Here is a 57,500-nt window from a genome sequence, read left to right as displayed (position 1 = left end):
TGTTCCTGTATGCTCTCTTCTCGCGTTGCTGTCCCGGTTTCTTTTTTTGTATTTTATTAGTGTTAGTCTTTGTCTCTTTGGTCTACCCTAAAAAGTTAGCTTCGCTTACGCTAAACTGATAAAGAAATTAGTGGAAGCTAACGCTAACAGCTAACTTTTTTCAAAGAGTTGGGAATGGAAGATGCATTACATTAAAATACCAAAAAAGTTTCCCTAATAATTGTCCATTTACCCTACTTTAAGGCGTAAGTTACACAATAGTGGAAGCCCTGAAATTATTGCGCCATGTGGCTCAACTGGTGCTGTGTCTACCCACAACGGACAAGAACAAACCTGTTTGTTTTTTTAGTGGACTTAAAATTAGCGGAGAAGGAACTACATGATCCGTTAACTGTTTCCAAAGTTAGAGAAAACGCTAATCAGCTAACGAAAAAGTTAGCTTCGCTAAATAGCGATTACCAGGTGACCAGGAGGATGACTGCCGGGAGGAGGACTAGCCCAGCTATAGAGGGCAGAGGACCCCTGCAGCAGCCACTGCTCACTCCCTCTGTGTTACCTGCCGTTTTCCCGTTAAGGATGATGAGGAGGATGGGATTGCCTGTGATGAGTGCAATGAGTGGTGCCACGGGTCCCAGACTTGCACAGGCCTTCCCTCGGATTGTGACAAGGAAGTCTTGAAGCACCAGGGTAAGGGTGTGAAATGTGTGTGCACTAGATGTAGATTAGCTTCCCCTGTTAATTCAGGTTCACCTACGAGCCCTGACCTTCAGTCACTTCGGGAATGCTTGGCACAGATGTTTAACACCATTGCTGGTCTCAATAATTCAGTAAAATTCATTGATTTACGGATCTCTGAAACTCGAAGCGACAGCGTTGCTTCTGGGGGAGAAGGGAGGACTGACAGATCTGGTGTGCGTACCATCATCAGAGAAGAGGTTCGAGAGTTGAGAGAGAGAGAGAGAGAGAGAGAGAGAGAGAGAGAGAGAGAGAGAGAGAGAGAGAGAGAGAGAGAGAGAGAGAGGAAGGATAGTATTATTGTCAAAGGTATACCCTCTGGAGAAAACTTCCAAGATAAATTTAATCCCATAGCCTCTTTCTTATTGCCAGAGAGATTGGACCCGATTACCTTAGTGGATGTTGTACCAATTTCTCCTTCCTTAGTAAGAGCTAAAATCCCCAATTCCAGCTTGAAACAGGAATTATTATCAAGGAGCAACACGTTATCTAATAGCCAATATGCACAGGTTTTTATCTCCAGAGATCTCACTTATAATCAGAGAGAGGAGCTGCGGAGCAAGAGGGCTGCTGGTCGTACTGACAGGAGCTCTTCGCCCAGTCAGGGAACCCGATTGGGTAGTGGCTCAGGCCTTGGTTCTGCTTCTGTGTCCTCTGAGCCTAAAGGCGGCGTCACACAGGGTAAATTTGGTGATATCGCCAAACAACAATGTTGTGCATCACACTGTACTGACCCTGAACTGTTGTGTTGACGCCGCGCTCCAACAACAACAAACACCACGCCAGCATCTCTCCAGCCACTTTACCATGAATCGGAAGGATATTGAGGTTTTAGAAGATTGTGCTGCTGCATTGCACATAATGAAGCATGTGCTGTGACTGCAAAAGCGTCAAAAGAGGCAGTGTTCTCCATCTCAACAGTTTGTTTACCTCGCGCCAGGCACAGACTCCGCCCAACATATCATCACAGTCAGTTGAGTGTTATAAATAACTTTACACAGTGGACAAATAAATCACAAAAACATACTTGCACATGTACGTCGGTTTTTGGAGTTTTACAGTTGACAATTTGAGTAAATATGTACGATGATTGATTTTCAATTTACATTTACAGCTTATAGCACGAATGTCATTTGACCCCGATTTCTCATAACCAACCAACCGTTGTCCATCCTTCCTGATTCCCCAAATCTTGTTGGTGGTTGTTCATTTTGCCCAACCGCCAACAAAAACGAGCAACATGTTGGGAGAAATTTGCCCTGCGTGGCGCCGCCTTAACCCCCTTGTACGTCCTAGTACTGTTTGCACTACAAAAAACGATCATTAGACGTCTCCTGTTCTAGACATACTGATGTTAACGTCCCTGTACAGAAATTCTTTGTTACTTTTGCTCTTTTAAATTAAAATTGCTCGGTGAATAAAGTTAGTATGCTAGTAGACTTACTGTCTAGCTGTAATGTAGCGTTATGTGGTGCGTGTGAAAAAGTTGGAAAGTTTCGTTTAGTCGGCGCAACATCTGTGGTCATATGCCGGAGAGAGACAGAAGGGGAAGAAATTATAGGAGAAGGGAACAGATCCCAGGAGACGGGACACAACCCCCGATTAATACCTGGTACCCATTCACTGCTGGGTGGACAGGGGCGTAGGGAAAAGCCGCACAAATTTTTCCACTCCGCCCGGGAATCGAACCCGGGCTCTCTCGGTTGTGAGCCGAGTGTGCTAACCACTGCACCACGGAGCCCCCTGGTGCGTGTGAAACTTGGTTAAATTCTGATATCAGTGACTCTGTTGTTAGTATAGCTGGTTACATTTTTTTTTAGAAATCACTCCTTCTAACCTAAGAAAATATGGTGTTTGGATTTACATTAGTGATTTTTTTATTTATTTATTTATTTATTTATTTATTTATTTTTTTTTTTTTTACATCTCTGCCTATGCGCCGGTAGGCTTTCTTCAGGGGCCTGGTGGTCGGCCCAAGCCCATTATGGTGCAGGCAATTTTTATAGTGGCGCCAGTTATGCTTGGCTCATGCTGCCCCCCGGAACTCATTTTTGATTCACTTGGACGGTTTCTTCTGGAGTCCGGGTTGATGGGTGGTCTTCAGGACAGCATGTGGGTAGTCTTAGGCCACTCGGCGGTGACTGAAAAATCCCAGGTGGTAGCGTGGGGATTCGAATCGACGTTGTCCATAGCGTGATGAATGCGGGGCCCGCACGCTAACCACTCAGCCACCTTTAATAATTATCCCAACACAGTTGGGGTCTCTTTGCCTGATTTTGGCATTACTGTATTGGTTGTTTACAGACCTCCAAGTAATTCTTTGGAGGACAATATAGCTCTCATCTCCTACCTTGAGTCTGCTTGTGAGGATAAAGAACTTATTCCTCCATTGATTGGTCCACTGACGTTCCTGTCGGTAGCTCTTTACTTGGTGAGCAATTTCTTGATTTTGTAACTCTTTAGGTCTTATACAGTGGGTCGAGCAGGCTACTTATCTTCGATCTAACAATATTTTGGATTTGATTTTTATCACTGAAAATGATAGAATATCAAATGTTAATTTGATTGACCCCTTTTCTGGCTGTGGCCGTTTTCCTGTAATATTTGACTATCTCTTTTGTCCCCTTGAATTTAGCTCAACAAATTCAAAGGATGAATATATTTTTTTTCAATGGAAAGTACAGTTAAATAAACAAACATATTAAGGACATTGATTGGGACATCGAATTCATGGGATTAAATATTGATCAGGCTTACTCAAAATTTAAGTGTTTAATGTATAATACCTTCCACCGCTTTATTCCCAAGAAATCAGGTTCCTGTTCACTAAAGCCTCCTCGGACCACTAGCATACCTAACGATCTCAAACGTCGTAAACGGCAGGCTTGGCTTAACTATAAAGACACTCGTTCTATGTCTGGTAAATCATCTCCTATTGCCTTAATATTATGGTATGTTTTTAGCCGATTGTCCCTGGAAGAGAGAAATTCCCCATCAGTCAGTCATTAGTTATGAAAGATCTCTTATCTCTGCTGGTCACCATGATGTGAAGCGTTTTCACGCTTACCTCCGTCATAAAAAGGTTCAGCGTCCTTTAAAGATTTACCCCTTAATAGGGGACAGGGCCTTTGGCCTAAAGGCGGCCCTGTAAGGAGGAACGAGCAATTAAAATCTCGTGACGGGGGTGGGGACGCCTCCGCCGCCGCCACAGACACGAGTAACAGCCGTCGAGCAGCGACGGAGGCACGGGCCCCCCGGGCAGGCGCCCAGTAGCAGCCCGTAGCAGTAAACGGGCGAGCAACCGACCAGTCAACTTGACCGCAGCGGGGGAGCCCTGAGCGAGGATGACCAGGCGGGTCAACCTCGCCGCTGCGGAAGGGCCACCCGACTGCTCGCCCACGGAGGGCTGGCGTGCCACTGATTCAGCGTCCGAAAGTTGGGCCGTTATATAGTGAGGACGGATGGTGTGTTGAGGCTGCAGATATGGCAAACCATTTCGTTAGGGCTTTTTCCACCGTATTTTCCAGAGAGTTCTTGCTTAATCCTTTTCCTATACAGCATTGTAATAATTAATTTATATTCGATGTTGTAATAATAAATTTATATTCGATGTTTATAGTTTTGACATCTTTCAAAATGAAAATATTTTGGCCAAATTAAAACCTTTTGCCCTGATGGTATTCCTTCAGTCTTTTTAAAAAGATATGCCCCTTTTATTAAGTGAGTGAGTGACAGTGGGAGCGGATGGACGCGTTTTGTGTGCGCTCTTGAAACTGCCGACTCGACAATGGCGAGCAGCAGGAGCAAGACTCTGAGAGACGTGTGTTGCGTCTGTGAAGACTATTCAGGCGATAAGTGGATTGCATGCTGTTTGTGCCCTAAGTGGTGTCATGTGAAGTGTGCTCATGTGACAGGGGTCAAGCAGGATAATATACCCAAAATAAACTGGGTGTGTTCGCCATGCTTACACAAGGCATCTTTAGCAACCAACATTGTGGATAAATTGGATGAACTTAAGCAAGAATTATCTAAAGAAATATTAGTTGTGAAAGATGAAGTTGAAACTCGGGCACTCAGTGTGAAAGAGAAGTTGGGTGAGGTGGCGAATGTGCTTTTTGCTGACAAAACAGAGTCGGCGGGCGCCAGTTTGGCTGATGTAGCAAAACGGAGGAGGAAGAAGCATCTCCTTGTCGTGAAGGCCACTGATCAAGATAAAAAGGCAACGGAGATGAAAAATTAAGTTTCCCAGGCATTACAAGGCATTCAGATTACTGATTCAGGATTCACGAATGGAGGTAACATTGTTATAAACTCAGATAATGAGAATATAAGGAATGAAGCACTCAGAAATTGGAAAATGTAGAACAAGTTAACACAAAAAGTGCGGGAAAGTTAAGGCCAAAGATCATACTCTGCAATGTGCATAAGGAGGAGACCGGGGATAAGATAACTGAGACATTGTTAAATAGGAATGAGTTCCTACACTCGATTCCTGGAGTTGAGGGGAAAATTGAGATTTTCAATAAGCCTGCTGCTGGTGGAACAATGCACTATATTTTGAAATGTGACCCATCTGTTAGAGAGCTGATCCACAAGCATCATGACAAGATAAAACTAGAATGGGGAGTGTATCCTTTGAGAGATAGATACCATGCAATCATATGTTATCATTGTCAAAGATACGGCCATCTTGAGGCCAACTATACTGCCAAGACCAATGGAGAAGCCCCAAAATGTTTCAGATGTGCTGGGGATCATAAATCAAAGGAGTGCTCCATGGCTGAGAAAAAATGCATAAACTGTGTGAGGTACAAGAAGCCTGAAATCAACCACTCAGCGAATGACCAGTGTTGTGTAGTCCTACAAACTGAAATTGAGAGAATTCGTAACATAGCCGATCATGGCTATTAATTGGTGTTTAAGACTCGAAGATAGTGTTAAATGTTCAGTGAGCTGGAATTGTTAAATGTTCAGTGAGCTGGAAGTGTTAAATGTTCAGTGAGCTGGAAGTGTTAAATGTTCAGTGAGCTGGAAGTGTTAAATGTTCAGTGAGTTGGAAATAATCGTTGGACATTAGATTGTGATACTATAAAGAAAATATCAGATAAATAGCAAATGAAATAATGGATATTTTAATTCTGTAAAAAGGAAAGATATTGTAATTGGTACGAACCAAAAGATGGCCAAGTGACTATAATTGTCATGATTTCATTATTCAGGGAGTGGCCGTGGAAAATTACCGCGGGAGTCCCCTCCATTTTGATTGAGAGAGCGGGAAGAGTCACAGATCAGGCGGGAAAACTAGAAGGCGGGAACGCGCGCTATTTCAAATCAGATTCGTTATTACTGCCAACGCTGAGCTATGTGTGGGATGCATGACCCACTATGACCAATTGCATGTGTTAGGTTATTAATAAATAATAAATCCATACCCTTTAGGGCGTTTTAGCGTAAGTGTTGCACAGAAAACGAGATGTCAGCATGGCGAGAGCTGGCATCTTGACCGCGGCCGGCGCGCGAAGCATTGTGGGACCGCCGCCATCTTTCAAGCCATCTTCCTCCGAGACTTCACCGCGAGCTGACGTTCCTCTACAGCCTCCGGGTTTTTCAGCCTTGTAGTATCCGCAAGTCCAGAGTGACTGTACTCAGATCAGGGAAGCCCGTGGGAGGAGTGAGGGCACGGCGGTTGCAGAGGAACGAGAGAGGACTGAAGGAGGACTCTAGGGCTCCAGACACACGAGGCAGATCAGGGTATGGCTCCCCCTTTCTCCCACCCTACAGCTAAGTAACCATTTGCTAGGATGTTTTAAGGTAGATAGCTAGGTCGCTGTGTGCTTGGTTTAATTAATTATTCTTAAATTCCAGCAAGGTTTTGTTGCTTTCAATAAACTTAAGAGCAGCTTTTATCTGGATTTTGCTTACCCTATGAGAGATGTGACTGGTCAGATATTTAATAATAATAAGGACTAGAGGGGCTGTGAGCCTGATAACTCAATTTTCAGTTATTTTATTTTATATTTTTTTATTGCTGAGAATTTACGGGATTTTCGGAAGTCCAGACCTTTCAAGAACCCCACATAAAATGGCGCCCGAACAGGGCTAACCTCACACTCCATAGGCGAAGTATTGGCTGTTAGGCGAAGTATTGGCTGTTAGGCGAAGTATTTATCTCGCAAGATGTCTGTATCACAGTGGAAAGAGGAAGCGGAAGTGTTAGGGTATAATGCTAAAGAAGCCAGAGAATATAATTTATAATCAAGTAGCAAGAGAAAGCGAGAGAAAGAGAAAAGGATCAATACCAGCTAGAATTACGGAAACTAGAAGCTGAGAGAGAACGAGAAAAGGAGGCCCATGCAGTAAAAATGGCCGAGCTAGCGTCGAATAATGGGAATGGTAATAACTCTCAGAATAATACAGTAGTTTCTGCAAAGCTAAAGCTTAATCATTTCAAAGAAGGGGATAAGATAGAAATATTTGTAGCGCGTTATGAGGAAGCCGCTAACTTAATACAGTATGACGAGGTCACCATGCGTGTGCAATTCATGAGTCTTTTTGAAGGTAAAGCTTTGGAGGTAATTCATAGATTGGATGATAACTCTCGTGAGTATAAAGATATGAAGGAGGCATTATTGGCAGCTTATGTAATGTCTGTTGATGATTTAAAGAATCAGTTCTCCTCTGCCTCCATAACTGACGATGAGACAGCAATTCAATTTGCTGCTCGCCTCAAGGGGTACTTAGATCAATGGCTCAAGAAAGACGGTGCTGAGGAGACAGTTGAAGGTGTGAAGGACCTAATCTTGCGTGCGCAGTACGTAAAATCCTGCCCAGATGAATTAGTCACGAGGCTCAAAATAGACAAGGTGAGAAAATTGGAAGTTATGAAGGAAATGGCTAATTCCTATTTTGAGGACTGCGGTAGGACGAAAAGGCCTGTAATTAAAAGCAGTAACATACAGAGTGAAGTCCCTAGAAAGATTGGTTCAGCCGTCGCCACCACCCCTGGTGGGATTAGCCAAGCGTGGCCTTCAGCCAAAAGTAACCAACATTCTGCACCGCGCCCGAAGATTGGAAATTATGGGTCGCGATCGTATCAGGGTAATAAGTGCCACAAAAATGCTGCAGAAAGACAAGAGAGTGCCCCGCAGCATGGTTGTTATGGTAGAAATCAGGGTTCGCCACCACCTGTGCCTTCCGTGAACGGCCAGTCTAGCGATGAGGCGCAGAATCCATGACTAGTGGCCGGAACCGCCACAAATCAGTGCGATGAGCGGTTGAATTTGAGTAAAGGTTGGGTAGGAGACCGAGAGGTTACGGTGATGAGGGATAGTGGTTCAACCATGTGTACACTGAGGCACAGCTTAGCTAGGAGCCATGAATTCACAGGCAAACGTAGAAAAATATGGCTGTTGAATAGCGCGCCAGTGATAGCTCCTGAAGTCAAGATACAAGTCAAGTCACCCTATTACACAGGCTGGATCATGGCGGTGACACTCGAAACACCGCTCTACGATTTAGTGATTGGCAACATTCCCGGAGCTACTAACGGGGTGAGTAAAAATGCAGTCACTCAAACACCTAACGCGGTGTTGGAGCAAGAGGATTTTGGAGAAAGTGAAAGGGTACGAGAAGGTGAGCCTCAGATGGGTGCAGCAGAGTGACCCGAGCAGCTGCTAAGCGTAAGAGTACTGTTAGGCCTCTCATGGTTACATCTCTTGGAAATCTAACTAACAGCGAGGACGTAAGGAAGGAGGTGGAGAGAGACGACACCCTGCACGGCGTACGCAAACGTTTGCAGGAAAACAGTGTCATACGGATGAACGAGAACCGCGTCAGTTTTATCAAGCAGCGTGGCTTGATATATAGGCAGATTATCTCTCCCTCGGGTGAAAAGAAATTGCAGTTAGTTGTGCCTGCGAGATACAGAGAGGCTGTTCTCAAGTTAGGTCACAGTACTACTCTAGGCGGTCACATGGGAAGAACCAAGACACTCGCTCGCGTACAAGCACATTTTTATTGGCCAGGGATAGGCCAGGAGGTAGCTAGATATGTGAGGTCGTGCGATGTGTGTCAAAAAACTATAGATAGGGGTAGGGTAAAGCCTGCACCCTTACAGCCACTGCCCATTATTGACTCTCCCTTTGAAAGAGTAGCAGTAGATTTGGTGGGGCCAATAGAGCCCCGAGCCAGCGATGGCTCCCGGTATATTCTTACGCTTGTAGATTTTGCCACGCGTTGGGCGGAAGCGGTGCCGCTGAAGAATATTGAAACGCAAACTGTGGCTGAAGCTCTCATGACTATATTTTGCCGAGTAGGTATACCCAGACAAATACTGAGTGATCGGGGTACTCAGTTCACCTCAGGGATGATGGAGGAAGTACTACGTCTGCTAGCGTGCAAGGGGTTACATACCACGCCCTACCATCCCATGGGGAATGGATTGTGTGAACATTTTAACGGCACACTTAAGAAAATGCTTAAACGCATGGCTGCCGAACAACCCAAGGAATGGCCTAGGTACCTGGCTCCTTTGTTGTTCGCGTACAGAGAAGCGCCACAGAGCTCCACCAGGTTCTCCCCGTTTGAGCTAATGTATGGTAGGTCGGTTAGAGGTCCGCTTCAGTTACTGAGAGAGCTGTGGGATGACAATGTGCCGGACCCGGAAGTCAAGACCACATACCAGTACGTGTTGGATTTAGGTGACAGGCTGAGAGAGACCTGTAACATTGCTAAGGAGGAGTTACTCAAAGCAAAACAAGTACAGAAAAGTTACTACGACAGGAAGGCAAAGTTGCGTAAGCTCAGTGTAGGAGAACAGTGCCTAGTTTTGCTTCCCACAGCGAGCAACAAGCTGTTAGCTCAGTGGAAGGGACCTTACGAGGTTCAGGAGAAGGTTAATGACCTTAATTATATTCTCCTGGTTGATGGACACCCAAAACGGTTCCATATCAACATGTTGAAACAATACTACCGGTCAGAAGTAGCCGCAGGTTGTTTGCGAGAAAATGAGTATGATGACGAGAAGGTGAGGTGTCTAGAGTTAGTTAAAGCTCACTATTCTCAACCTCAGACCGTAGATGCGGGAGCGGCTGTAGTAATACAGGATGATGAGGACGGCGAGACTCCTCTCACTGTATCTTCTAGACAGACAGAGTCAGTGCATGACGTGACGTTGGGAGAAGAGTCAGTGCATGACGTGACGTTGGGAGAAAAGTTAACCCCAGAGGAGAGGGAACAATTAGCATCGTTGCTAGAGCGTCTGGTAGCAGAGTAAGATGATCAAAATGGACAAGTAGGTGGCTCGGAGACTTTATATTCACTAGTGGCAGTGAGGTGTGGGTGCAGTAAGGAGACAGGGTACTGGATGCGTGCCTAGTACCGCCGGTATAACGAGGATCAAGCCTCTACCTGTAGCCCCTGCAACTACACCTCACCCATCGTGAGTAGTGGGGGGATTCTGGAGCTGCCCTGTGTAGGCCACCCGGCCTCTTGCAGTTTCCCTATGTTCTTATGTTCTTATGATCTTGGGACCTTAAGATTCAGCTGAGTCGAGGAACCAAGTGACGAAAGTGGACAGATTAGATGGGTTCAGGCGTCGCCACCCCATGGTGCGATCAGCCAAGCTCACTATTCTCAGCCTCAGACCGTAGATGTGGGAGAGTTTTGCGGCATGCTTAAAATTTAAGTCGCATGGTATGGTGCATGGTGCGATAATGTAAGAAAAATTAGGCAGTTAGCCAGGAATTTATACAATAAGTTACACAATTTTTACACCTACCTACTGCTACTCCACATCTGTCCCACCTACACTATGTATACATATATAACACCACTTACTGTGAATAAATGTGGCGAAGTTCGCCAAGCCCGCTCTAAAAGGTAGTGGCGCCTCGCTATGGAGTTTTCCCTCTAGTTTGAGTATTAACGTAAATGTTGAGGTTTTTTCACTCACAGGCGAACCGTCAATTACCTGAGCAGAGGTTAACTGACATACACCACAGTATGAGAAGGTGTGTGATAAAGTGTGAGAAAGTACTGTCAGGAACATGCTAATTCTGTAGGTGCAGTTGTAGGGCATGTTACCAGTGTTGGCAGCGTATTCACAGTTTAAAAACTTTTCTCTGAAGACAAAAGTTTTCTTAAAGGGGGGGCGAAATGTCATGATTTCATTATTCAGGGAGTGGTCGTGGAAAATTACCGCGGGAATCCCCGCCATTTTGATTGAGAGAGCGGGAAGAGTCACAGATCAGGCGGGAAAACTAGAAGGCGGGAACGCGCGCTATTTCAAATCAGATTCGTTATTACTGCCAACGCTGAGCTATGTGTGGGATGCATGACCCACTATGACCAATTGCATGTGTTAGGTTATTAATAAATAATAAATCCATACCCTTTAGGGCGTTTTAGCGTAAGTGTTGCACAGAAAACGAGATGTCAGCATGGAGAGAGCTGGCATCTTGACCGCGGCCGGCGCGCGAAGCATTGTGGGACCGCCGCCATCTTTCAAGCCATCTTCCTCCGAAACTCCACCGCGAGCTGACGTCCCTCTCCAGCCTCCGGGTTTTTCAGCCTTGTAGTATCCGCAAGTCCAGAGTGACTGTACTCAGATCAGGGAAGCCCGTGGGAGGAGTGAGGGCACGGCGGTTGCAGAGGAACGAGAGAGGACTGAAGGAGGACTCTAGGGCTCCAGACACACGAGGCAGATCAAGGTGTGGCTCCCCCTTTCTCCCACCCTACAGCTAAGTAACCATTTGCTAGGATGTTTTAAGGTAGATAGCTAGGTCGCTGTGTGCTTGGTTTAATTAATTATTCTTAAATTCCAGCGAGTTTCTTTGTTGCTTTCAATAAACTTAAGAGCAGGTTTTATCTGGCTTTTGTTTACCCTATGAGAGATGTGACTGGTCAGATATTTAATAATTATAAGGACTAGAGGAGCTGTGAGTCTGATAACTCAGTTTTCAGTTATTTTATTTTATATTTTTTTATTGCTGAGAATTTACGGGATTTTCGGAAGTCCAGACCTTTCAAGAACCCCACAATAATGATGCTAAGTTTATTAAAAGGACATTAGTAGGCTATCCATGAAAGCAATTAAGACTCACTCACTCACTACGACGTTGTGAATAAATGCATATCGAGGATTGTTATTGAGGCTAACATAATTGTTGACGACCCCTGCGGAGCGCTGCGCTATATAGCAGTGGAGCGGGGCCTGAAACCTCATCAACGGTAAACGATAAACGGTATTAGTTACCCCCTGTTGTTACTATTCAGAAAATCCTTTTCATCAGTGCGTGTCCCCTCAGACTGGAAAGATGCTAATGAAATGCCTCTATTTAAAAGGGGAGTTTATTCTTATCCTATTAATTATAGACCCATAAACTTGACATCTGTGTGCTCAAAATCTTTTGAGAGAATTATATAGTTTCCCATTTGTCAGCATTTTTTGGAACATAGTCAATTACTTTCACCTTATCAGTATGGTTTTAGATCTGGCAGGTCAGTGTCTGTGCAACTATTATTCACTTATGACTATGTTACTGATCACTATGATCAAGGTTTTTCAGTGGATGTTAGCTTTTTGACTTTCAGATGGCTTTTGGTATTGTGAACCATAGACTGTTACTTAGGATGTTAGTTAGCATTGGAGTTGAAGGCTGTTTGCTGGGCTGGCTGAGTGATTACTTGACTGGCAGGGAAATGAAAGTGGTTGTGCATGGCTGTGAGAGTTATCAAGTTGAGGTTGGTAGCGGTGTCCCACAGGGTTCAGTGATTGGTCCATTGCTATTTCTTATCTATATCATTCATGTTGTTTCCGGTTTGAATTGTAAATGTTGTCTCTTTGCTGATGACCTTAAGTTATTTTTAGCCTCGGTAATCTCGAAATCTGACTGTTTAATTTCCCATTTTCATCTGCAGAGAGATATTTCCCTACTCTTTAATACAAGTAGATCTTGGGGTTTGTCTTTTTCAATTGGCAAATGTGTCAGACTGAACTTTTGTAGGAATTTTCAATATGCACCTGTTCTCTTGCAGTACTTCATTGGTAAGTAACCCATTTTAGATGTTGACAACCACAAAGATCTTGGGGTCAGGATTGATTCTTCTCTCAAGTTCCATCTTTATGTGAGAGAGATTGCATGCAAAGCTTGTGGCATAAGCTATAGTATTCTTAAGGGAATTATTTTAGAACTCCAGATTTTATGAAAGCGGTTTTTATTTCGCATATTAGGCTACGACTACGCTTCTGTGGTGTGGTTTACTGGATATTTGGGTGATGTTAGACTTTTAGAAACTGTTCAGGGAAGGTGGTGTGACAGCCCCGGGTACGGCCCCTGGTCATCACATGTTGAAAATAAAAAGAAAGGGAGGAAGAGGAAGAATAGTGACGCTATTATTCCTCAACCTCAGAGAGAGTGTACAGCTGGGTTCGATTCCCTGCTATGTTCCCTCTCTGTAAGCTGCCACCAAGAGGTTGTAATATGGCACAACCCCCAAAGCCTGTAAGAGAGGAACGGCAGTTCTATGAACCAGGTGGGACGGAACTAAACTAACTGTTTAGTCCCCAGACTCTCCCTGCCCTGGCAGGCCAGGTAACACTTGACCTTAACAACTGTCCCACCTGGTAGATAGTGTCCGTCGCTCCCCAGCTTACTATGGGTTGTTCCTTGAGGTAGATGGTATCCTCAGTCCAAAGTTTGGTAGTGTGTAGGGATGGGCAAGTACCGTTAATTTGAGTACCGGTAGTACCGGTACCGAAAAATCAGGTACCGTTAGTACCGGTACCGGTACCCGAAGGAGTTTTTTTTTTTCTTAATGACTTCTGATGAAATTCCCAAATAAATTTCCTGTAAAGAAAACTCTCTCTCTCTCCTTCAACTTAATATCAACTAGAGTAGAAATGCAACGTTTAGGAGCCTTCTGATTAATGTAAAATCACTTAGGTTTAAGGACAGACCACCTAGTCTGGACCATGGGGTCTATGTGGTCTGATTTTCTATGTAAATCTCTCTCTCTCTCTCTCTCTCTCTCTCTCTCTCTCTCTCTCTCTCTCTCTCTCTCTCTCTCTCTCTCTGAATGCTGGAGTCCATAATAGCCAGGAACATTCGGGAGCATTTAGAGAAACATAGCTTAATTCACGACTCGCAGCATGGGTTCACAAAAGGTAGGTCATGCCTCACCAATCTCTTGTCCTTCTACAATAAAGTATTTGAGGCGGTTGACAGAGATGAAAATTATGATGTAATCTATCTTGATTTTAGTAAAGCGTTTGACAAAGTTCCTCACCAACGACTGTTGCTTAAATTACAGGCTCACGGAGTAGAGGGTAAAGTTTTGAACTGGGTCAAGGCGTGGCTTAGCAATAGGAAGCAAAGAGTGCAAATCAATGGTAAAAGATCTGACTGGGGATGTGTTACGAGTGGGGGTCAAGGTTCGGTATTAGGTCCACTTTTGTTTATTATTTATATCAATGACTTAGACACAGGAATTAGTAGTGATGTTAGTAAATTTGCAGATGATACCAAGATCGGTAGAGTAATTGAGTCGGATCAGGACGCTAGTATTCTCCAAGGTGAACTCAACAGATTATATGACTGGGCGGATAAATGGCAGATGGAGTTCAATGTAGGGAAGTGCAGTATTCTGAGTGTAGGTAGGAACAACCCTTCACATAACTATTGCTTAAATGACACTCATAATTATGTCTGGGTGCGAGAGGTTTTTTGGTGTATTAGTGAGCTATGATCTCCGTCCAAGGGCACAATGCATTCAAGCTAGAAATCGAGCTAATAGGGTACTGGGATTTATTTCAAGGAGCGTAAGCAACAGAAGCCCCGAAGTTTTCCTCAAACTATATTTAGCATTAGTTAGACCTCATCTTGACTATGCGGTTCAGTTCTGGTCACCCTACTATAGAATGGATATCAAAATGTTAGAATCGGTGCAGAGGAGGATGACTAAGATGATTCAGGGGTTGAGAAACTTGCCATTCGAGGAAAGACTCAAACAGTTAAACTTGCATTCTCTAGAAAGGCGAAGGGTGCGTGGAGACATGATCGAGGTTTATAAATGGATGAAGGGCTTTAATAAGGGAGACATTCATAAGGTTTTGTTGGTAAGAGAACCGGGTAGGACACGAAGTAACGGGTTTAAACTGGATAAATTCAGATTCAACAGGGACATAGGCAAAAATTGGTTTACTAACAGGGTGGTGGATGAGTGGAATAGGCTTAGCAGTCATGTGGTGAGTGCCAATACAACTGTCACATTCAAAAATAGACTAGATAAATTCATGGACAGCGATATTAGGTGGGGTTAGATACACGGGAGCTTAGGGTCAAAGGAGCTGCCTCGTACAGGCCTACCGGTCTCTTGCAGACTCCTGCGTTCTTATGTTCTTATGTTCTTATGAATGAAGTGGATATTTATTTTTTCGATAAAAAAATAGCATGTATAGTTATTATGGATGTACTCGATCATAGTCTAATAACAATAACAATATTTATTAGCAACCTAAAAAAGAAAAAGAATCGGACATGAAGAATTATCCAGTAACTCCAATAAATAAATAAAATAATAAAATAATGGAAACGGGAGCTGTGATGGAAACGGAAAGCAGGACAAAATGGTGGGAACTTGGGGAGACGGTCAGCGGGGCAGTGACTCAGCGTCTACACACAGGGCCCATACCACATGGAGGCGGGCGAGCGCCGAGCGTCACTAAGATCCAAACGGTACCGGTACTAGCGGCAATGCGCAGTGCCGAGTGATCATTAAGCTTCCCGGAACCCAAGTGATCATGAGGCTTCGCGGTACCAGGTACCGGTACCTGGTATCGGTATCTAGTATCGGTAAAATCAGATGGTATTTGGAAAGAATCAGGGTCATGGGGATTCCTTACTCCAGGGACGTTTCCTGTGAGGGCCCCAGCAAACCTCAGTCCAACCGGTGTAGTAGGGACATCGTAAGTAGCACTTCACCACATGAAACTGATCTACTCGTCCCAAGTAGTCTGCTAGGGAGGCCTTTGGAGAACTCGAGACATCTATATTCGGTAGGACGTCTTAAGAGACGATCACACAAAAGCAGCCTGTATCCCGGATGATGTTAGAGCTCCAAGATCCGTTAATGGTGCCCGAAACGGAAAAGTTCGGGACACTCTTATCACCTTATGTGATGGTTTAGCAGACTCGCCATCTTTGAAGGCGCGGGGATTCTTCGGGCAGCGTGGGCGGATATGGCCTTCCTCCCCGCATTGGTGACACTTCACGGTTGCAGAGCCGGGCTGGGCAGAAGTCTTGGAGGAGTCGCCTCGAGAGGACTGTGATGGTTTCGCTGGCGAAACAGATTTAGAAAGTCCTCGGGAAGAGGGAGAGGAAGCTTTTGGGTAGGCATGGCGGGCAGACGACCAGTCATCAGCAAGCCTCACTGCGTCGGGAAGATCTTTCGGCCGGCGCTCCTTGATGAAGATCCTCAAATCTGGGGGAAGATTAGTTAGAAACTGGTCTGGGACCATAAACTCCCGGAGCTCTTCATAAGTGCAGGGGACGTCAGAGGCTTCCAACCACGCCTGAAACAACCTAGTCAGGTGGATGGAGAACTGCTGGTAGTTTTCCCCAACTTTAATCCTGGCGTGACGGAAGTCTTGACGGTAGTTGTCCGCCGTCTTACTGAACCCAGTTATGTCAGCTGTCAGAGAAGAATACAGCTCAGTGGCCTTACCCGTGAGGAGACAACCCAACCTTGCGGCGTAGCTGTCCTTTTCGATCCGCAGAAGTTCAGCCACCCTTTCAAAGCGGACGAGGTAGTTGTTGATGTCCTCTCCCTCTTGGTAGGTGGGCAATTTCGCTCTTCGCACGTTCTCGCAGGAAGGTGAAGCCGTTTTCCCCTGGGCGACGACACGGGCGAGTTCTATCTCTTTTTCCACTTGCATCTGGGCGAGTTGGAACTCCCTCTCGGCAGCAAGAGTACTCCGGTCGTTCTCCACTCTGTTGGTAGTTGCCCTCACACACTCCTATAAGCTTTATGTTCTTTGCTGTAACACTGAGGTGAGAGCCCGCTTCTTCTCATTGAGAGTAACATTTGGAACAGCTTGCCGGATTCTGTTGTTTCTGTCATCTCGGTGAATTCTTTCAAACGCCAGCTGTACAAGCATCTTGGTCTGATCTTATTCGAGTTTGATTAATTTGTTCTAGTGGTTTGGTTGTTCTTTTGGGTGTATTTATGGATTGTTGTTGTTGACCGAGTCTTGAAATTAGTAGTTGTCCGTGTCATCTCGCGATGTCATATTAGCCAACCATCTGACCATCTTCATGAAAACCGTCTGCTGCAGTTTTGGTTGGAGACATCGCACTGTTTCTGGACGGGGCATGTCCCCATCCACGTAAGAAATCCAGGTAAGAAACACAGCGTTCGAGAAGTTTATGGTGAGAATGTATAGAGGGGTTGCACTGACGTCACACCGCTTCGCTTTTGTTTTAGGAAAACGATTGTCAGCCATATTGGGAGGCACGAGCGATCAGCTGAGCCCCTGCCCCCTGTTTGGTTTGATGATGGCTGGCCCGTGCCTCCCGTCTTCATATCACAATCTAAGTGAATATGCAAAAAATCTGGACAGTGAGGCTAGGCTTCGTTTTGTTAGAAAAATAAGTGTTTTTGGTGGGAAAAAAATGGTATGTAGCATCAATAGTGACTAGCACGTCTGTTTTTGAAAGGTTCCTAAGACTAAGCAAAGAAGGTAAATGTACAGAACTACACCCCTTTTCAGCTGAGGTTTATGAGTATGAAAATAGTAAAAATTTCGACCATAAAATGAATATCTGATTTAAATGAATCAGACCATCAAACAATGAATAGAGAAAAGTTACATTAACCTAGGCCTACCCTTAATAACACCGACCAAACCTCACTTATTTTTTGTTGCCATCACTGTGGATTATCGTAATATAACTAAACCAAACCCAGGATAAGGTTTATTATTATTTACTTTACTCGTACTAGCCCTGTATGCCTACCCCCTCTGATTTCTAATGCTTAATTGTATCATTTGATATCATCGCTTAATCGCGGTCATACTAAACACCGCCCGGGGATAAATATGGACCGCCCGGGGTTAAATTAGTCATATATTCATTGTTCTTTCTGTATTTCCGTCATCACAAACAACCCAACACTCAGCTTATACTTTCGAATTATCTGCCACTATGGAAAAGTAACATGTGCATGGTTGAATTTTATTTGTATAATGCATGTTAGAGAGAGAGAGAGAGAGAGAGAGAGAGAGAGAGAGAGAGAGAGAGAGAGAGAGAGGGGAGAGAGATGGGGGAGGGGGAGTATTTCTATGAGGAGGAAGGTGGGGGAAGACGGCTGCAGGTCAGCCCGCCCACTGCCACCACACACCCTCAACACCTCTCGCTTCCTCTCATATGTCAGCTATTTACTACCTTTAAAGGAATTTAATTAAATAACTGAATAATCCAGTAAGGTCATATAATGTTAAGATTGTTTCGTTTTTAGGATAATAACAGATTTTGTATAAATACCACGACACTTGACAACGTTGGAATACAACGTTGTCAAGTGTCATGGTATTTATACAAAATCTTTGATATTATCCTAAAAACTAAACAATCTTAACATTCATTCAAAAATTAATTGCTGACATATGAGAGGAAGCAAATACTATAGTGGGTGAGTATAGACGTCACAGCAACGTCACGCTTCCATTGTCCGTACGTCTAGTTGGCCATGCCAGGCTTTGCCGCCAGTCAAGAGTAAGCGCCTTAATTATCCACATTTGGCATTGCTCTATATTGCCAAGAATATAAAAGTTTCGTTTGACGTCACACCAATCCATGCCGTCACGGCCGCGGTGCATTATGGATTGGCGGGGAGAGGAGTGACCGGACGCGAGTTTCTAGCCTCATTTTGTGGTGTTAACGGCACGTACTGATGGCCCGTCTGAGAACAGAAATGCCACATCTTTGCAGCGTTGTTGGGTGTGGAAATAAAGGGGCTATTACACTGGGCAAATTTTCCGTGGATCTTCAGTCAAACCACGATTTCCGCTGGGATGGTTCTCCTATTTCCGTGGTTTTTGACTTGTCCACGATCTTCCAAAGCTACGGTAGATTTCACTGAAGGACGACGGAATAACTCACCATCAGCAGCAGCAGCAATAACAAGAAACAAATGAGAACCACGCTAGCGGAGATCGTGGTTTGACTAAAGATCCACGGAAAATTTGCCCAGTGTAATAGCCCCTTAAGGCAGATAAACACCCAAGTTTATCATTTTACCGCCTGCCTAAAATACCAACGCGGCAAGGTGAACGGAGGGAGTTGATCGCTGAAAGAAGTTTCTGGTTATCGAGGATCTCCAGAGCCCAGACTTCAAACCCTGAACACTGGAGAGTGTGGAAAGCACTTCATGACGGGTAGGAATGATGTTTCAGTCATACACAATAACGAGTAGAGACAGTGTTTCCTCAGTCCTAGCTGGGGCTTCCAGTGTCAACATATAACACACCTGCAGATTCAGATAGTTTTTTTTCCAGTGGTGTCAAGCAAAGATTAGTGACATTGCACGACAGTGAAGTGAATTTTCACTTGTTTGTCAAGTTATTTAGCCTTTATTAAGAGTTCATTCCTCATCACTAGGTTTAGTAGTGGCCAGCCCCAAAAGTTATTAATGTATGGTAGGTATGAGTGCAGATGAATGTCGGCACCCTGATACATTAGTTATTATTAGATATGTTGCCAGCATCATTGTTCAAGTATTAGTTACTGTTAGATATGTAGACACTCGCTTTGTTAATGACCAACCCCCTAAAAGTGGGTTGGCTTGTGTGGTAGGTAGTACAAGTGCAGATGAATGTTGGCACTCTCCGAAACATCACTTATTGTTAAATATGTAGATAGTCTATGTTGAAGCATTATGTAGTTATTGTTAGGTATGTAGACAGTACGTATCATTGTGAAAGGCATTTCTTCCTCCCTTGGTTTCCACGTAAAGCTGCCGTATTTTAGGGCAACTAAGCCTGACTTAAGTGACCATCCTCTCATAATAAGTCCTGTCCAGCAGAAAGAGCGAAAAATAATATTTGGAGAACTCCATTTACTACGATTCCTCAACGAGGCACGGTCTCTCACACTCTCGCTGGTCCCCCAGCAAGGATAGACTGTCACTCGTGGCGGCCATGTTTACCTCATGACGTCATGAAAACGTCACAAGGTCACGTGAGTGAAAATACTTTATTGGGTAGGGTATAAAAAAGTGTCAAAGTACCATACTGATGCAACAGTTTTAGAATATATTTGCGAAAAACGATGCCTCACGACCTCTGAAACGCTTCATTAGTCGATCTCAAGAAGGTGTTTGATTCAGTGGGTCGGGAGGCCCTTTGATTCAGTGCGTCGGGAGGCCCTTTGATTCAGTGCGTCGGGAGGCCCTCTGAGATCTGCGACTCCCCAGGATTTCTGCAGGGACCGTTGGTCTGTTGTCGGGCCTGTACTTTTGGACTAAGAGTGCTGTGATATGAGAGGTGAGTTCCCAGCTTCTTTCACTTAAACGCAGGAGTGAGACAGGGTTGCGTCCTTGCCCAATCGCTTTTCAACAACCGCATTGACCGGGTATTAAAGGAATTGTGGGTAAGAGTCATTGCAGAGCACATGTTGGTAACATCAGGGTAACTGTCCATTTCTTTACCATTGATACAGTAATCCTTGCGGAGACGTTGGAAGTACTGGTGATGGGTCTAGGTACTGCACGAGAAGGCGAAGCTCATGTGACCAGCTCTCTTGGGCAAAGATTAAAGTACAAGTAGATGAAGGCATAGTAGATGAAGCAATACAATATGGTAACCGTAATACGTGCGGCGAGGACAATGATATCTTTCCTTACATATATTAGAAGGAAAAGGCAAAGTTGGGTGCATACGCTATACCTGCGCCGTTGGCCCTTTGAACATGTAGTGAGTAGGAGCTCATTACCTCGGGACACCAGCCAATATGAAATCCGGTATTGTCACAGTTTACCCTTCCCAGGTTTTCCTAGGTTCTCATTTTATCGACCAACCCGAAAAGGGAGATGAACAGCTGGGTGAGCTGCACATCGTCTGCCCAGACCGGGATTTGAACCCGGGGCCAAAAAGTCGTAGCCAGGCACGCTAACCACAGCTCCACCTTACTATACCTTGGTGGCGTAGTGTTATACAACTGCGGATCTCGACAAGAAATCTTACGCCGGGCTGGCTTGACCCACTTTTTTTTTTTTTTTTTTTTTGGTATTTCGTTGGGGATATACCCCAAGGGAGGAAGGCGGTGCATGCCGCGCAACCACCCAGAGATGCCCAATTCGTTCAAGGAGGCGGCCCAACAACGGGGCTGAGGGTGTCGGAAAGAGCCCACCTTTCCACTCCCATGGCACCGGGCAGGTCTCGAACCTATACGCTCTAGCAACCCGCCGGAACGCAAGGCGCAGACTCTACCACGGGACCACGGGAGCCCCCAAACCCACGGTTTTATGGACTTACTTAGCATGAGTACGAGTCAATGGCTTTGTCGATACCTGTGCAGAAGAAGAAAGATCCGGATCTTTCAAGTCGCTGGTGCTCCCTATCTTACTCTATGACTGAGACAATGAATAGTGATCTTAAGAGGTGGACTGTTGACTTTGGTAATAAGTGCTGGGAGATTTGACTCTCTCCCCGGGGCATGACGCCTATGGGTTCCTACAGGAGGCTGGCGTCCTCAACCTCCTGTAGGTTTTACTGACCTTTTATTGAATTCTCTTATCATGTTTTTAATTATTTATCGTTTTTTTATAGTTTTATAATTGTTTATTTTGTTTTATATTCGGCGCCATGTGACCCTGCAGTTGCGGCGCTGAGAAATGAACTCCCCGATTATCAATCAATCAATCCGCTCCCAGTATGTCGGAAATTTTTGTATAAAACTACATCCCGTTAAATAATATATAAGGAGAAATTATGCCTTATTACGGGTAATTTGCACATCGGGTAATAATAATATAATTCTAATTATGAAGGTAAATCATAGGGAAACTTTTATGCCGGTGATTCGAAGCTGGTACATTGGCTGACGTGGCATATAACTGACGTGTCGAAGCTTCGAAGCTTCTACCTATACTTGAAGCACAAAGCCTACCACTAGGATATAAGACACCAACCCGTCGCCACCTGCTCACCGAGTTAATACCGTCTCACCTTCCCACAACCTTTATGGTTATTATTTTATCCATATTTGGCCTACAAGTAACCACCGGGAACTTAATCAGACGAACTCCTCCTCCGCTACGCTTCACCCGCTCCACAACCGCCATCAGGGCTAAGTACATTGTATCGATTTCCCGTGTGAATTTCGGTCGATTAACGTATCCCCGAAGTTCCTACATATGTAGCGGATCCGTTATATAGGGAATTAATCTTCATAATGCCCCGCGCCGGTTCTACATCCAGACCAAGTGAGTAGTGCCGTTATTTGGGGGTAGTTAGGGTGAGGGAGTGTTTGGCTATCTTTGAAGCGTGTCATCAGACCTTACTATTATTTCCGATTGGGGCAAGAGGAACTTGGTGTCATTACCCTAAAATACCAAAAAGTTTCCCTAATAATTGTCCAATTACCCAACTTTAAGGCGTACGTAATTTACCCAAAAGTGGAAGCCCTGGAATTATTGTGCCTTGTGGCTCACTGGTGCTGTGTCTGCCCACAACGGACAAGAACAAACCTGTAGGAATTTTTAGTGGATTTAGAGAGAGAGAGAGAGAGAGAGAGAGAGAGAGAGAGAGAGAGAGAGAGAGTACTGGATGCTTCTGGTGGTGAATTTTGGCGGAAGAATAAAAATACATATACTTGTAAACATTATAATGAAGCAATTTATACACGGCTTAAAGTAACATGAGTGGCCAATAGATATAACGCTAACTCATGACACAATCCACTCATTACACACACACGCACACACATACACACTGTTCTCTACCCTCTCCTCCTTTGCTTTCTCTAATTTTTACTGACACACACACACACACACACACACACACACAATTCACGGTCACATGGTAGGTCTATGCACTTCACGCTATGTGGTGTAAAAATGTGGTCTGTGTAAAAATCTGACTCCATCTTTGGGTCACAGAATAAGTCGAGGACATCACGGGTGAGAAGCACAAATCTGGTTCAGCTGTCACCATGAACACAATATACATAGTGAGAGGGACACCATATCTCTGCTAGACTCGGTTCATGATAATTTATGTAGCTAGGAAACCTGACAGCATCCCATTAAGATTTAGCCTTTCCAGCATCCACCAAATGAATCAACCTTTCCCAGCATCCAACCAGAGATTTGACTCCCCAGCATCCACCAAGAAGATTTAGCCTTTCCCAGCATCCACCAAATAAGTAAGCCTTTCCCAGCATCCACCAAATAAGTAAGCCTTTCCCAGCATCCACCAAATAAGTAAGCCTTTCCCAGGATCCACCAAGATTTAGCCTTTCCCAGATTCCAAGAAGACTTAGCTTTTCCCAGCATCCACCAAATAAGTAAGCCTTTCCCAGCATTCAGAGTTCTTCCTAGCAACCACCAGTAAGATTTAACTTTTCCAGCATGCTAACTTTTGCAGATTACATCAATAAAGTTTCACCTTTCCCAAGATCTACTAATGACAAACAGCCTGGGTGGAAAGGGGCATGTCTTGCTTGCTGGGAAAAGACTGAACTAATTTGCATGATGTGAGAGTATAACAAGCTGCCTCACATCAGCATCACAACACTTCTCAGGTAAAAATTGTGTGCCGTATTACTTTCATCTTCCTTCACCCTTGCAGCATTTTTCCCCTCACCTTCCTGCCTCTTGATTCCTTTATCAAGTGCAAGACAAGACACAGTTTATCATGTAGGTGCCATCCACTCCTCACCGTGTACATAAACTGACCCCCCAAAACACTAAAGAATAAAACGACAGTCGGATAAATAGGAAACGAACCCACAAGAACCGTATACGTATGCCATAAACTAAAAGGATAAGTTTGATTACACTGACCAGGTTATATGAATAGCAGGGCGGTACATTCGCCAGCCAGTACACACTGTTCACCTACTAAAGTCTCTGCCCCACACCTTGTCCCTTAACCTCACTGAACCCAATGAACACAGCCTTGGGAGGGTCAACATCTACACAAACATATGAGGTGCCTGGACTGGTGCATACATGACTGACAAAAGAACCTTGGCCATATTCTCACACACTTTCGGCTCTCACAACTCCTATTCCCCAAGGCCACAAATGAGATGAATTGGGTTTTTGTGAGTTTTGACATTGATGATGCAGAAGCCTTGTCAAACCATCACTAGGCTCTGACGTTCATGATGCAGAAGCCTTGTCAAACCATCACTAGGCTCATAAAACTACCCATAAAAAAAAACACAACCTCTATGAAAGCCTTACTAAATGTGGGTGTGTATGCCCGGAAATGCTTGAGAATGTGGGCCCTTATCCCCTCAACCCACCCCTGCACACAAGAGCAGCCAGTCTGTAGATCAACTCAGCTTACTAAACACGAAAGTCTACAGGGACAAATGTACATACAGCAGCCGATACCAAAACATACAAGTGCCTGATTTTTCAAACGTCGTATCAGTCTTCACTGTCAATAATGTGGCTGATTTGTCTCCTGTGACCTGTTTTTCAAGGGGCGGTTAGGTGGTTTTGTTGCTTTTTGTGTCACTTCTTACAACAACTCTGGTAATCCAGCACTTCTAACTCCGTCCCAGAAATGGAATAGAAAAAATAACTAGCTACAGAACTCAACGAATACTAACACCACGTTTAAAGCATCAGGCAAAGTTCTCTGCATCCTCGGTAAAGTACAGACGCATTGTTTTGGCAGTGACAATGGACACACGCTAAAGGAAAGTAACTACAATGGTAACGATGGAATATGAAATGTGTAAATAATTCCTCCCCTACTTGCAATAAACCAGTGAATAATAATAACAATGATAATAATGTGATAGATAATTTATAGGCACCATTCCAATTAGTACTCGTATGAAAAAACACTGAACCACTGTCAAAATATGTACCTTTTAGAAATCTTTATTCTGACAAAGCAATAAATTCCCTACAAAACTATCAACAGTAAGCTGCTGTAACCTATAGTTCATTATATCTGCAGGTGTTGATTGGTACTGCTGCTATCTATGCATCTATGTCTATCTGTCCTAAGGCTGTTCACACTGATGTCACGGGTGGCTAAAGGTCTCTCAAGTCTGGACTTATTATAACGACACAAGAGGGAAGAGAAGGTGGCTTAAGAACCTAGTGTATTGCTGAGTCTCTTTACTTCTTCATTCTTTCAGTGAGAAGGCACCTTGAAGAAATTCCTGAGGGTTACGTTATATCATTATCATTGTCGTTCAGTGTTTTTTGCATGTATGTTTGAAGTGATGATGAGTGATGGTGCAGTGTGCCTGGTTCTTGCAGGGCCTGGGCTCAAGATTAAGTACGTTCATTAGTTCGTGAAGCATTCAAAACAGTGCCCATGTCAGGTGGCAAAAGGATAATCAAGTATGTGGGACATGCTCCTGACAAGGCACCCAACTTTGCGCAACAAACAATTTTTTCATCAGAATACAAGGTGATTCAAGGGCTTGGCTTGTGCTGTTATAAGCTTAACATGTAAAATAATAGACCAAATGGTTATTCTTACATTATATTCTTCCAAAAGGAGTCATTCAAACATAATTTACTCACTCAATTTTAACTGGTGAAAAACAAGGTGTCTGTACCATCAAAATAATTTAATCAGTTTTTACTTTGACAGTTGTTCATCTTTTCCTGGGCAGTTTTGGCCCAGCTGTGACGAGTACTGATTGGAGTGGTGCGCAGGGACTGGCCAACACACCCCGCCCGGTCTTGTTCTAGGCTGCTTGATTTTTGTGTTGGTTTGAGCAGTAATTCCAACAAACAAATTCCCTTCACCTTGAGCTTGTAGTGTGATCATACAAATGCTGACTGAGCAACCGCTGATGTGTTGTTGCCCGGACAGGTGGCCCCCGGGCTGTGGACGTCCTAGCCTGAGTCCTGCTCAACACAAGTGCAGGCTGCCGACAAGTCTACCATTTAAACACTCGGGAGAAAGAGATGGACTCAATGAATGAACTAAAGCACAACTAACGAAGACATTGAAAAACAGTGTTGTTGCCGGTTCATTAGATAGTGCAAGCATATGTACGACGTGATGCTCTCTGTGAAAACTGCAGTACTTAGAAGTATCTTCAATATTTTGTATGCAGATAGTTAAAAAGTACACTGTACCTACAGACAAATTTTAGTTAATTTCCTGCCACTGATAAGCCTTCCAAGGCAAACCAAGCCTGCACACTGCCCTAACAACACACAGCCGGCCTGGGAGCCAGGTGTATCTTTAAGTTTACAGCTCAAAGCAGTTTGCAACAAGGAATTTCTTTTCTCTCAAGTACCAAATTATACACTCAGAAAATGAAACCAATGAGTGAATTTTTTCAACATTAATGCAACATAAGTTTTTTAGTGTTAGTTCAGTAGTCATTACCTTTTTCCCTTGTCTTGTACAAAAAAGTACTCTAGGTGCATTCACCTCTGAGTGCTTACTGTTAACATTAGTGTGGGGGGCACAAAAAATGGTTGTCACAAAAAATGGTTGTAAGTCCAACTATTATCTAAACAATTTAATATTTTACTCGGCCATTCGTAGAATATCTTTTCTCAACTTCCTCTGGTGCAGCACAAAGATGATGTTTAAAGCCCTGGAAGGATGCATCACCTCAGGGTGGGAGACTAATGTCACCAGTGTTCTAGACCTGCCACAGCACCTTCCTCCTCACCCTGCGCCACAATAATGTATTCTTATAAGCCACCATAAATGTGTCCATCACCAGGAAAATATAAGACTTTGTTCTTTGTGACAAAAATGGCTGCAATACAACTATATATGTAGGCTAACAGCATCCATACTCTTGGTGTATGTGGCGAACGTAGTAAGAAATTCAACTCTTAATCATGCTCCTTGACTACTCTCTCCAATATTCTTAATTCCCTCATCTTGCAGCACAACAAGGTCCAAGTGTTGGCTGCCACCCTTCACCTTCACTGCCCCTCCCAGGACTTAACAAGCCATCGCAGTCTTCATCCGTCAAAACTGATACCAGAAAAAGATGCTCTTTGCAAAGAACAAAGCCAATCAAAAGAAAAAAGTAAAAAATAACTTTTTATTTTTGCATTAGTGTCTTTTCCATTCTCCAGCAATACAAGAGTAATCATGCCTTTGTATTTTGCATATATATTATAAGGTTTTATACAAATATACCTTTTTGAGAAACCAACAAAATAAGATTCCATACATATACACACACAATAAAAGGAACCGAAGGAGACCAACAGCAAAAGAAAACAAAAAGGTGACGTGTTGGCTACGACACTAACCATAGCATCAATAATAGTGATAATAATTATAATATAGGTGATGGTAACAATAATATTCCATCTCAAACTGCAGAGCGGAAGAGAAAACAAACTGGTGCCTAAATTGTCCCTTGCCGGCCACAATGCTTAACGCTAGAGTCCTCCACGACTAGCTGGGTGGGGCTGCTCCATTAGTCCCTCCTCCGCTTCTTCTGGCTCTGGGCCTCCTGCAAGGAAAGGCAGATGGTTAAAGGTGCTCACCAGGCTGTAAGGGCTGGAGGAACAGGGCTTAGACAGCTTTATGTACTAACTAGTCTCAAACTTAAGCAAACAGCCTGGATTTTGACAAAGATTGGACCAGCCCATAAGTATTTTTTATTATTGTGTGAAATACCTAGCAAACAAGGGCCTAAAAAATCTGACCCCCAAACACTGAATATGCAGGGCAGAGGTAAGGCATGGCCCGGTCTTGTTTCCCTTGAATGGAACAAGAAGCTGCTGGAACACAAATCAATTGACAACAAAGCAGGAACAAAGCGGGTGTTGTCGCGCCTATGGCAATGGATAATGTGAGGATGTGAAATGTTGCCGTGCCTACGTCACTCCTATGAAGGATGGGAAATGTGATGATAACATAAGGCAATGTGATATATTAATAGTAATAGAAAAGTAGTGAAGATGAGTGGAGGGGAGACACGATGCGCTCCGAGCCAGTGGTTTATAATAAGGACTCCTGACCACAGATAAAATGAGGCTCCTGGGAGGCCCTGACCTAAGGGTCAACCATCCTAGCTATGGAGGGGTCTCGCCTCAGGCCAAGGGACAGGAAAAGGACGCCAGGCTGAGCGCACAGACACCTTCCCCTTGTGGTGGTTGCTGGGAAGGGAGAGGAGCCAGTTACCCGCCTGCAGCGGATTAGGAGGGCAAGATTTCTCTTAACTCTTACGGCAGGTGGAAAGGAATTATGAGGCTATTATTAGACCCCTAAATAATTGTGAGTATTATGTAAGTTTGATGTGTAATAGGATAAGGTGACATTTGGTGTATTTGATGTGGCTGTAATTGTTGTACTGTGTTGTTTGATACGTGCTGATAAGATCCATTCTTTTACCTTGCTCAGGTTTACTGCATATTAAAGCAAGCGAGTAAAACAAGACAAGTCTTATGATTAATCCTGCCCGAGCCACCATGTTGCAGCAACAGTGGGAATCAATAATGGTTTGAAAGTATTTGCAGCTAGATTTATCCAAAATTTATAAGCAGGCTGCTAATGAGTGGCTTGGAGAAAAGGGTTGAAATTAGGCCTGAGAATGAATTTTAAAAAATCCAGGGTCCTCAAAAAGTGGGCGTGAATCATGTTCGTTTTCATGCGTGTCTCACTCGAGGTTTCGGGATAACGTGTGGGAATTGAATGGATGCCGCCAAGAGCATGAAGCCTACCGATAATAGCCTAAGGCAACATCTTGCATTCAAGAACAACCCCAAAGTTGTAAGACTGTCCAGCACCTCCCTTCTGTGACCACCAGAGCACTCTTTCTTGTGCATATGACTGGATGAACCACACTATGTTCCTCATTTTGTCATTCATCAAGGACAAAACATTAATTTAGCCACAGTTACGAGATCTATAGTTCATTAGGAGCATTTCCCTAACTACTCAGATGAGACGGAATTTCTTAAAACATCCTTTTTCTCAACAAAACATTGACAATGGCATCGTTTCACTTTCTTGTTTCTCATGATGGTGATGTTTTCATAGCGGGAAGTTCTTGCTTATCCTACAGTGATGCTTAATGGTCTGTGGTGCAGCAGTAACAACTGTGAACTCTATATCCACCCCCACCTGGCAGGGTCACCCATAAGAAGCTTAGGAAATGGTCATCACCTAGGCCTAAGGAGGTGCGGTGCAATGTGTTTACCTGTGACGTCAGCAAAAAAAGTGGTTAAACCAACCCTGATGCCGCTTGCGCGCTAAGCCACTGATTCTTGCCAAGAACTGGGAAGACGTCTTGAAAATCTGACGCAAGATTTGGGGAAATTCTTGCTCGCTCTGGAGTATTTCTTGATTGCCAGATGACGCCGCAACCATATTTTGGGGGCTGACTTATGTGGCAGGTATAGGCCTAACCCATAATTCTGAGCGAGGCTGACTTGTATGCCGCAATTTACGGTATATTGCTCATGCTCCTTCAAATGAAACCAAGTTCCCTTTTGAAATTAAACCCCAGACACACACCCTCACACCTCTCTATTTCTGGAACCATTTTTCTTCATCACTTTGCCTCCTTCCCCTTGTGGCTCTCTTGTTCCCATGCCACTTCCTCCTGTTTGTCTTTCCTCTTTAACACCCCCTTGGCACACTCTCTCCCACTCATAAAATCTGTATTATTATCTATCTATCTATCTATCTATATCCCCAATGCTCTGCTCCCTCACGGAAACTTCCCTGTTCTAGCACTCCCTCTCAGCACACTCAATCCTGCTACTTCCAGCTCTCTCGCTCCAATACTCACCCTATTGATCCACTTCACAGGTGGTCTTCCCCTCATCCCCTCCCTCACACACACTCCATAAATTCATTCTCATCGTGTGTTCAAGCCATCTCAGCATACCATTTTCTTGTAGTTCCTTCTTTTCTCCTCAACTGCCTCTTTTATCCCATCCCTCCAACACACACACTCTTTCTTTCCTTTCCTACACGACCTATATCCAATTACTTCCTCAGCTCCCCTACCCACTGGACTCTACTAAGGATTTCAGAGGCTGTGCGGCCTCGTTTTTTGGGAATAATATCGTAACGAACAATCTCGTCGGTAGATTTTTTTTTCAGTGTATTTCACACACTGCCTTAATTTTGAAGGGTATCGCCAACCGCCACAAGTAGAGAATAAAGGCACTTGTCCCTATACCAAGAGGGTAAAGTCATCAGTGTCAGGCAAAGATACGAACACAACTACCAGAGGCTCCATACCTTGTTCCTCTTCCTCCATCTCCGCCTCCTCCCTTCTCCCTCAATCTCTCTCTCTCTCTCTCTCTGGAAGATACATACATACTCGAGAATGATTTTTTTTTTCAATTAAGGCATGCTTGATGTGATACTGGGACTTTAATTTTGAGCATAGTGATACACATCTGGGCCGTGGACGTAATGACATGTGAGAGTAGGGTGAGGTGGTAAATGATGACTACCATGATTGATGGTAGAACGATTGCTCGCTTGTATTTGTTTCTCTCTCGTTTGTTTTTTGACCATGAAAGTGTCGATCCTCTCGTTATTAACCTTGACTGTGACAGTGATGATGATGGGGATTTAGTGTTAAGTTGTGAAGAAGATTAAAGTCTTGAATATTCTTGTTTGTATCCTTAGTAAACCAAGAGTGTCCTTGCCATCACTATATTGTATAAAGTTCCTTAATATAAGCCTCATAACCCAGTGTCCCTCATCCACACTCAGTGATTCACTTTTAGTACTACCTCAAACATTTTATACCTTCGCAATTCTTCCCGTTACCATACTTTCAGCTCTTCCCTGACAATAAAATTAATAGCACCACTATAATTTGGCGATAAGAGCACCATTACTTTTATCAGTAGGTACATGCTATACATAGCCCTCGGCGAAACACTTGCATAAACCACCAAACCACTGCTACCAATAGTTACGGAGGTAATTAGGCTATGTAAGTAACACGTTTACTCTCAACTTTATTTAAAGGATGCCTATCAGTATTAGAAAGTATATAACGCCACTACAATTAATGCATGCCTTTCATTCATTATAGTTACGAAGCATGACGAGAGAGAGAGAGAGAGAGTTCTGAAGCTACATGAGAGAGAGAGAGGAGAAGGGGAGGCGGAGATGGAGGGAAGAGGAACAAGGTGGGCTGAGCCTCTAGTTGTGTTGTTCGTTTTGCTTGACACTGATGACTTTACCCTCTTGGTATAGGGACAAGTGCCTTTATTCTCTACTTGTGGCGGTTGATATACTTTCAAAATTAAGGCAGTGTGTGAAATACACTAAAATCTCGCATCGATCGTGTGTTGTTTCGTATTATATTATTCCCAAAAAACGAGGCCGCACAGCCTCTGAAATCCTTAGTAAACACCTCATTCACTCCTGCACTGTGTCCTGCTCTTGCTCTTCCAAGTAATTTCCTCCTGTATATCTCCTTGTAGCCACTGTCAAGCAATTTCTCGCTTGGTAGTTCCTTCCTACCCTTTTCTCTCTTCTCATTTCCTTTGAATTCCTAATTGAAATCCTAATTTTGGCTACTACTGCAAAGTGAACAGATCCATTCAACATTCCTCTCACAACTTTTGCATCTACTACATCCTGCCACAACCTCATATCCACAGCTATATAATCTATTACACTCCTCATGCCTCCCCTTGCCCATGTATACCTGTGAATTAGCTTGTGCTGGAAGGTGTTTGCCAAGAACAGACCCCTCTCAGCACAAACATCCACAAGGTACAGATAACTCTCAATTTACGCGAGTATTGTGTCCTTGAAGAGGTCGTGTAAATCAAACAAGAGGTAGGTTTCTATCGAAAAATAAATATTCACTTCATTCAGTGGAGAGAGAGAGAGAGAGAGAGAGAGAGAATATCCATATCACCGAGATATCTACTCAGGCACTCAGTCTCAGCCTCACTCGTGTGAGGAAGAAATGAGGGACACCATGAGCGACTGGCTAGTATTGGTACCGGTACCAAGCAGTCTGGTACCGGTTCCGTACCGTAAAGCTGGTACTGTTAGTACCGGTACCTGCCCACCCCTATTGTTGAGTAGCGTGGCAGCGTGGGTACTGTATTGTTGTTCAAGTGGCGCGCGGGAAGAACTGAGCTCAGCTGTGTGGCCGTGGCACCGTGTGAGTCCAGTTGAGTGAGACATCGGGTGGCCACTCCATAAAATATCGCGTATAAGTGAAAAAACGTGTAAATAAAACATTTATTTGGATTTTGGACCCCGCGTTATTTCAAAAACGCGTAAACCAAACTCGCGTAAATCGAGAGTTACCTGTATTGTCCATTCTCATTCACACAATCCACACCCCATTTCCCAACCACACCACCAATCTCCATGTCCAACTTTTGCATTCATGTCCCCAACACAAGAATTCCTCTATCACTTAGGACAGTTCTCAGACACTGTCCTAAGTCCTCCCAGGGGAAGTAGAAGCAGAAGCAGCAGTAGCAAGGACACCTCTCCCATTCCCACAAGCAGCAGGCACAGGAGAAGCAGCAGCAAATAAAAACACTACTACCCTCTCTACCTATCTTTCCCATGTCTCACCTACCTTTCCCACCTCTAACCTACCTTTCCTTACTATAGCTAACCTTCCCCAACTATAACCTACCCTCCCAACCTCTAACCTAGCTTTCCTTACCTTCCTTCCTTCCCTACCTTTCCCACCTATAACTTTGGTAGTGGTGGTGGCAGCATGAGTTCTGGTTCTCACCTTCTCAGTCAGAATGATGAGGAGGCGCTTAAAGACGGCCACAAAGTCGATGAAGAGCTCAACGCTGTGCATGATGTAGTCCTTGTCCCCACGACGCACCTTCTCCATGATGTTCTGGGTGTCGAACACGATGAACCCGCACATCACCAGCAGACCCACGTACAGGTTAACCTTCAAGGGGGAAACAAAGGGATAGATATGTTTGGGAACACAGAAACTAAGGGAAACAAGGAGGTAGAGATGCCGAGGAACACAGTAACTACCTATGGGAAACTTAGATAGAGATACTTGGGACACAAGAGAGATGCAGAGGAACACAGTAACTGAGGGAAACAAAGATGAGATAGAGATGCTTGGGAACACAGTTACTATCTATCTATATCTCCAACATCCTGCTCTTCCACATGAACTTCCCTCCAGGGGGTGGCCGCAGCAGAAGTGTCTCCATCGCTCCCTGTCCTGGCACTCCCTCCTGCTACTTCCTCCCTGTCCTGGCACTCCCTCCTGCTACTTCCTCCCTGTCCTGGCACTCCCTCCTGCTACTTCCTCCCTGTCCTGGCACTCCCTCCTGCTACTTCCTCCCTGTCCTGGCACTCCCTCCTGCTACTTCCTCCCCGTCCTGGCACTCCCTCTCAGCACACTCACTCCTGCTACTTCCAACTCTCTTGCTCCAATACTCACTCACCCTATTGATCCACTTCACAGATGGTCTTCCCCTGACACCCCCTCCTTCAATCCTTCCCTCATACACTCTTCACAAATTCATTCTCCCCCATTCTCATCATGTGTCCAAACTATCTCAATGCACCACGCTTCACCCACTCCACACTCCACTCCTTTCGCTGTCACACCCATACCAACCACTCATAAACACTTTCATTACTTTCTCCATCCCATCCTGACACACCACCTCTTATATAACTCATTTCCACTGCACGTATTCTTGATTACTGTGCTGTATTCCATGTCCACATCTCTGATGCATACGACAGAGTTGGCAGGATAATACAATTCCTCCTTCCCCTTTTTACCTCCATTCTCACACTGCACCCACCACCTGTCAGCCCTTCACTGCTCTTTCCCTCACCTCACCTTCCATACTTCCATGCTTACATAAGTCCCTAATTATTTTAAACTCAGTCACCTCCTACATTTTCTCCTCCCCTAACCTTATCCTACACTTCGCTGTACCCTCTGCTCTAACTCTGTATGGCTTTGGAAAATCAATGACCTGTTCTCTCGCCCTCTCAAATACAATAACCTTACTCTTTCCAGCATTCACTCTCAGCTTTCTCCCCTTACACACCCTGTCAAACTCATCCACTATCCTCTGCAGCGTCCCCTCATTCTCTGCCAACAACAATGTATCATCTGCAAACAGGCCCACAACCAGTGACTCCTCCGTACCTCTCACTTTCAGCCTTGGACCAAGCTCCCCCACTCTGGCTTTCATTTCTCTCATACAACCGTCCATGTACACATTAAAAAGCCATGGTGACATCACACACCTCCGTCTCACTCCCACACCAACACCAAAACTCTCACTCAACTCACCCTTCATGCGTACAGAGGCACTCACTTCCTTATAGAAGGATCGGATTCCCTCCAGCAAACACCCTCCCACAATATATCCTTAGAACATCCCACAACCCCTTCCTGTCAACCCTGTCATATGCCTTCTCCAGGTCCATGAAAGCAGCAAACAGCTTCCTATCCCTCTCTATGAATTTTTCAACTAACATTTTGAGTGCAAATATTTGGTCTACACAACCCCTCCCTCTCCTAAAACTCCCTTGTTCATCACCACCACTTTTCTCAGTTATATCCTTCATCCTCTCACACACTTTCATACACTTTCCCTGCCACACTGAGTAGACTCATTCCCCTGTAACTATTACAATCACCTCCGCTTCCTTTCCTTTTGTACAGCAGCGCAACAATAGCCTTTCTCCCATCCTCAGGCACCTCACCCTGCTCCCATGCAAGGTTACATATCCATAACACACATTCCACTACTTCACCTCCTCAGTATTTCAACATTTTTGCTGTTATGCCATCAGCTCCAGGAGCCTTTCCTACTTTTAAGTTCTTCATTGCCTCCTCTATCTCACTTCTCTCCACCCTCCCCTGTGGATCTGGCCACCTTACATTGATCTTTATTCCTACACCAGTCACTTCTGCTCTCCCTCCCACGCTCTCATTCATTACAGTTTCAAAGTGCTGCTTCCACACCTCCCTTATCTCCTCATTCCCTCTCACAAGCACCCCATTTCTCCTCTTCATGCAACAAATGTCACTCTATCCTCCCCATCTCTCTTTTAACTTCTTTCCTGAAAAGTTTTTTGTTCTAGTATTTTGCTGATATTTTCCCACCAAAATCCTCTTCAACTCTCTCTTTACTTTGCCTAACCAGCCTCTTTACCACCACTCCCTTTATTTTCTCTCCCAACTCTCTCTCACCTCCTCTGTCACATTTCTCCACAACATTTTCTTGTGGTTCCTTCTTATCTCCACAAGTGCCTCTTTTACCTCATCCATCCACCACAAGCTCTCTTTCTTTCCTTTTCCACACAACCTATACCCGACTACTTCCTCAGTTGCCCCAACCACTCGACTCTTTCAAACACCTCATTTACTCCTGCTCTTCCAAGCATTTCCTCCACTTTCCTCCTATACATCTCCTTGTGGCCACTGTCACGCAATTTCTCACTTGGTAGTTCCTTCCTACCCTTTTCCCTCTTCCCACTCCCTTTGAATTTCCATTTTCCTCTCATCCTAATTTTGGCTACTACTGCAAAGTGATCAGATCCATTAAACATTCCTCTCACAACTTTTGCATCTGCTACATTCTGTCTCAACCTCATATCCACAGCTATATAATCTATTCCACTCCTAATGTCTCCCTTTCCCTTTTATATCTATGAATTAGCTTGTGCTGGAAGGTGTTTGCCAAAAACAGACCCCTCTCAGCACAAACATCCACAAGGTATTGTCCATTGTCACTCACACCATCCACACTCCATTTCCCAACCACACCACCAATCTCCGTGTCCAACTTTTGTATTCATGTCCCCAACACGAGAATTCTTCTTACACTCCCAAAGGTTTTCAGACACTGTCCGAAGTCCTCCGGGAATCTCTTCACCTCACTCTTGCCATTCCCTTATTTACTGGCACATACACACACACCCATACATACTTTACTATCCCTATCTTCCCCGTCATCCACACTATCCTCGGACCACACCACCCATGCTCATCCACTCCTGCCCACACTCGTGGGGAGGTCAATAACGCACATCCCTCTCTCCCTCTTCCCCCCTCTACCTCCACCCATACTACTCCCCCTCCACACCCTCCCACAGCCTCTCCCTGCCATCACTCCCACACTCCACATCCTTTCAAATGTGTCTCACACCTAACATATCAATACTTCCTTTCCGGAATTCGCTTACCATCTCCTTTCCCTTCCCTTCCTCATTCATTCCATTCACATTCACCCAAGCCACCCCAAGGAGCTTCTCCCTCCTTCTCCTTCTCCCCTTCCCTGGGACAGATGGAGACCCCCTCTGCCTGTAAGGGATGGAGATGCAGAGGAACACAGTAACTAAGGGAAACAGAGATAGAGATGCAAAGGAACACAGTTACCGAAGGGAAACAAAAGAGATAAATCTGCTTGGGAACACAATGATCCTCGTACATCACATACATTACTGGTGACTGTTGTATGTGTGAAGACTGTAATGTAATCAAGTGAGGTCTTCTGCTTAAAGCCGAAGACCTCACTTGATATGTAGATAGTCTCATTTATGAAGAAGGTTGGTGAGGATGTAGAATCTGTGGTGCATATATGTCTGAGCCAGATAGAGAATAGAGGGAAGTAATGGAAGATTGAGGTCATTATCCGCTCGTCCGAACACCCACCTGGTAGATGAGCCTTGAGCCGAAGAAGATGTTGAGGAAGGAGAGCCAGAAGAGGGTGGAGAGTGCTGACAGGAGAGTGCCGCCCAGATACAGGTACTGGCCACGCGGGGCAAACAGGGCCGACAGTGAGAAGCAGCCAAACACTACGCTGGTGCCAAGGAGTGCCTGCATCACCTGGAACGACAAGGAATGTTAAAATAATAAAATATAAAACACACTAATTAATGCAATACAAAGTTAAAGAAGAAGTGTTTGGAGACTGGGAAAAAGTGCAAGGGAGGGCTTAGTAGATGGTTTGGACATGTGTGGAGAAGAGATGCTGGGTATATAGAAAGAAGGATGCTGGAGATGGTTTGGAGATGTAGTAAAGAGAGGTTAGGTATATCAAGAGGCGTGTGTGTGTGTGTGTGTGTGTGTGTGTGTGTTTACCTAGTTGTCATATACAGGGAAAGTGTTACGCTTGTATTGTCCCGTCTCTATATCTACTATAATCCAACTTGAATTCATGAATTGACTTTGCGTGGACCACATCCTTTTCCAGGCCTCCACTACTCTTTGTGGGAAGCTGTTCTTCTTCATGTCTCTTCTACAGGCTTTTTTTTTCATCTTGCTTCCATGGACTACTGAGTCTATTGTATCCCATTGTATCTTCTTTGTCCACTTTCTCCATCCCACTCATCACCCTATACACTGCAATCAGATCTCCTCTCTCCCTGTGTCGGTACGTTCAACTGCTTCAATCTCTTTGTATCTTAAATTTCCTAGTCCTGGAATTAGCTTTGTTGCTGCCCTCTGAATCATCTCAACTTTCCTTATATTCAACTTTGTACTCAGCGGCCATACTGTTGCTGCGTATTCCAACCTTGGACGTGTTACTGGCACAATTAGTTTATTCATTTCCTGATCCAGATATTGAGAAGAAACTTTTATGTTTCTCACCAGGCTGCACGCCTCACCTACAATTCTATTTGTGTGTTTCTCTGGCAACAAAGTATTAATTAGATTATCATCAAATTTACAGACATCATTTGTAGTGAGACCAGTCTATAATTTAGTGGTTCTTCTCTGTCTCCATTTTTATAAATGGGAATCACATTGGCCCTCTTCCATTCTCTTGGTACTGCGCCAGTCCTAACAGGGCAATTCATTATTGTTGTAACTTGGACCTATCAGTTCTTCACTACATTCCTTTAGCACTTGGCCCAGTGTATCATCTGGTCCCTTTGCCTTCCTGACATCCAGTGACTTCATGAGGTTCAATTAATCATTTCTCTCCACATCTATATTTTCCAAGTTTTTAACTGTTCTTCCTCCTGTTATCATGGGTTCAAATTCAGACTCGTTGTCAAATGCCTTTTGAAAACTTTTGTTTAACACTTCATTAATCTTTTTCTCATCATATACTTGCTCATCATTCTTTATCCTTATTACACTCCCACTCATTTTTAGTTTAATCTTAAGGTATTTATTGAACAATTTTGGCTCTTCCTTACATTTATCCACCATGTTCTTTACATAAATTTTTTCTTCCTCTCTTCTCACTCTTGTATATCATTTCTAAGAGGTTAATATCTTTCTCTGTTGGCTTCATTCTCTCTTCCTTTCCTAATTCTCCATGCATGCTCTATTTCTGTTTTGTTTGGCCTCAAAACATCCTGCATTCAACCAATCCTTGTCTCCTTTCTCCTGTTCATTTACTCCTTCATTATACACCTTTAAGAAATAGTCTTGTGTGTGTGGGGGGGATGGGGGGGGTGACCTACCAGTGTGGGGTTGACAATCATGGCAATGTCCAGGAGGGGGCCAAGGTTGCAGCCAGTGAAGAAGGCAAAGGAGCCGAGCAGGGCGAGGCGGTGCGGGCTGTTCTTGCCATCGTAGGGTGTCGCCATGAGCCACAGCAGGGAGCCCAGAGCCATCAGCCCCGTGAGCAGCCCTGCCCCAACCAGCGTGCTGTACATGTGCGCATAGGAGCCGGCCGCTGCAGCGATGCCGGCCAGGGTGAAGGTGGCATACACATTCTTCAGGTGCTGCCTCACCTGCGGCTCCCTGGGGGTGAAGGGCGGATAAGGATTTAATTATTCATCTATTCTATTTATCTATTTTTTACAGAGGTGAAGAAAGGTAGGTTATAATAGGGAAAGGTGGGTTATAGGCAGGAAAGAGAGGTTATAGAAAGGAAAGGAAAGGTAAGTTATAGGTAGAAAAGGTAAGTTATAGGTAGGAAAAGTGATAGGTAAGTTTTAGGTAGGAAAAGTGATAGGTAAGTTATAGGTAGGGAAGGTAAGTTATAGGAAGGAAATTATAGGTAGGGAAGGTAAGTTATAGGAAGGAAATTATAGGTAGGAAACATAGGATATAGGCAGGAGACAAAATAACAGGAAACAAAAACAAAGGCAATGCTCAAACTTGTTTCAGAGGAAAATAATAAAATAGAGATTGAAAACTAGAGTATCTTTTAACCCGGTACCAAATTTTTGCCATGATATAAACCCACCAAAATAGATGATGCATAAACTGATCACAAATGCATTGATATATATTATGAAATGGTTTGCGTGAGTGATGATTTTTTCTCATTTTTCTCGCTTAGAGGGACCTTTAAGAAACATGATCCCTGCAGCTACCGGGTTAAGGCCACGGGAAGCAGTCCAACACAAGGGAAAAAAAGGAACCCAAGCAACGTTACCAGATCATCGCTCTTACCGCATCCCATTTTTTACCTTCTGACCCACAACTACTGCAATAAGACAGCAATATTTAACCATTTCAACAATAATTATAGAATCTAGTTATTGGGGTGGAGACAAGTTTTGGGTGAGATCAGTAAATATAAGAGTGTGCGTACGACAATCTGACACGGACCCCAATGACCAGACAGATGAAGATACCGAGAGGCAAAGATGGGTGTGCGAGGTGTTGATACTCCCCCGCTGAAGGTGTTTTAGGGCTGAATTCTTAAACATTTCGGCACCCAAGCAGCACACATATTTGACAAGGCTTTCATAGGAGTTTGGGCATTTCCAGGGATAGTTTTATGACCCTGGTGGTAGTGTGTCTCTTCCTCTGTGCCCTGAACCTAAAAGAACACTCAACAGAACCCCTCTCCTTTTCGGCCTTCGAAAATAGTTGATGTGAAAGGCGAAAGCATCTGATAATACTGACCTAGAGGAAGAAAATGCTGTGTTGTTATGATTATTCTGTGCTCCTGTGTTAGAGAGCTCTCAAAGGGGCATCAAAATAACCAAAAGGAAGTTCAAAATCAAAGGTTATGGTTGGTATTCTCAGATGCTTCCACCTCTCACATCACCTATTTCCAACCAAAAAGGTGATCAGTCAGGTTCTAATGAGTGATTTTTTAGGTTCATGGTACAGAAGAAGGGTTGCCCTACCACCAGGGTCATAAAACTACTCAGGGAAATGCTCAAAACTGCTATGAAAGCCTTGCCAAGTATGTGAGATTGGGTGCCGAAATGTTTAAAAGAAAGCGACCCTCAATATTCACGTCATAATTCCTTCGGCATAATTCAGCTCTCTTGGTAACCTGTTATATTTCCTCTTTGTTCATGGTTGCATTAACTCATTTTACATTGTCCATGCATAATGTTCTGCATGTTATACTCCCTTGCTAATCAATAATATCTTTCTCTATATTTATTTATCTTTATTTATCAATTTCTTATTCATCACCATCATCATTTTGTTTAGCTTACTGTGGTTATATAGTAATAATAATTTCTATACAGTAATACTTTGCAGACTACAGACATATTTGCTGAATCACTATTACCTTTCAATACTCATCTATGCAGCAGTCATATTAACTTATGTATTTTACTACACTTTTCTATACAAATCAAACTATTTTTCTATCCTCTAATACTTAAAGGACTACAGAAGTATCATTGTGCCTGGAAAGCATGACAGTCCTTTATCTTGTCAGCCCCAACAAGACACGGACTGTGGATGAGGCGAGGCATATCAACCTGTTATCGGGAATAGCTGATGGCAACACCAAGTCCTTATCAGAGCTGACTTGAGCTTCTGGTGATTACAAAACACTGAACAAGCAGGAAATAGCATATGCTTCAACACAGAACAAGCAGCATATACTTTAAAACATAGGAAAATGGGGATAAAAGAATACCTAAATGCACCACTGGCTGATTGCTCCACTAAGATGATAAATCAACACAACTCATTAAGCCAAGAACTGTTTGGTAAAATAGCACAAGGGTAAAGTGTAAGGTTATGGAGATATGATTAGGTTACATTGACACTAGTTTGTGGCAGCCTTTACATAATGATGGAGCTATTTCTGCTACATATATAACCCACAGTGCCTGAATAAACCCCTATGTAAAGACTGGGATAAATACACGAGGCTGACAAAGCTGTGAGGGATTGGGTTACTGGTGAAAAATAAAAACCTACCCACTTAGATTTACTGACAAAATGGAGGCAAGATGTGCAGCCCAACCCAAATACAGCAGGGTAAGACTGACAAGGATGAGAAGGATAAAAAATAAGACCCAGCCCACACTGAATACCCCACTCAGTAAAGAATAGCACACACACCAGGATGAGATTGACAAGGCTGTGAGGGATTCGGGTAGTAATAAAAACTAAAAACCTGCCCACGCTGAATAACCCACTAAGTAAAGACTGGAACAAATATATGAGATTGACAAGGCTGTGAGGGATTTGGGCACTGATAAAATCTAAAATCCTGCCCACACTAAATAACTAAGTAAAGATTGGAACAAATATATGAGATTGACAAGGCTGTGACGGATTTCGGTATTAATAAAAACTAAAAACCTGCCGACGGATTTCGGTATTAATAAAAACTAAAAACCTGCCCACACTGAATAATCCACTAAGTAAAGATAGGAACAAATATATGAGATTGACAACGCTGTGAGGGATTCGGGTATTAATAAAAACTGAAAACCTGCCCACACTGAATAATCCACTAAGTAAAGAGAGGAACAAATACAAGAGATTAACAAGGCTGTGAGGGATTTAGGTACTGATAGAAAATAAAAAGCTGCCCACACAACAGGTTCATATACTACTTGAAAAATGGAACCCAACCCATATATACACTGATGTAAGACTTAACAAGGCTGTGAGGGATTTGGGTAGTGATAAGAATTAAAGCCCACATTAAAGGTTTACTGGCAATGTGGAGGCAAGACACGCAACACAACCCACATGAAGGACTTGATCATTGTGACACCGTGAATTTTGACAGTCATGATTACGAGCTGGTCTTTCTTTTTTTATAGCAAAGGAAGCAGTACAAGGGCAGAAAAAAAGACAAAAAGCCTGCTCATCACTGCTCCTGTAAAAGAAAGTGTAGAGGAGTTGCCAAGAGAGGTCAAGTCATAGGCAGGAGGAAATACAGACAAAGGAAGGCTGTTCATTAGTGTGTTAAAATCAGTTCCTTAATAACAACTGATTGATGTATGATACTGGGTAACTGATTATAATAACATATTAATGAACACAAGTGACCAAAGTTAGTACGTAATCATGACTGACAAATTTTCCGGCATTGTATCATGATTTTACTTTACACTACTAATACAGACACTAATCATGTCAGGCAATTTTTTTTTAACGTTATGTATTTCTCCTTTCATGCAGTCAGTCCACTCTCAACGCGTCCTAAACTCTGGGGTGTGGAGTTAGATATAAAAAAATTCATCTTCAGCTCCAGGAAATTTTAAGGTTGCGACTGTGACTCCAACTCCACTCTCCTCCCCCTTCCCCTCTTCTGCAGTACAGTGGTAGGCAAATCAAACCCCGCCACACCAAACCACACCACACAATACGTATCAAAAAGGAGTTGTAGTTGCAGATATTTTTACTGACTTCAACTCCAGCCAAAAGTAGGGGACTCCAACACCACACCCCTGCAACAACTGACACAGAAAACTGACAGTAGTGACCTCCTTGCCTATTTCCTATCTAACTGTTGGTAAAGGTGGAGTCTAAATCTACTTCCTATCTAAATAATGGTAAGGGTGGAGTCAAAATCTACTTCCTATCTAAATAATGGTAAGGGTGGAGTCAAAATCTACTTTCTATCTAAATAATGGTAAGGGTGGAGTCTAAATCTATTTCCTATCTAAATAATGGTAAGGGTGGAGTCTAAATCTATTTCCTATCTAACTAATGGTAAGGGTGGAGTCTAAATCTATTTCCTATCTAAATAATGGTAAGGGTGGAGTCTAAATCTTCTTCCTATCTAAATAATGGTAAGGGTGGAGTCTAAATCTATTTCCTATCTAAATAATGGTAAGGGTGGAGTCTAAATCTATTTCCTATCTAAATAATGGTAAGGGTGGAGTCTAAATCTATTTCCTATCTAACTATTGGTAAGGGTGGAGTCTAAATCCATTTCCTATCTAACTATTGGTAAGGGTGGAGTCTAAATCTATTTCCTATCTAACTATTGGTAAGGGTGGAGTCTAAATCTATTTCCTATCTAACTATTGGTAAGGGTGAAGTCAAAATCTATTTCCTCTCTATAACTTATGGTTAGGAAAACCGTGTTAAGGGATGAAGAGCACCTTAGAATGGGTGTGATTCAATGTTTTTACCCATTAAAGTGTAGGATAACAGGATATCAGTGAGTAAACTATGGTGCAGATAAGCCTTATTAAGTATGATGAAGAGCACCTCAGGATGGCTGTGATATTGTATATTTGGTCATACAAGTGTAGGGGGTTGACTAGGGTGTGACTGAGGGTTCAGGCATCAGTATTCTCAGACACTTCTGCCTCTCACATCAACCATTTCCAAAGGTTGAAAAGAAGATAAATCTGGTTCTAGTGAGTTTTTTTTAGGTTCACAATACAGAGGAATTGCCATACTACCACCAGGGTTTTAAAACTACCCCAGGAAAAGCACAACACTCCTAGGAAAGCCTTGTCAAATATGTGAGCTTGGGTGCCAAAATATTTAAGAATATGACCCCACTTCAGTTGATGTGGCAGAGTATAGCCTTTGTAACAGCACTTCCATCACTAGTATTTTTCACTAGGAGTTCTGCTCCAGCATTTTAGTATCTCTTTTTTCCTAGATTTCACACAGCTAACAAAACTTTCTTACTACAGAATTTGGATTTTCCTCACATGACTTCTGTAGTTCTATATGGGTAAATTAGGGTATAGAAAAGCCTTGTTGTTAAGTATGATGAAGAGTGCCTTAGGATGGGTGTGATTCTTTATATTTACCCATAACATTATGATGCAGACTATGGTGTGGATTAGGGTGTAGGGCAGTAGTTCCCAAACCCATGGTTATGACCCAAATGAGGGTCACAAGTGTTTCAGTGGGTCACTTGAGGATCTTTGAAAAAACCCATAATCATAATGATTTCATACTACAAAGGCTGATACTGAAATCACAGTCTCCATGGTTTACATGCCTGGCTACCACTCTGCGGCTCTAGGGTTCACATCCCGGCCCTGGCAGTCGGTGTGCAGTGCACCCAGTTGTCATTTTCTCTTTCGGGTTGGTTGATTAATGGGTACCTGGAGAAACCTGGGGGAGGTAAACTGTGGCAATCCCGGATTTCACATTTGCTCGTGTCCCGGGTGACTGGTTCTAACTTCTTACCCATCACAGCCTCAAAGGGCCAACGGATTGGAGATGAGCATTGCAGCCATGCACAGCTATAGTATATGCAGACACCTTTACCTTTTAGCTCGAGTTTAGATTTTTCATTAACGAAGATGAATTACTTCACAAGGAGAGCATGAAGATTCTCCTAAAAACAAGCAGCGTTGTAATAAAGCACCCATACAAATACAATACAGTACGTCATACGAGTAGCATTCATGTATAATACTCGTCCACAATATAAAAATAATTTGCGGTAAATACTAAATGTTCAGGCATTTAGGGTGGCCAGGCCAGGCTGTATTTGGGGTTGCAATCAGGAAAGTTTGGGAACCACGGGTGTAGATAAACCTTAAGTATGAGGAGCACCTGAAGATACCGATGGATGTGAATGATGATTGATAGACTTAACCCAGTAGCAGCGACGGGCCAAATTTGTGGCTTTACCATGTCGCAGCGACGGGCAAAATTTGTGGCTTTACCGTGTCGCAGCGACGGGCAAAATTTGTGGCTTTACCGTGTTGCAGTGACAGGCAAAATTTGTGGCTTTACCGTGTAGCAGCGATGGGCAAAATTTGTGGCTTTACCGTGTCGCAGCGACGGGCAAAATTTGTGGCTTTACCGTGTCGCAGCGATGGGCCAAATTTGTGGCTTTACCGTGTAGCAGCGATGGGCCAAATTTGTGGCTTTACCGTGTAGCAGCGATGGGCCAAATTTGTGCCATGATTTAACCCCCAAAAATAGATGATACATATACTTATCACAAATGAAATGGTTTGTGTGAGTGATGATTTTTTCTCATTTTTCTCGCTTAGAAGGACCATTAATAAATATGACCCCCGCTGCTACCGGGTTAAGTATGAAGTATAGGTAAGTATGACGACTACCTGAGGATAACAATGGGTGTGAATAAGTGTAAATAACCGCACTAAACACAAGCTAGGGGTCAAAAACTGTAAATTAGGAGGGCGTAGATAAGGCCATGATTGTATGAAGTATAAGTATGAGTATGAAGTATAAGTATGAAGACTACCTAAGGATAATAATGGGTGTAAATAAATGTAAATTACGTCACTAAACACAGGCTAGGGGTCAAAAACTGTAAATTAGGAAGGCATAGATAAGGCCATGATTGATAGACCTAAGTATGAAGTATAAGTATGAAGACTACCTAAGGATAATAATGGGTGTAAATAAATGTAAATTACGTCACTCAACACAGGCTAGGGGTCAAAAACTGTAAATTAGGAGGGCGTAGATAAGGCCATGATTGTATGAAGTATAAGTATAAGTATGAAGTATAAGTATGAAGACTACCTAAGGATAATAATGGGTGTAAATAAATGTAAATTACGTCACTCAACACAGGCTAGGGGTCAGAAACTGTAAATTAGGAAGGCGTAGATAAGGCCATGATTGATAGACTTAAGTATGAAGTAGCAATCAGTATGAAGACTACCTGAGGATAACAATGGATTTAAGTGTAAATAACCTCACTAAACACAGGCTAGGGGTCAAAAACTGTAAATTAGGAAGGCATAGATAAGGCCATGATTGATAGACTTAAGTATGAAGCAGCAATCAGTATGAAGACTACCTAAGGATAACAATGGATTAAGTGTAAATAACCTCACTAAACACAGGCTAGGGGTCACGAACAGTAAATAACGAGGTCATTGATAAAGCCATGATTGATAAGTCTCGTATAAGTATGAAGACTACCTGAGGATACCAATGGGTGTGGATAGGTGTAAATAACCTCACTCAACACAGGCTAGGGGTCAAAAACTGTAAATTACGAGGTCATAGATTAGGCCATGTTTGACACACACACTAACACACACTTAACACCCTCACACACACAAACTGCCACACTTCCAGCCCCCAGCACACACTTACAGGTTCTCGGTGAGTCCTCGTGTGAATCTCTGAAAGTTGAGTCCCTCCATGGCGCTAAATACGCTGCCAGTCACCATGTAAAATCAGACGTTCACTCTTCTCCGTCTCTCCGCAAATGGCGACCCTCTAGAAGCTGCCAAGTGTTCGAGAAGCTGGATTTACCCTTTTCTTTTCTCCGGGTTGGTTATTCACGTCAGAAAGCCTGTAATAAATGTCTTCACTGTACCAGGGTTGAGAGATAAGTGAGGGAGTGTTCCAGTTATTAGTTTCACGTAATGGAGATATGGCGAGAAGGTGGATTTTGCCTTATTTCTCACTTTCTGGTTGGTTATTTGCTTCAGAAAGGCTGCAATAAATGTCTTCACTGTACCAGGGTTGAGAGATAAGTGAAGGGAATGTTCTGGTTATCAGTTTCACGTAATGGAGATATGGCGAGAAGGTGGATTTTGCCTTATTTCTCTCTTATTTCTCACTTTCTGGTTGGTTATTTGCTTCAGAAAGGCTGTAATAAATGTCTTCACTGTACCACAATTGAGAGATAAGTGAAGGGAATGTTCTGGTTATCACTTTCACGTACTGGAGATATGGCGAGAAGGTAGATTTTGCCTTATTTCTCTCTTCCGGGGAACGTTTTGGCGTCAGAAAGGCTGTAATAATTGTCTATGGTGTCCTGTGACTGAGTGGTAAGTGTCAGGAACGTTCAGGACTCAGTTTGACGTAGTAGGAAAAGGCCTTCATTGCATCAGCCTGTGTCCGGATCCCTTCACCCCGCATTCATTTCCTCTAATTTCATCTATAGTGTGGGGTAGTTAAGGCATCACACTCGCTTTGAGATTGGTTTATTAAGAAGGGCGGATGAGCATGTGAAGTCCGTGGGGCATCTATGTCTGAGTTAGCTGAGAATTGGTGGTAAGTAGAGGAAGGTTGAAGTCACTATGCGCTCACCCGAACACTGCTTTCTGAGTCATGGGTTAGAAGACGTGTCCCAAAACTGGCGCAGGATTCAAACATGTACAATTGGACACGAAGGAATATGGACGTGTGTGTGCCTTCAACTTAATATCAACTAGAGTAGAAATGCAACGTTTAGGAGCCTTCTGATTAATGTAAAATCACTTAGGTTTAAGGACAGACCACCTAGTCTGGACCATGGGGTCTGTGTGGTCTGATTATCTATGTAAATCTCTCTCTCTCTCTCTCTCTCTCTCTCTCTCTCTCTCTCTCTCTCTCTCTCTCTCTCTCTCTCTCTCTCTCTCTCTCTCTCTCTCTCTCTCCTATTCTTCCTTTCTTTAATTCCTTCCTCTTCTTTTTATCCTACTTTTCTTTTTTTCTTTTTTCTATTATTTTTTTTTCTTTCTTACTTTTTCATTCTTTCTTTTTTTCCTCTTAACTTTCTTTTACTCTCTCTCTCTCTCTCTCTCTCTCTCTCTCTCTCTCTCTCTCTCTCTCTCTCTCTCTCTCTCTCTCTCTCTCTCTCTCTCTCTCGAGAAACGTCGCCTCCGAGGAAAACTGATCGATGTTTTAAAATACTTAATAGTTTCACGAATGTAGACAGATCAACATTGTTTATGATCGATGACACTTTGCGTACGAGGAACAATGGCGTAAAACTCAGATGTAGACAAGTAAATTCAGACTGCACTAAATTTTTCTTCATCAACGTTGTAGTGCGTGAATGGAATAAGCTCCCACCATCAGTGGTCCAGTGTAACACGATTGACTCCTTCAAAACAAGCTCGACCGTCACTTCCTTCAACTTAATATTAACTAGAGTTGAAATGCATCGTTTTGGAGCCTTCTGATTAATGTAGTCCTAGTCTGGACCATGGGGTCTGTGTGGTCTGATTTTCTATGTAAATATATGTAAATCTCTCTCTCTCTCTCTCTCTCTCTCTCTCTCTCTCTCTCTCTCTCTCTCTCTCTCTCTCTCTCTCTCTCTCTCTCTCTCTCTCTCTCTCTCTCTCTCTCTCTCTTAATATTATTTCTTTCTTCCTTTCTTTTGAATAATAATAATAATAATAATAATAATAATAATAATAATAATAATAATAATAATAATAATAATAATAATAATGATAATAATAATAATAATAATAATAATGATAATAATAATAATAATAATAATAATAATAATAATAATAATAATAATAATAATAATAATAATAATAATAATAATAATAATAAATAACAATAATAATAATAACACCCTTAACACCTAGGGTAAAACAAGGCCTTCCCGCTAACACAATGGCGTCGTGTAGGTGGACAGAATAAAATCTCAAGGCGTGGATGGAGGCTCGTCTTTATTCGTCTGGCCAGCCTAACTCACTCCCTGGCTCAGTTCCACATTTCGTCGCCCAAGAACGCACATTTGACAAGGCTTTCGTAGGCGTTGTGGGCACTTACAGAGGTAGCTTTATGGCCCTGCCAGGTGCGAGATTCTCGAAGGTTACGTTGACGTAAGCCTACGTTGTCGTAGCTTACGTGGCCCTTACGATGACGTAGGGATGGTAATTCTCAAAGGACATCGCAGCCCTGCAGGACGCAGCTGATTGTTGGAAGACTTGGAGAGCTGCGATGTGACGTCATCAGAGTTGCCAACGAATCACAGTGGCTTCTTGAGCTGAGCCAGCTAATCACGAGCCGTACGCCTCAACCCACTGACTGCCTCGACGAGAGAGTTTCTACATACTCGTGAAATAACAGACTACCCGGCGCAGATCAAAGTAAACTACACACGTGAAAATAAACAATGAAATGCAAATAAGAGGCCTTTTTGCAGAAATAGGGAGGCAAAGGGATATATATTCATATGGCCAATAAAACATTCAGAGTGACACACGGCCAACTCCCCTGTAACAATCTGATAGTTTGATGCTTCACACATCACTGAATGACTAATCTAACATTTTTCATCTGTCACCGTTCTCTCACTTTGTCTAGGCTTCTTGGAGCACGATCATTTCCCCACGGGAAGCAGTGGCAGCACCGTATAATTTACCATTTAAACGATTACCATATATGAAGGCAGTTATTTGGGTGATGAAAGCAGTTTTTGGGTCGGAAATCGGCAAACATGAGAGGCAGAGTACGACAATCTGGCAACGTTGAGTGGCAGCTGTCTGGCGAGCTGTGTGACTTGAGGGAAGTGTTGCCTTTGTAGCGGCACCGCACACTAAAGTTGTTAAGCTAATACCTCTGCTGTTGATTGCTCACTTTGATAGATAGAATTACTTTTTGAACATATATTCTTGCTAATTTCACGTTGGGAAACACTAATTACAACGCATTTCATGCAAATCAGGGAGACATTGCAAGGCTTATGACAGCACCCGACCCACACGTAACTTACGTATCGTAACTTAATAACTTACGATGACGGAGCACTTCGAGAATTGCGGTGAAGGCGCTACGTGGACGTAAGTGTGGCTTACGGTCACGTATTGGGTTCGAGAATCTCGCCCCTGGTGGTAGTTTGACCCTTCTTCTGTACCGTGAACCTAAGACAACACATATTTGACAAGACTTTCGTAGGCGTTGTGGGCACTTACAGAGGTAGCTTTATGGCCCTGGTGGTAGTTTGACCTTCTCTGTACCGTGAACCTAAGAAAACACATATATGACAAGACTTTAGAAGGCGTTGTGGGCACTTCCAGAGGTAGCTTTGTGGCCCTGGTGGTAGTTTGACCCTTCTTCCGTACCATGAACCCCCCAAAACACATTGTAACCCGACTGATCTCCTCTTTGGCCTTTGGAAATAGTTGTTGTGAGGGAGGAAGCGTCTAACAATACCAGTAAGTCTTTGCAAGCCCCCAAACTAGACTAAATTCTCCATAATGGTCTAGGTTTTCGACGATAGTGAAACCAGACTGGCGAGATCGCAGGTCCTTTCCTCCCAAAACCCATCTCTTCTTTTCATATGTCACCTAAAGCTAAGACATGAGAGGAAGAGATAGGTGTTTGGGCTGTGTGGCAGAGCGTCAGGGAGAAAAAGACCCGCGCGAGCCAACGCCATGTGACCTCGCCAGTCTGGATTCACTTCGACTGTTTTTCTTATGGAGTCAAGTTACCCTCAAAGTCAAATTCTTCTTCTTCTATGATTAGTCTTTGGTTACCCTGAGGCCACGGGAGAAGGGTAAAGTTAGAAGGTTGGCAGATGAATGAATAAGCTCTGTTTTTTCTTAGGGCGTCAAGTTATTGGGCCGCCAGTCACCAAGAGAGTACGGGAGGAGGTGAAGAGTTCGGTCCAGATTATTGAACGTTTCGGGCTCCCAGCGACTATTTGTGTTCCCAAGGCCACGGAGAAGATTAGCTGGGTTTTCATGGGTGATGTTCCCGTTCAAGGTGCAGAAGTCATGTAAAACTATCTCGAGAATCACAAAGCATTCCTTGTTTCACTGCACCGGGTACTAAAGAGACTCCCTGGAAAGTGTCGTCAAATTTCTTTGTTTCTGTATGGGAGGTTTTCTCAGTATTTCGTGATTGGTTTGCAAGCTTACGAACCCGCTGTGTCAAACCGTGAAACTGCCCAGATTTGGTGTGTATGTGCAGCAGATGGACCACGGTAGGGAAGGGTGCGTGGTGAACTCCGTGTGGTAGGAGCGAATGTTCACTTTAACGCTTCGGTTGGGCGCAGGAAGTGAGTACCCGAAAACACTTGATCAGAGGCAGAAGCAACGTTGCCAGATTGTCGTACTCAGCCTCTTATATTATTTACAAACTTCCGACCCAAAAACTGTCTCCTGGTCCCCAATAACGAGATTCATATATATTTATCGTTAAAATAGTTAATTCCTGATGTTTCTTGGCAATAGTTAGGCGTCAGGAACCGGTACATACTATGCTCTGAGTACGATAATCTGGCAGCGGTGCTTCTAACACTTGAGTGACGGGGAAGAAGGATGTGTCTCATTCCTTAGGGTTGGTGAATAACACGCATCCAAAATGAGACGGTATTTGGAAGCTCCTGATCCCGTTCCAACCATTACCGACCTTCACAGCACGGCAGGAACAATTAAATACGATGTTGCACAGGCCATTTCTTAATTCCCTACCCCTTAGAACCCATAATTTATGTTGTGAAACCCATTACAACCAGTACCTATCTCCACAATATACGTCAGGAATCTTTCTTACCCCTTAGGACACATTATTTAGGCCATCATCCTTCTTCCTTACGTCTTGAAACCCACCATTTAGGGTATTTTCAACTTCCTTGGGCATTAGACCACAATATACAGGTCATTCATTTATTCCTTCCTTACGCTTTAGAACCCATTATTTATACTCTGAAACCCATTACAACCATTACCAACCTTCGCAGCAAAAGGAGGGTATCAGGTCACTTCTCCCGAAATTGACCTCTCTTTCGGCCACTCTGCACTTTTTTTAGGAGCAGTAAGTAGTGGGCTTTTTTATATTATTGTTTTTTTATGCCCTTGAACTGACTCCTTTGCTATAAAGAAAATACTGGCCGTTTAACCCTTAGAACCTTACCCCTTAGAACCCATTATTTAGGCCATTTTCTCCTTCCTTATGTAAACCCATTATATACGCTGACACACCCCATCACCTATCCATAAAGACACTCCGCCGCCCATTATAGATTCAAAAATAAATTCAGGATTCTTTAAAACCTTATACCTCAAAACCCTTTATAGATCTTTGGAACCCTTGCAAGTGAGCGCTCGGGGGTCCTTTATCCCTCACACGCATTACGAAGGGTAGAACTTGAGCGTCTTCAGATCCCTCCCGTTGTTCCTCGTCTTGGCCTCCTCCTTGATCCAGTCGGTGAAGTAGGCCACCTCGGTATACACGCCGGGAATACCCTTGGTGGCACATCCGATCCCCCACGAGGTTATCCCCGCCAGGTGGCAAGACTCGATGTTTGAGGAGTCCTCGCAACACACGAGTGGGCCGCCTGAGTCACCCTGAGAGCAGAATTAGAGGAGAGTTAGACGGGAAAGATGTTAATGAATAAGCGTTGTTTTATCTTAGGGAGTCGAGTTAGACGGTAAAGATGTTAATGAATAAGCGTTGTTTTATCTTAGGGAGTCGATTTATTGAGACGCCAGTTACCAAGAGAGTACGGGAGGAAGAGGAGAGTTAGACGGGAAAGATGTTAATGAATAAGCGTTGTTTTATCTTAGGGAGTCGAGTTATTGAGACGCCAGGCACCAAGAGAGTACGGGAGGAAGAGGAGAGTTAGACGGTAAAGATGTTAATGAATAAGCGTTGTTTTATCTTAGGGAGTCGAGCTATTGAGACGCCAGGCACCAAGAGAGTACGGGAGGAAGAGGAGAGTTAGATCCATTCTTAAACGTATCAGGCTCCCATTACGACTTAAGGGCCATATTATAAGACCAACCCGATAAGTTTGGGGTCCCTACAAAGGTCGGTTTAGGAGGGGGTCATATTTTTAAACATTTAAATCCTCGCCAAGGCTGTCATAGGAGTTGTGGGCATTTAGGAGTAGTTTGACCCTGGTGGTAGTCTGACCCTTCTCCTGTGTCATGACTCCAAAATATCGCATCATGAATCAGTGCTTTTATGTCCGCTTGGCCTTTGCAATAGAGGATATTTGACAATACACAGCTTAGAGTTATAAGACATTCATTACCAATACATTTCTAAAGGTCAAATCGATGGGCGATCGATTCTTGTGCGTTTTTCTTCAGGTTCACTACAGAAGAAGACTCAAACGCATTGTTATTTGATATTTCTAAGTTATTTATGGACCTAGCACAAACATAAAGATAGCGTTGGAAAGAGAAAAAAATTAGCTATAAATGCTAGTGATCAGAATCTGGATAAACATCATCAAAATTTTTATATAAATTTTCTAAGTTTAAACTTTGAAGAAACAAAAAAAAAAACAAAAAAAAAAGAAAATGGAAAAGTAATCTCTAGGAATACACTTATTTTGTATGCCCGTTCCAGTGGTGTTTTTATTTTTGAGCTATCTAAGCTCTAAATATGCTTTTTTTCAATTTCAAAATTTTGAAATTTTTGAAAAAAAATTCATAATTTTTTTTTTCAACAAATCTTCACCAAAACTGTACATGATGTTCCTACTCAAGGTACACATCACCTGTGAGAAAATGGTGATCCTCTGATAATATCTTAGAACATGGCAGACGCTCCCCTTAAGGGCCATATTATAAGACCAACCCGATAAGTTTGGGGTCCCTACAAAGGTCGGTTTAGGGGGTCATATTCTTAAACATTTCCGCGCCCAGACACACAAGGCTGTCATAGGAGTTGTGGGCATTTCCAGGAGTAGTTTTTTGACCCTGGTGGTAGTCTGACCCTTCTCCTGTGTCATGACTCTAAAACATCGCTCATGAGGACTCGACTGATCTCCCGCTTGGCCTTTGGAAATAGTTGTTGTGAGGGATGGAAGCGTCTGACAATACGGCCCTACAGCTTGGTATTATAAGACACTCGCTTCTCACATCACCTATTTCTAAAGGTCAAAGAGGGGGTCAGTCGGGTTCTAGTGCGTGTTTCTTCAGGTTCACGGTACAGAAGAAGACTCACGCTACCACCAGGGCCATAAAACTACCCCTGGAAATGCCTAAAACTCCTACGAAAGCCTTGTTAAATATGTGTTTCTAGGTTCACGGTACAGAAGAAGACTCACACTACCACCAGGGCCATAAAACTACCCCTGGAAATGCCTAAAACTCCTACGAAAGCCTTGTCAAATATGTGTTTCTAGGTTCACGGTACAGAAGAAGGATCAAACTACCACCAGGGCCATAAAACTACCCCTGGAAATGCTTAAAACTCCTACGAAAGCCTTGTCAAATATGTGTTTCTAGGTTCACGGTACAGAAGAAGGATCAAACTACCACCAGGGCCATAAAACTACCCCTGGAAATGCCTAAAACTCCTACGAAAGCCTTGTCAAATGTGTTCTTTTAGGTTCATGGTACAGAAGAAGGGTCAAACTACCACCAGGGCCATATAGCTACCCCTGGAAATGCCTAAAACTCCTACGAAAGCCTTGTCAAATGTGTTCTTTTAGATTCATGGTACAGAAGAAGGGTCAAACTACCACCTGGGCCATAAAGCTACCCCTGTAAATGCCTAAAACTCCTACGAAAGCCTTGTCAAATGTGTGAACTTGGGTGACGAAATGTGCAGCTTCTACGAGAGGCTTTTCCAACAGGCGAACAGAGGGGACAAAACGTTTAAAGAATAAGGACTTTAAACGTTTGTAGGATGAATTAATTAGGATTAGCTTATTTTTTTATATTTTCTGGCGAGTCCGTTAGTCAGTCACCCTGGGAGCACGGGAGGGAGTGTGGAGGTAGACAGACGATTTATAGATGAGAGTGAATTAGGATTGATTTTTTAAATTTTTTTAAGAAGTCGAGTTGCCACGTAATAATATAGTCTGTTGTTGTTGTTGTTGTTGTTGTTGTTGTTGTTGTTGTTGTTGTTGTTGTTGTTGTTGTTGTTGTTGTTGTTGTTGTTGCTGTTGTTGTTGTCTGCCACGGGAATGGTGGGTCAACTCCTTCTTGAGACTACTACTACTACTTCTACTCCTCCTCCTCCTCCTCCTCCTCCTCCTCCTCTACATTGCCTCCTGTTTCATGTCACCCTAGCTTCATTATTTACTTCTCTCCTTCCTCCTCCTCCTTCTCCTCCTCCTCCTCCATTGCGATCTCTTCTTTCTCTTCCCTTCATGTCTTCTCTTCTTCCTCCTCATCTCCACATACTCTCGCGCCTCATATCACCCTCTGCAATCTGCCATCCACTTCTCCTTCTCCTTCTCCTCCTCCTCCTCCTAATCCTCCTTTAACTCTTCTCCCTTTCCCTACAGCACCCAAAAGTCCTCTTCTTCACCTATAACCTCTACCTCTACCACCTTTAACAATGCCTATAACTTCCCTTCAACATCCCTAACTACCCCATAAGAGTTGTGGCTTACCTGGCAGGCGTCTCTGGCCCCCCCGCCGGCACACAAGTTGCTGGGGAATATGGAGAAGAATGTCTGGTCTGAAAAGATCTTCTGGCACGCCTCGTCATCCTGGACCTGAACCTGAGGGTGGGAGAAGGGAAGAAAGATTAAACATTGAATTTAAGCCTGTATTATAAGGCAGTTTCGGTTCTCACATCAGCTGTTTCTAAAGGTCAAAGAGGGGGTCAGTCGGGTTCTAATGGGTGTTTCTTGAGATTCACGGTACAGAGGAAGGGTCACAATACCACCAGGGTCATAAAACTACCCCTGGAAATGCCGACAACTCCTACGAAAGCCTTGTCAAATATGTGTTCTTGGGCGGCGAAATGTCTTGTAATACCACCCTAAGCACACTTGTCAAGGCAATACCATAGGAGTTGTGCCGGTCATTTCCAGGGGCAGTTTAATGAGCCTGGTGGTAGTGTGAACCTTCCTCTGAACCATGAATGCAAAGAAACATTCATGAGGACGCGTTTAATCTCCTTCTTGGCTTTTAGAAGGAGAGGGAGGGAGTGGAAGGGAAGGGAGGGGAAAGGAGGGGAAGAGAGAGGAAGGGATGGGATGGGAACGGAGGGGAGGGGAACGGAGGGGAAGGGAAAGGAGGGGAAGGGAGGGGAAGGAAATAGAGGGGAAGTAATGGGAAGGAAGGGGAGGAGAAGAAGGAGGAGGAGGAGAACGAGGAAGAAGAGGAGGAGGAGGAGGAGGAGGAGGAGGAGAACGAGGAAGAGGAGGAGGAGGAGGAGGATAAGGAGGAAGAAGTGGAGGAGGAGGAGGAGGAGGAGGAGGAGGAGGGGGAAGAGGAAGACGAGGTGGACGAGATTTTGGCATACTCACATCAGCCGCCAGGAGCACGTTGGGCAGGTCTCCCCCCGAGGAGACTCTGCCCCAGCCCGATATGGTGCACCGCTGGCCCCGGTTCGTCTCCTTCCGCGTCTCTATGCTGACGGGGGAGCCGTGGGGAAGATCTGTGTGTGTGTGGGGGGGGGGGAGAGGAGGGGTGAGTAGGGAGGTGTTGGCGTGAGGGTTATGAATTGGGGAGACTGAGAGAAGGAGCAGGCTAGGAAATGTGCGAGCAAGGTACTGGGTTTCATCTCAAGGAGCGTAAAGATGCAACATAATGGCTTAAGTCACCCTAAAGCTTTACATAGCACCAATTAGACTTCATCTTGATCATGCGGTGCAGTTTTGGTCACCCTACTATAGAATGAATATGAAAATGTTACAATCTCTGCAGAAGAGGACGACAAAAAATATTCAAGTGGTGAGAAACTTGTCAATAAGGACAGACTTCAGCATTTAAATCTGCATTCTCTGAAAAGGTGAAGGTTACAAGGAGACTTGAATGAAGTTTATAAATGGATGAAGGGCTTTTATAAAGGGGCTGTTAATAAGGTTTTGGTTGTAAAAGAGCCAGGTAGCCATAGCTGGGCACGATAACAGAAAACCTTATTCCCGATAACCGATAACTGATAATGGAAAACCTTATCGGTGATAACCGATTTTCGTTAACTGGAGACACAAATATAGGCGATAGTCGATAACCGATACCCGATATAAATCCACAATTCCAATACTAGCTAGCGATAAGTCCGATAGGCGAAAACGATACTATATTGATATTTCAAATAAAAAACATAAATGAGTTCAAATTTTCATTATCTGTATTTTAGAAAGATTACAAAACCTGAAAACCACACGTTGACACGTACATATGGACGGTAATACTAGAAACCCTTGAACCTTGTTGTGTTATTTTGTGTTCCATCGTCAAAAGCTGGCGCTTTTGTTTACAAACACTGGTCTCTCGTGAACTGCGCATGCTCAGACCATCAAGCGTAGACCTGTACAGTCTCACAAAGCTTTTTAACCGTAATTAAGAGTTGCTGGAAGGCTGAATCAGACATACAGTACCACTACCACCATCCCCGCTGTTTCTAGACCGATACTCTGTACGAGTTGTATTTATATGTACAGAGTGTCGTTCTAGAAACAGGGAGGATGGTGGTACTGTATGTCTGATTCAGCCTTCCAGCAACTTTACTGGTCTGAACATGCGCAGTTCACGAGAGACCAGTGTTTGTAAACAAAAGCGCCAGCTTTTTACGATTGGACACCTAATAACACAACACCGGGTGCCTTCAATACCATAGCATGCTCACAAACGAATATGGAATATCAAATTTGACGCAGTGAATAATAATTTTTGGGGCAGTTAAATGATTTTTCTCTTTGATATATTGATACGGATGGCCGATAACTCGATTTTGTTATCAGCGATAAAGTATCGCGATAACTTATTGCGATAGCGCCCAGCTATGCAGGTAGGACACGTTGCAACGGTTTTCAGTTAGATAAATTCAGATTCAACGAAGACATAGGCAAGAATTGGTTTGCCAATAGAGTGGTGGATGAAT

The 57,500-nt window shown here is 43.6% G+C and overlaps 2 protein-coding genes and 1 long non-coding RNA gene across 7 annotated transcripts in view; 1 reads left to right on the top strand and 2 right to left on the bottom strand.

Annotated features, from left to right (window-relative positions):
* Positions 1–20,346: 20,346 nt before the first annotated feature.
* On the top strand, positions 20,347–27,309 carry LOC126983496 (uncharacterized). The gene is made up of 2 exons (XR_007735942.1): positions 20,347–24,066; positions 24,111–27,309. It is a non-coding gene; the product is annotated as an uncharacterized LOC126983496 (long non-coding RNA).
* On the bottom strand, positions 26,995–46,860 carry LOC126983494 (bax inhibitor 1-like). Of its 5 annotated transcripts, none has more exons than XM_050836237.1 (6): positions 46,696–46,860; positions 46,119–46,320; positions 38,351–38,633; positions 36,588–36,761; positions 32,664–32,834; positions 26,995–27,428 (listed from the first exon to the last, which is right to left on the bottom strand). In XM_050836237.1, the coding sequence occupies exons 2-6, from the start codon at positions 46,193–46,195 to the stop codon at positions 27,393–27,395; spliced, it is 741 nt and encodes a 246-aa protein (XP_050692194.1). In that variant the 5' UTR covers positions 46,196–46,320; positions 46,696–46,860; the 3' UTR covers positions 26,995–27,392. The 5 variants fall into 5 exon arrangements, with proteins under 5 accessions (XP_050692194.1, XP_050692197.1, XP_050692195.1 ...); XM_050836240.1 differs by having other exon boundaries at positions 46,592–46,721; XM_050836238.1 differs by lacking the exon at positions 46,696–46,860 and adding an exon at positions 46,436–46,660.
* Positions 46,861–51,353: 4,493 nt separating this feature from the next.
* The window catches only part of LOC126983493 (trypsin-1-like), a 34,151-nt gene continuing 28,004 nt past the window's right edge, over positions 51,354–57,500 (bottom strand). The window contains exons 5-7 of the mRNA XM_050836236.1: positions 55,921–56,051; positions 55,057–55,167; positions 51,354–52,048 (exon numbers count right to left, since the gene is read on the bottom strand). Of these exons, the coding sequence (XP_050692193.1) occupies positions 51,833–52,048; positions 55,057–55,167; positions 55,921–56,051 (458 nt within the window). The 3' untranslated portion in view covers positions 51,354–51,832. The remainder of the gene's footprint in view (positions 52,049–55,056; positions 55,168–55,920; positions 56,052–57,500) is intronic.

This window comes from Eriocheir sinensis, chromosome 54, assembly GCF_024679095.1.
Source record: "Eriocheir sinensis breed Jianghai 21 chromosome 54, ASM2467909v1, whole genome shotgun sequence".
NCBI lineage: Eukaryota > Metazoa > Arthropoda > Malacostraca > Decapoda > Varunidae > Eriocheir > Eriocheir sinensis.
Note: the sequence above shows the minus strand (reverse complement) of the source record. Positions and strands in the feature narration are given on the sequence as shown.

Bases quoted from the DNA above. Each gene is read 5' to 3' on its own strand.
- LOC126983494 (XM_050836237.1), bottom strand. From the start codon at position 46,195: ATGGTGACTGGCAGCGTATTTAGCGCCATGGAGGGACTCAACTTTCAG. The intron at 36,762-38,350 runs GTAGGTCACCCC...TTGTCGTTCCAG, and splicing joins TGATTGTCAACCCCACACTG to GTGATGCAGGCACTCCTTGG. The intron at 27,429-32,663 runs GTGAGAACCAGA...CTTTCCTTGCAG, and splicing joins TCATCATTCTGACTGAGAAG to GAGGCCCAGAGCCAGAAGAA.